The sequence below is a fragment of the Coffea arabica genome, chromosome 7e (genome assembly GCF_036785885.1).
Source record: "Coffea arabica cultivar ET-39 chromosome 7e, Coffea Arabica ET-39 HiFi, whole genome shotgun sequence".
In the NCBI taxonomy this organism is placed as follows: domain Eukaryota; kingdom Viridiplantae; phylum Streptophyta; class Magnoliopsida; order Gentianales; family Rubiaceae; genus Coffea; species Coffea arabica.
In genome coordinates this window covers 42113127-42185014 of record NC_092323.1, presented here as the reverse complement: position 1 = coordinate 42185014, position 71888 = coordinate 42113127, and the positions used below count along the sequence as shown (strand labels likewise).

Here is a 71888-nt window from a genome sequence, read left to right as displayed (position 1 = left end):
TGCTCTTTCATTCCAAAGCCAAATTAATCATACTTGGTTGTGGCAGGCTCGGGATATGACGAACTGGACTCATTCATTGATTGAGTTTTTTAATCCATTTGACTGGCCTGCCTAGCATTATTGATTGGGTTTGAGCATGGTGTGAGAACATTTATCCCATCACATAGCTATCATTTCCTCTGTAATCTAGATAGAGCCCATGGGCCTCTATAGTTTTCTTTAGCTTTTCTAAAAGTTGGTCAGAAATTATGTCTTGAAAGACTCTTTAAACAATTCCAAGGATTTGTTTGTTAGAACAGCTTGAAAGGCTAAAGCTATTATGCAAAAGAAAATCAAAGGGTGCTTGAGAGCTTGGATTATTTTAGCTAATGTAAGCTAAGAATAAAAGTGAAAAGCACTGGGATGCCTCAAAAGAGTTTTTAAGCTACAATGAGCTTATTTTGAGTGAGGACAGCCTTTTAAATGTGACTAAATAACATCAAGCAAAAAAGAATAGCCCCTGACATCTGTTTCAATTATATGATAGATTTTATATAAAGGTTTCCTGTGTTACTGCAGCTTGGGATTGGGTAAATGCACTATATAAGCATGTGAAGTTTATGGAATATGCTCAAGGATTGAAGGAAAAAACGTTATTAATATGAAATCCTTAAATATGAAGTCGTTAGGATCTTATTTTGTTTGGGCAGGAAAACAATATGCTCGATTTTTTACCCTCATCATCTCAATGTTAGGCAAGAGTGTAATTAATCTGAGACACACACCAGTTTACAATACATTTCAACTCCATTAGTTTCAGTATTGTATGCATAGTGCATTTTGCTGAAGGTTTGAAATCCATAAGAGTAACCATCTAAGTGCTTGTCTACGAATTTGATCGTATAGGTTTGAAGTAATTTGTATTGCAATTACTTGACCCTATTAGACCCCTATTTTCCTTTTTCTGTGACTTGAAGTGCTATAGTGTATATAGGCATGAGCCATTTGGCATTTATCAAGGTCAGCTAATTTTGTGCAGAATCAACGGCAGTGAATTGATATAGAAACTCTGTTAGCCACATGGCAATATTAGAAAGAGCAAGCGTTACATTCTATGTTATAAATCGAGATATGCTCTTCTAGTTTAAATCAAGAAATACCCTTCTAGTTCCCTGGTTGATCCTGAACCTGACCTATTTCTAAACATGACCCTCGGTAGGCATATTAGTCCTCCAAAAGATCCTCCATCTAGAACAGATCTCACTGATCTACTCCTCGTTTCTCTTGTCACCGGGATGCAAAAGTAAGTTAATTTTCTCAATTTTGCTGTGGTTCAAGTTGTACGGCACAGGTAGAGTTAGGTTTTGCATCTGTATGTGTGTTGATCTACATTTATAAATTTGTTTGACTTTTCTGAGCATCTGATCTTGGCACAAATCCTTGACGAATGTGGAATTTAGGATACTTTTTCCTAATTTGTCTTTGAACGTAATCGAACCATCTTGCTTTTTGTCCTAAATACATCTTAGAGACAGCAGATTGATTTGGACTGCCTTTTGAACATCTTAGAGTAGGCCTAAGGTGATTCGCCGACTTATCAATCAAGTAATCACCTTGATTGTGGTGTCATTCTTCCCGTTCTAATCAATCTCGCGCAGTCCTTGATTGATTATGAATTCCATCCCCGAACGTTATACCTTAACCTAGGTCCAGGGCTTGTGGTTCACGTTCTTGATTCGTCTTGGCATATCGAGAATCGTATCGTTATAGCTATTAAATAGAAGCTTAGCTGTGCTTACCATATGCTTGATTAATTTGAAAATCTGGTGCTTTGATATTCTCTGGTCATTTTCCTATTTAAGGGGGAGATAAAGTTGGGCGAGTTAAAATCAATGCATATTTATCCTATATCCTTACCTTGTACTAGTATATAGTGCTAAAGTTACAAGTTTTAATGCTTGGAAGGGTTGATGGGTGAGTATGGACCTAGAGTAGGAAGGGTGTGGGTTTAATGGGTGAGTATGGATCTAGAGTCTCCAATTAAAGTTACATGTAAAAGTTTCAGGGCTTGTGAAGATTTCTTTTGATATTGCTTTCAAGATCCTTATGTGCATGTAATAGTATGAATATGACACCGATATTTGATAGTATTATATAAGATAGAACCTCTTACCATGTTGCTTGCCGATTAGTACACTTGATCATAAGACTAGATGTGCCTTGCTCTTTTAACAAGATGAATTTGGTTAAGTTTTGTACATGTTTTCTTCTTGTGTAGGAGTACTTTTAATCCCATAGTGACCAAAAAAAAAAAAAAAGAAAAAGAAATATGGTTATGGTATTTCTGTGGAATACTTTCTTTTATTGCTGTACAGAGCTGATAACAAGGCTTACATTTATCATGGTCAAATTTGGTGGAAATTTGAGTAATATTTACTACTGATCTGGCTGTTAGCTATTTTGACATGCAATTAGAAGTTATTGCACTTGAGGTATGTCCATTTGAGGCATATATAGTATATTCATCTATTTGTGGTGTGGCTATTCTTTGGAAATCTTATATCAATGACTTCAGTTTTCCATGAATTTGAGTAAAAGTGTCAATTAGTTGTGTTTTAGTTTGTTGAACTCTTTTACGTGTCCCCAAAAGAATGACTTTCTGTGTGTTTCTTTTTATTCGGTGCTGTAGTGTAGGAGGGCTAGTACACTTAATGTTGCCTTGTACTCAATATGGCCCAAGTTTGGCTTGCCTACTTGATCTACTGATACCTTTTAGTCTCCTAGAGGGTGTCCATTATGTGTGTACCATTTTGTCAAATCAAATAAATGCCATCTCCCACAAGGTCTTGATGAAAAAACTGCTGATATAGATGAGCTGAGGGAAAAGTTTGTTAAGTGGTGGTATATATGATATTGAGGTAGTGATTTTGTTTGAAAGGCATAGGTAGACTAAAAGTATTAACCTTTGTAACCTTTGGTTTTTGCATGCACTTCCTTACCTGCTTCTAACATATTCTGTTATAATTTCTAGGCCGAATAATTACCTATCGATTGTTATAACCTCTATTAACTGTTTGAAGAATTATATTTACCGCCTACGATAAAGCTTCTCAGGACCTTCCATTGAATATTGAAACTAGAAGAAAAAACCCCTGTTTCGAAATTTTGAGCATGACTTTAGTTGTTAAATTGCAGAAAGGTAGCACAGTGCCACCTTAAATGAGGTCCACTTTATCAACAGTAAGTTCGTACCAAGGAATGAAAAATTGTATTTTATATGATTCTATGGTCAATTAGTTACTGGCATGATAGAAACACTTGACAAGTCAGCTCATGAGTAAAGGTTAATGTTGCGACAAATGACTATTTCTGTGATGATGATATGATGTTAATGGAGTTATGGAATTGCATTTATCATTAATACTGATGGCGAATTTTATGTATTGAGCGGTCTACCATCTACTGCATAGTAGTTTGCATGCTCATGTGAAAAGGAGACTTTGAGTTTACTCGTACAATGTTACAAATTCTTGGATAGGTTCAAAGCTATAGGTTACTTACTGCCTTTTGCCCGTTATTTTTTTCGCAGGTCTCAAGGTAAGCTGTTATGTTAATTCATGCAACAGAGAATTATGAAGTTGATTCATAGAAGGGGAGTATGTGCATATTAATGTTGGCATGATTTTTTTCTTCTTTCATCTGTACTCTTTTTCATATGCTTTCAGACCCTTCGATGGCTACACAAAACATAGAACATTTGAACTGTGGCATGGGACACAGTGTGGGACATGCAGAACAGAAGTGCTCCATACTCGGATATATTTTCAGCTTGAATTTAATGCATGCTTTACTCTGTGAATCATTTATTCCGTGATGCTGTGTAGGAAATTTCTTATGCATTAGATTGCTGATGTTGGGCTACTGAATTAGTTATATGAAAAGGTTACAAAAACTTGCTTTGCCTCGTAAAAAGTCTGCATTGATATTCTACATGAAAAATTCTATTGTGTTGCATAGACAGAAAGTTACACTTGATGTGTGCCCCTCCTGGCTTAAGATGTTAGAATTGGATTATGCCCGATATGGTTTGACTAGTTTAATCAAGATTTGATTGACATTTTGTTCTGCTGTTATAGCCTCTCATGGAAGCACCCCCCTCTCTCTGTCTCTCACACACACACACAACCACACACATATATGCACCTGTGCACACACTTGTAATGTGTGCCAGTCTGTAATTCAGGTTGTTCACTCAGCTCTCTCCTCGTTGCATCATCAGTGCCTTGCTTTTGTGAATCCTCATCCATTATGAGCATCCATATTGTCACAGACTCAGTGCAGTTAGTGCTGCTAAGGAGCTAGTTTTCATGCATATGTTCTACTCCTAAGCAGCATCAATATTTCTTCTATGTTGAACAGCAATTTGTGATAAAGCCAATGTTTTATTTTTAGACTTTTGACTTGCTTTAACAGAGTTCTGAGATCATACTTTATGACCTTTGGTAGAAAATGGCTCCAGAAATTATAAGTCACGAGGGAAGTATAAAATTGCAACTCATCCCATTTCTTACAAGTGTCCCAGTTCTTAACTATTCAGAATATGCTTCGATATTTGTTTCCTAGCAAGTAAATTAACAAGATTTATATTGAACAATAGTAAAATTTACTTTTCAAACTTATTTTCAGGCTTTCTAGAATGGTTCATCTCGAATGCTTTCTTTGAATTGTTCCCTGTCAGACTTGTGGATTGTTTGGAGTAGTGATTTTCTGTGTTTTTAAGTTGTGAAAAAATCAGTTGAAGAAATAACAAAATTCCAAGTGAAACAGATCTGTGAAATTACTGATATAGATTACCATGTGGAAGCAAATTCTGAAAATGAAAGGGGGAAAAGATCAGAAAGAGTTGTTACTTCCCAAACCTGGAAGTTAAGGACATTGAAGTTTGGTTGGAGGGAGTATCTCTGCTCCATTCTTTTCATGTTTAACTCTTGAGAATGTTATGGTTGCATCATGTGTATGATGGGGGTAATTATTAATTTTTGTTAGAGTCTAATGGTTCAAGACTTTCCCCTCCTGGAAGCAGAGAGGGGTGAACCAGTAAGTTCCCTGGTGACAAACTGGCAGTGTGATTTCGTCTAAGATCCCATCTTGCATATTATAAAATACACTTTGACAGATTATTGGGTTATCAGAATGCTGATGATATTAATACATTTCATGGCTTGCTTACAAATGTGTTACCATGCTGCTTCATCTTTCCTCGGTAGTTCAGGACCTTTTACCATATTAGGTTCCCTTTTGTGTGATGCTTCTTCATTTGGAATTGATAGTACATTAAGGACCTTTGACAATATTAGTTTCCTCTTTTTCCATCTTCCAAATTCACGAAAAGACTTCCTGAGCAGTTCATGGCATGCTTAAAAAGGTGATACCTTGCTTCTTTATATCTACTCAGAAAAACAGTCAGGAACTTTGGCTGTACTAGGTTTCATTTGGTATGGCGCTTCTGCATTTGTACTTGGTAATGCATTAAGGGCCTTTGACAATATTAATTTCCTCTTTTTCCATCTTCCAATTCATGTGAAGACTACCTGAGCATCTTTAGACTCTTTCAGAAACATGTTTGGCAAAGACTTTTAAAGATTTTAAGGTGCTTTTGATCCTCATTTGTTTTTAATTGGACCTTCTGAGTTATTCGAGTACATTCAGTACATTGTGAAAGGCTTTGTTCACTTTCATGTTATTCTCTGTGTAAATTACTCAATCATTGGGTTTAGATTTTTTATCATCTTCTGTATCACAATTTGTACGTTAATGTTGTTTTAATGGCAGGTAAACCTGATGTGTCCACCATTGTTTATAAAGTTGGTGAATCCATGCAAGAGCTAACTAAAGTATGGAAAGAATATGAAGCATCTCAAGCAGATAAGATGTCTGAAAGTTCTTCAAATGGTCCTACTCTAGATATTCGGATACCAGCTGAGCATGTTTCTGCAGCAAACCGCCAGGTGATTCTTTGAGTTGTTTTCCACCCTGCTTTTGGGTCAAGTAGGTGTTATAATCCAAGTTTGAGGTGTATGCTCCAAAATGAATGGCTGTAGTTGAGGAACTAAAACAGATGATGAAAATGTATTTCTTCATTTGGCCAAAATTTTCTGTGGACAAAAAATGAAAGACTGGATAACACATGTTTACGATTGGCTAGGTTAAACTTTTAATTAGAAGAGATCTATTGTTAGTTGGGTTTCATAAATAGCACCATGAGGAATAGCTGGCATCTTGGAGCAAAAGTTGTTGCAATTGTAGTTTACTTTACAAAATGCATTTTTCCAAAAATATCCATGTTGTCACGTGGAATGATGACAATTCCAATACTTAGTGCTTGGTACACTGGAATGGCAATTGAAATATTGGAATTATGTCCAATTTATGATTCCTGACTATATTGGAAGGAATCACTCAAAACCCTCAACTCATTTCCAACAGTGAATAAATAAAAGACAAAATATTTTGTTAAAATACTTTCTTTCTCCCTCTCCCAGACTTCCACCATCGAACCTCCCCTTCCTCGCTGCCTTCAACACCTCTCTCTCCCCCATGGCATCTGGCAACTCCTCCCTTTTTTCTTATTTTTCCCTCTTTATCAGCATTTGACAACACCCACATGGGCTTGCCGGCAGAAAAATAGATTCAAATGGAAGAAATCGAAGAGGAAGCAGCACCAGCAAACGCCGACGAGTCATCACCGTTATTATCTGAATTCTCCCCGTAAGATCCGTTCGGTTAGAATGAAGGTGCCCGAGGTCAAGGTCCACCTCTACAAGCTTGGCAAAGGACCCATTGATGTCTTCAAGTCCAGCCTTAGTGGGTGGGACCAAGACCAGTTGGAGGTCACCGATTTTTTTCCTTTTCCATAGCATCTGACAAAATCTCTCTTCTTCTCCCACGGCCGGTCACTCCCCCCTCACCCCAGTAGACCCTTTCTTCTCCTCCCTTGCCATCAAATCGTCCTCCTCATTGCAATCGTTCTCCTCAAATCGTTCAAATCTTTTATTGATTAGTCATGAGTTTTTGTTGATAATTGTTGAACAAAAAACAAAAAAGATTTGGATTGGTAGTGATTTGATGGTGGGCGTGATTATCAATCCAAGAACAATAATTAGAAAATAAAAAATTAATTTTGATACCATTCCAACTATATTTATACCAAGCACTAGTCCATGGAATAATACCAGGGGTTCAAACCCATACTAATTTTTTGTATATCATTCCATCTCCAATACCAATTCCAAAACATGAACCAAGCACCCCCTTAGTTATGAATTCTGGTGATCTTCTCTGGCAGCATTTCTGCCCTTTGCTTGGTTCTAAAGCCATCGAATCTTCTCTGTATCCGTCGCTCTCCCTCTCTCTCTTTTTTTTTTTTTTTGTTCCTGCTAACTGGACAATTTATTTGTACAAATCACCAGCAAGGACCTTTGTTCAGCTCCAGGATGTTTGCTTTTGTTTTGTTTTGCTTTGTTTTATTTTTTTTCACCACTTTACGAGACATTATGTTATCAAATTGATTGCCTAGAGTGTAAGGTACTTGTTGCTGGTGATATTTTAAACTAGGTATCACAGTATTGGTATGGCACTTTTCTGTCACTGAGTTATATCAAGTATTTTAAGTGCCTTCACAAGATCTACTTTTTTTCTGAGCTTGTGATACTGGAAGCTCCTTTGAACATATCAAAAAGAATCAGGGAACACATTTGGTTCCCTTGGAAGAACCTTCTGGTTAGGTTAAGCTCTTAATTGGTTGAACTTTGTAGACTTTATGCAGCATGGAGTTTCGATAGCCATTGGACTGAATAGGATTGCTTTTGCTCCTTGGAACCACTTCGCTGGCAGCATTCTGACTATAATGTTGGAGATTGACTTCTGGACATGATAAGAAGTGCCCTTAACTAACATGGTTTCCATTATTGTATGAAAAATGTTATGAAACCAAAAATGATAATATTCATGTCAATTTGATAGTAGGAGATCTCAAAGAATGAAAAAAGATAAATTGGGTATTAATATCATGAACTGTAAGAATTAAGTCACCTTTAGGGAAAGTGTGTAACATATCGGAATGTATACAAATAAATGTGAATTAATTGATTTTACTCTTATTTTCTTTTCATCAATCAGATTAATCTAATTTCACTTTCTTTGTGAGATCGCCATCTCTCCTGTCAGATTAATCTAATTTCACTTTCTTTGTGAGATCGCCATCTCTCCTGTCTGATTTTTTGTGATCACTACTTGCTTGCATCAAATTGGACACTCATTTAATCTTCTTGGCACTACATATGCGTAGGTAAGAGGTGGCCAGCTGTGGGGGACAGACATATATACTGATGATTCGGATCTTGTTGCTGGTAAGTGGTTTTGTATTTTATTTGTGTTTTGATATTCTGATGACCATTCTGGGAATTATGAATTGCATGATATGCTCCTTTCTCTCTAGTTCTTATGCACACTGGCTATTGTCGTCCGACTGCATCACCCCTTGAAGCTACAATTCAGGAGTTACGTGTCACTATCAGAGTATTACCTCCACAAGACTGTAAGTCAGCATGAAACTTGATATCTACTGTTTCTGGTGTTGAGTGCTTGCAAAGCTAGTTTAGATTAAAATTTGCATCATATGAGTGCTTACTGTCTTGAAAAAACTTATTGCTAATTTATGTCATGTTATAGAGTACTCAACAGTCACAATTTGCGATCCTAGTGGTTGACGTTATATATATAATATTTGCAATCATATTAGTTTATATATACATCAGTCGATATATGTCTAATTCGCAACTGAATTATGTTAAAGGCTATCTTTCAATGCTGAGAAACAATGTTAGATCACGTTCTTGGGGAGCTGCCATTGGCTGCAGTTACCGTGTTGAGCGTTGTTGTGTCGTGAAGGTTCGAGTTCTTACATTCTTCATTTTTTCATTTCTCCTATGCTTTCCTTTCTTTATCTGCAACACTTACTACTATGTTATCTCAACTTTAGAAGTTGCATTGTATGAATCTTTTGTCCCTGTCATTCTCTAGCAATTTTAGTTGTCAACTTTGTGGTTGTTAATTGCTTGCTAACAATAAATGACTTGGTAAGATCTATATTTCATTGGTTTATTCTATGGGCTGAGAGAGCAGGCAAGTTTTATTTGCTGGGGCACAGTTTAATGTTTCGTCCACCTTACATGTGCTTCAGAAAGGAGGGGCAGTTTTTGATGTACAGCCATGTCTTACACATTCATCTTCTATGGAGCCTACTCTTGCCCCAGTTGCTGTTGAGCGCACCATGACTACCAGGGCTGCAGCTTCGGTACTTATTCAAAACTCAGATTAAACTCTTTCTGTGTGAACATTTGCTTTCCACCTTCCTGATTTTTGCATCATCTTTCCTAGCATTGTTGTCATTACATTTTAAGAACTTTAAACTTTATTTGATGCTTCTGGGAAAAACAAACACAACCTTGAACAATAATTCTTCTGAAAGATTTACAAAAGATGCTCCCTGTAAGATGCTAAAGACAATGCAGATAACTTTATTTGGGAGTTTAATAGTTCCAGGACTTATTTTCTTTTTTCGCTTGTTCTATATTGGTTTTGTTGTTGCCTGTGGATCTCAATAAGCTGCTGTATTTATTCTGGTATTCCTCCCTACTTTGGTTTCAACTAAAGAGCTGCCCTAGAGCATCATGCCTTAGATCTGCTATGTTCTTAGTCATGGTAGTTCACAATTTTTTCATTTAAATGGGATTTGGTGGTCATATTGTTATGGTTGAGGTCAAATATATGTTTGAAAATGTTGATTTTCCCTTTTTTGGGTGAACTTTTGACAGCTGCTATGTTTCTTTGTTTATGTGATTTCATCATCTTACGAGAATGTTCAATTTTCATTTTTGTGATGGGGAGGGAGGGGATGGTGGGAGCTGTAACTGCAAGCTTTTTAGTGTCTTGGGGCGGACTTGCGCGACTTGCGCATTTGCAGTGGCAAACATAAATAGTCCACTTCTGATTACTGGAGCTGTGTTATAGCGGCTAATAGCTATCAAATACTAATTGATTAGGCAGGAAAATTTTTCTTCTTATCTCATCTTTCTTTATCTTCTTTTTCATTTTCATTCCATTGGTTTTGCTTTCGTTCTTATCTATTCATTCTTTTTTTCCAGAGGAAGGAGTATTCTTTAAGAGCATTAGATGTCTTAAGTTCTTGTAAGATACGGGTTTTCTAAGTGTTCTGAATAGATGGATTAGCCCTTCTAAATTTCAAAAGACACGAGAGATGTGCTCAAGGAGCGTTGTAAGCTTGCTGAGTAGTATCTAACAGATTGCAAATGTCAAATATGCATATTATGTTTGGTTTACTAAGGACGCTGCTATTGTATACCTTTTTTTGTATTATTTTTAACTAACTTTTTTTATTTCTTTACCTCTCCCCTTCTCCCCTCCACCCCTTTCTCTCTCTCTCTCTCTCTCTCTCTCTCTCTCTCTCTCTCTAGAATGCACTACGACAACAAAGATTTGTACGAGAAGTGACTGTGCAATTCAACCTATGTGGTGAGCCTTGGTAAGTAATATGACTTGGACTGTTCTAGTTTGCTTCTTTTGAAGGATTTTATTTTTGTTTTTGGGAACTGATTATTGGTAAGTATTAGAAGTTTTTTCGTTGGTAAATAGAGTAGGAAGATTATGGATGCCAGGGGGATGGGACCATTGGCTGAATTTCGTAGTAAGATTTTCTCGTGTTTTTAAAGCTACAAAAAAGGATGGAATTAGACAATTTTCTAGTATTGTTGTAAATTCTGTTCACTTTCTTTGTTTCTGGCTTAATAGATAAAGACATGCATTTGGGGGTGAAACATCATATGTAATACATAAAACTAGCAATGATTCTTAAGTTCTTGAATTGTGCTTTTAGTTGGCAAAATTGGTCGTCTTTCAAATCAAGAATTTTTTGGCTTACAAGTAGTACAGACAGAAATTAGTGGAGCCCATCTTCTACTTAGCCGGTAGAACCTTTTCTCATATGTGCATTATAGTGATAATTTTGCATGTTCATCTTTTCTGTGCTGCAGCAATGAATTTATAGTGACTGAGAATCCAAGAGAGTTCATATAGACTATTAAAGAGACATGCTTGTATAAATCTGTTTACCTGAACTGATTAGAAAATGACCAATTTATTGTGAAACTTCATAGTGATAAATCAGATAAGCTCTTGTATATTCACCTATTCTTTGCTCTTTTGATTAGTCTATTTCCTTTTGTCTGTCTAGGCTTAAATACAGCATCAGTGTGGTTGCAGACAAGGGGCTTAAGAAACCCCTGTTTACAGCTTCGCGCTTGAAAAAGGGGGAAGTACTCTACTTGGAAACCCATAGCCGCAGGTAATGGTGGTTGGTAATAGTAAGCAAATGTTTTCTTCATGCTTCTGGTTTAAGTCAATGTATTTACCTTTCGAGAAACAATCAATTCTTCATGTTTGAATAGAATATCTAGACAGGAGAAAGGATGTGCTAATCAAACTATTTGAGTATTATTGGTATTTTTTTTTAAAAGATTCATGTATCATATTATGCTCAGTTTTATTTTGAGCATCCTCGGTGAAATTATTTTACAATATCCGTTTTGTCAAACAGGAAAGTAAAGAGACTACTGGGGCCTCCTCTCTCTCTCCAGGACAGCGATAATTGAGCTATACACATAATTTTTTGTTATGATGAGTTTTGCTTTAGCATTTTCTGATTAGCCTGGATCAAAATTTTCTGACTTATTTGTTTGTTAGTTAGAGGCTGTTGCAAGAGGAAATGAATGTTTAAATCTTTTTCTTTTCTTTTTATTTTACATAAAAGCAAACTGTTAGCACTTTTATTTATCTTGATGCATGGGAATATCTTCTTCTTTCAAGATGCAACCTGATAATTGCTATTGCCTTCCTGGCAAGTTGCTATTCATTTACTCTTAACTCGTGCAAGTATAGGTTTGAGCTTTGCTTTGCTGGAGAGAAGATGGTAAAGGCTACATCAGTGTCTCAGGCCCAAGAAGCAGAAGCTGACAAATCTGTAACTCATAGCTCACATACTTCAAATGGTGAAAAAGGCCTGATGGATGGAGAAAATGTTGTTATAGATGCCTTCCGATGGTCTCGTTGTAAGAATCTCCTTCGCCAAACAAAGATGATATCAATTGGGATCCCACTGCCCCTTGAGCATGTGGAGGTAATCTCTTAATGTGATATGCAACTCTTCTTATTTGGAAAGAGAAAGGAGTGAGATATATTGAGATTTTAATACATCTATGTAGAATGGTCCTTCTTCATTCATTATGAGATTGACCTTTTTTAGCATACACTGAAAGTAGATCAGCCACCTTTTGGGGGGGTTGTCTTTTCTTTCCTTGTCTTATGAGTTTATCTATGTATATTTAGTTTGACATGAAGAGAGCACGACTAAAAGCATTACTGCAACTTCTGAAATCTCAAGTTTTGGTTTCTTGGGATAATTGTAGTTCTCTCAAATTATCAAGCTTTTAGTTTTTTTTTTTTTTTTGAAGAACTCGTAAATGGTATCCCTTGCAAGTTAAATGGACAAATCAATGAAAATGGAGCAACAAACAATTGTACATGAATGTGTAGACAAAATGAAATGACTTGGACTCCTAACCTGCAAGTGTCACCTAGGAAAAATTAGCATAATGTCTCTATGACAGGATCCATTTTTCTAAACTTTTGCTGTGTGCATGAAATTATTTGACAGGTATTGGCAGACAATCTAGAATGGGAGGATATCAATTGGACGTCTACTGGTGTTGTGATTGCCGGGAAAGAATACCATCTTGCCCGGGCACATTTCATGTCTCCAAATTAGCTGGCAGAGTTGAATTATCATGAACTTTTTGTCATGTAATATATATATTTCCGAGTTTCATAGACTGATGTACTGGTTTGGATGCTCCAAAACAATGCCATACAATGAATTTTAGACTATTTTGGAGATTGCTGTTATTAGCTCGTAGTTGTTTTTAATATCCTCCTATATAACCAGAATTTCTTCAAAAGAAATGCTCGTGGACTACACGTGCTTATGGTGGGAAGGAAGCTGATTTATTTGGTTGGTTGGTCGGTTGTTTTTCGGAGGTTTCCTTGTGTTGTGTGTGGGTGGGTGGGGGGGGGGGGCGCGGGCGTTGGAGTTGGGCTATGTTGTTGAAGTAAATGAATATTGGGGTATTTGTGATAAGGACTTGCAAATTATTTTCGACTGGGTTGTGTTGATTTTTGTCTAAATTTTCATTATGTTTAAGCTTGAAAAAGGTTCAACGTATTCAGGAAATTTGGCTCGTACCAAATCTGTGAAAATGTGAGAGATGTTTGCTAGATAGGTCGATATGGTTCAAATGCTTAGATGAGGGAACCGTAAGGGGCTTACTCCAGCTTTTGAACATCATTGCTTGGACGAGGCATCAGTGTCATCACAGAAAAAGCAATGCCATATATCAACATGTAAATACGAAAATTCTAAAGAATGATAAGAGTGGTTTGGGCCTCCTGTGGCTAGTTCAACTGGTTTCGCAATTCGATAATTACCAGCAGGTTCCAGAATCGATTTTTATGTGTTATCTCGTTGTATATATTCTTCAGGCAAGGCTTTACACACAGTTTTAGGAGATTAGTTTGATCAAAAAATTGGGATACCTCTAAGTGAACAGAAAAAAATAGGATAAGACTGGTTTGAAACAACGGTGGTAAAGCTGTACGGAGGAAATATATGAATGCTCTTTACACAAGCGCATGGTATGATTTTTACGTAAGCGCGTGGTATGAAAAAAAACTCTTGATACACAAAGAAACCCGTATTGTAGTGAGGAGAAGGGATTGATTACCTGATTCGTCTATTGCATATTCATGAAATTATTAGGTTATAGTGATTAGTTAGAAGTAGAGTTGCTAAAATCAGTGATTTCCCCTGTTTGATAATCCAATTTAAGATTGAAACTTAATGGATTCAGATATTAACATATTCATACCATTTGATAACTAAAAATTGAACATCCGAATTAATTAAGTAGCATTGAATTTTCTAGGCAAAACTTACTCTCAAAATTAAGTGATAAACTATTCACTTATCACTAAATGTGATATGCACTTAAATGTATTAAATTTAATACTTAATAAATCAATAATTTAATGGATTCGGATTTCAAATTTCAGACTTTAGTTTTATCAAATGTACCCTTAGACTTGTCTGAATGGGTTATAATTAGGTGATGAATATAATTAAATCAACACGTATATATCAATTTGATTAATGGTTAAAATGGACGAGTCATAAATATATATGATTTCAAATGGGTGTGCGTTACCCAATTCTATATATGCCCCACTAAAACTTCTACTTTTTTTCCCCTACCATATTCTATATAATAAGAAAAAACAATATATCATTGTAATAATAATAAAAAAAAGGTTGAAATACCAAGTTTGCGTATTCAGTTTGAAAAAAGACACGGATGCAACTATTGTATTTCACCAAAAAAGACACAAAAGGAAAAAGCTCATTATACCCAACCCTATCCATGTTGAGATTTAGGAACAAAAACTTCCTTCATCCATTTTAGCACCGGGTTGTCTCGTCTGATACTTGTGTGCCCATGAAGAAGCTAAAAACGTTATAAAAAGAGGACTTACTGTTCTAAAAACCTAGCCACCATATGCTAAGAGACTACCAGAAATTAGGCTAACTTCATTACCACCATTCCAAAAATTGGCAAAGTGAAATTGACTTGCACCGACCAATTTTTTGTTGATATCTCATGGAAGAAGGGTTATCCCAAAAAAAAAAAAAAAAAAAAAAGTGAATGCTGTGTTTGTTTGATACTTTGATGGCTTTTTCATCTTATTTACATAATTGTTTAGATACCTTGCTTGACTACCTTTTTTCTTCTTAGAAACACAATTATCAACTAAATGCAATAGTTTTTGTTAACAACTCTTAATAGAAAATGAGTTCTGACGCTCCGCGTTTTTACCCAAGAACCACAAAAAAAAAAAAAAAGAAGAAGAAAGAATGGAATTCTTCCAACTTCAACAGGCGAAGCTGAATGCTGATGCGAATGATACAACATATGGCTAAAAGGGAAACAGGGGACTGGAGGAAAGGCTCTAAACCTCCTCAAACAGTAATGTCGTATACTAAATAAGTAACAGTTGTAGCTCCATGTATGTAACGGTTGAACCCCAAGCCACCTTGTCACGTCCCAAATCCGATAACCATATTTAAAAAAGGGTTATTTAACTTATAATTTGAAGCGTGGCACCAATATACCCTTCCAAGAGGATATAAAGCCGTCTATCGGGTTTATAACTATAAACCAACATTTACATATTCCTTTGAATGTGCTAAAAAAATGTTCCAAACATAGAAAATCATTCATATGATACTTTACACTAAACTTTCAACATATATACATTACTAGGGTACAAAAGTCATATAGGCTACAATTTAGCAAAATTTAACTCTAGAATATAACTTGATCAAAGCTAGTCTTCAACTCATCCTAAACTGGATTCTCATTTGCATGAGAGCCAATTAAGTGGGGGAGAGCGTCGGCTTGTTCAAAAAGAAGTCGATTCATATCTGTACTGGATCGAACATATTAATAAGAAATATAACATTTAATAAAATCATTTCACGTAATTCAATCACAATTGACATTTCACATATACGTAATGCATACTTATGTACAAATTCATATTTTGTAATTCTTTAATTTTGATCCGTGTGATCTTTTCTTATTCCCACTTTGCCTTCAGTTAAAAAACATGTTATGGTCACTTTATACTCGTAATAGGGCCTTTACTCACTATTTTTACACGTGATAGGGCCATATTCCATTTAAAATGTAACTCCTTATATCATACTATGTGTCACTTTATACCCGTGATCGGACCGTTACCCACTATTACATCCCGTGGCAAGACCATACCAGCATTTACATAGCCTAAAGCCTTTTCCTATCATTTACTTGTTTTAATAAGTCCAATATGTCTAAAACATCAAACGGCAATCACTTTTAAACACATAGTACAATCATTCATAAGTACATAGTCCTAAAAAAATTACATATGTTCAATCCAATTTAATATAACAAAATACATTTTTTGCATAACAATTAGCAAATAAAACCTTTTTAGAATACATTTCAAAAACCATAGAGATAGGAAGGTGCCAATTACCAACTTCTAGGATAATTCAAGGTCCGGTCAAAAGTCACTCCGATCCTCCCTTAATCTTCCCCTAAAATAGCAAATTAGAACATTAACAATCTAATGTCAATACTGTGCTGTCACTTGTTAAATCATCACTAACGATGCTCCTTTAAAAATTTGCAACTTGGGTTATATATGTCAAAAATCACAAAAATTGTGCTGTTAGAAACTAGACTTGAAGCACTAATGATCATTAGAAGAACATTTTAGAAATTTGGATCATAAGCTAGTCTAAATTAATTTGCAAGTCACTGCAATTTTTCAGTCCCTAGCTGTGCAGGTCATGATTTCATGCCAAATTTGCAAATTTTCCACTATTAATAGACAATGAACTAGAGCTAGAATATTGTATCTTTGGAAAGATTTTTGAATCTAGTTTCAAATGCTACTGACAGCACTCAATTTTGGCTTTTCTATACTAAGTTATAGTTGATTTTTCAAAACTGCTCAGGCTGACTGTTTATACAATTCAATCCAATTCAGCTTTATATAACTCAAGTATATGATTTATTTACCTTAAATTACTTGAAGTCAATCAATCCTGGTCCCTTGATGCTCCCTGAAATTTCCGTCTCTCCGTTTTGCTTCTTCTGGTATTTACGCATCAAGAAGATGCATACAAACATGATGAAGCGGCGGGGAAGAGATAAACATTGCAAAATTTGCACTATGGCCCTCTAGTTATTGATCTGATTATAAATTGTACCCTCCACTTATGCAAAATGCTCAATTGGCTAATTTACTTTTAGTAATCGGGATCCTAATCAAACTTTGTCAAAGCAACCACAATATACAGCTGATGACATAACACCACGAAACCAACATTGGATAGGTTCTCATTCTATAATTGTAATTTCACATAAAGGTTTCCAAGTGGCAATTGGTAGTTCAAATATAATTTGGGAAGTTTAGATTAAAGGAAAATCATTCAAAATGTTCCTCACATTTTGTAAAATAACTTTTTTCGTCTCTTCCTTTTAAAAATATAATTTTACGTCCTTTACAAATTCACATTGATCAAATTTGGTCCCTACCTAGATTTCTAACTAGTTTTTGGCCGGAATTCATCATATGCCTTGTATGTGATAAAAATTTACATAATCCATCTATAGTTCTCTATATTTCATAAAATGAATTGTATTTGATTTCACTATGTGAATGTATTCAATACTTATAACTTTTCTATTTTGGTAATAATTCATTTATTGAGTTGTGTAATAAGGCCATATAATTAATCGATCCTAACTCGAATTCTATAGTCATGCTAACAAATTACAATTTAAATTTGAAATTTTTACTCACCACCTTTAAGACCAATAGTTGAATTTCTTGCCTTGTGATTATCTTAAAATTTAAAAGTATCAATTATTTACTTCTTTTTGTCATACTTTTCTTTGTTTATTTTTTCTATCCAAATTTAATTCGATATAAATAATTGATACTGTTTAGGATTAAATGTCTTCTTTATTTTCAATTTTTGAATAAAAAAAATAAACATGAGTAAAAAAACTAACAATTTTTTTAAACCCCTGTATATATCTACTTTAATTTCACCTGAACAGTACGTTCAAGCGAAATCAAATAGAGGTATGTTACATGCTATTCGTATTGTTCAGATGAAATTAAATATATATATATATACATGAGTTTAAAAAAAAGTTATTCATACACATGATCAATAAGGGATGAAAAAATTTATTTTATAAAATATGAGGGACGAAACAATTCATTTTATGAAATGCGAGAGACAAAAAAATTTCATTTTATGAAATGTGAGAGACTATCTATCAGATTATGTAAATTTTGATTTGACAATATTGCCCTTAAAAAATGATCACGTGCAAGATATGTGGTGGATTCCGACCAAAATATTATATTGGTAGTAGGGGCAAATTACTTAAAAAACTTTGAAATTAGTTAGTAGGAGCAAATTAGTCCATTCATATTATATTATTATGTGGGAGTAGGGCTATATAATTATACGAGTATAAATTTGTATTTGTAGTAAAGATAAATTAGTATAAAATTTTATCATTCTATCTATTAGTCATCCCGGGATGACTAATACCACCTCTTTCATGGATTATTTTATCCCTTGTATCGGGAATTAATTTGGTTAGAGAGGATATGTGTGAGGACCCGATAAATTCTTTTACATGTTTAATTACTTATTTTTATTAATAAATAAACCGGTAATACCTTAGGAAATTGTATCACTTACACCATTAAATATTAGTATTAGTTAGCATTTGCTTTATATATAAAAAATAAAAGACAAACGTAGAAAAGCATTTGCTTCAATGCATGTAAATGCCTAACATGTGCAAGAATCAAAATCTTGCATTTTCCATTCTAGTTAGAAACTAAAAGGAACTACTAGTACTTGTTAGAAATCAAAACTCTTATGAATGGGTATTAGCTCCTACGTGAAACCAAAAGGAAGGATTGAACTACCAATATGTGTCTTGTCTGCCATTAGAACCTATAATGGGATAATATACTAGTATTTATTATTGTCTTCTATTAAGAATTGAGAATGCTATACAACCTACTAGCACCAACTATTGTTTTCTATGTGGAACCGAGAGAAGCTCGTCTAATTCATTCTTGTCTGCCACTAGTAACCAATTAGAGACTCTTATGCTTCATTCTAGCCTATACATCACTAAGAAAAAAAAAAAGGCTCACAAAACCATCTCTTCTTCTCCTTACTTGGCCGGCCATTTCTCCCTCCATTTGCCAAGAAAATTTCAGCTTCATCTTCTTCATTTTGTTCCCTAAATCTTGCTCCACCTAGCCCATTCTCTTGGAGCATCCTCAAGCTTAGTAGGAGATTTGAAGGAGGAGAGATTCTTGGTGATTTAAAACTTAAACTCTTGTGGTTTTGCCTACTACTCTTGGAAGGAAGGTAACTCTCAAAGCTCTCATTTTTCTTCCATCTTATGGTTAGTTTTAGTTAGTTTTTCACTAGATAAGCTTGGGCTGTTGATGGGTTCCATGAACCTTGACTTTAGGTAGATGTCTTGAGGCGGATTCTTAAGTAGTGGCCTTGAGAATATTGTTTGTTTGGTTGTTATTTTAGTGGTTTATAGTTTGGTTTTGGTATGAAGATTTGGAAAGAAAATTTGAAGAGAAAAGGGAGCAAGGCTGCCCGATTTTGCTGGTTCATTTTCTCTTGTGTTAATTTCGAATTTAGTGGTTATATTGATGCTAAAATGCTTGTTATATGTTGGATTATATGTATGTAAATTATCTCCGAAAAAACATTTCAATTGATTGAGTTAAAGTTAAGTTAAAAGGGAGGAAGTCAAACCCGGAAAATTTCTGGTCAGCACTGCTTTCCAGGGTGCACTTATCAGCCCATAATTTTTTGTACAGGAGTTGAAATCAAGTAGTGGCCTTGAGAATATTGTTTGTTTCTGGTCAGCACTGGCAAAGTTGGCTGTTTTTTTTTCTCTCTGTTTTAACCGAGAAACAAGCATAGCTGCAGTTTGTAGCTCACTTTCACTCCCTTTACGAAATGAATTTGAAGACAGTTTCTTCTAGTGATTTTTAGAATTTTGAATCTAGTTTTCAACGCCATAAACCACACTAAATTTGGATGTGTGTAGCCTTATTTATGACTTGATTTCGAAACTGCATCAGATACTCCAATGCTGGAATTTCGTGAACCAGGGTTTAAAAATCAGCTTTCATAAAACTGTTGTATCTTGGCGTGGGAAGATCCAAATTGAGTTCCGCTTATTGCGTTTGAAACTAGACTTGGATTTTTTTCAGTGGTATAAATTTCAGGAGCTAGTTCGATTCTTATGAATTTTGATAAATTTTCAAGTTTAACTAAAATTCAAAACTGTTTTGCCCTGTTCTTATTGAAACAGTGATTTGGATCTCAGATTTGATTGATTTCTAATTTGAATCTGAAAAAGTATTTCCTAGAGAGTTTTAGTTTATTGAGTCTATTTTCCAACGGTATAAGATTTACAAATGTTGGACTTATGGAACTCAGGTTATGATTTTTCAAAAAAAGGTTGCCAAAACTGAAACTTTCCCTATAAAGTGACCAAAACTCCAAAGTGGTTTGGGAACATTTTCTAGGTTTCAAACCTAACCTTCTTGATTATTTGCACCTCATTTCCTACATGGGAAATGGATTTCACCTCCTAGTCTTGTGCCCTCGGTTTCCATAAAAATGAACCATAAATGGAGCGTTTTAACTAGAGTAATTTTTTAGGAACTTCACTAACTTTATATTTGAAACTTGGAATTTTTAACTTCAATATTTACCATGAATTAAGTAGAGTTTTGATGGTTTTGACTTCATAAGTTTAGAAAATATGAACGCTCATTTATATTCTAAAAACTTGGGCATAAGATTAGAAATTTTAAGATATGAAAATAATTTTTCTTTCCTCGATTTTCGTGCCAAAAAATTAAGCATGGTACTTCTCTTTTAAAATCGAAATTTCTTGCCACAACTTGACTCGGAAATGACTTTTGACTCTTCCTTGAATATTATTTCAATAATTAAGCAAGAAAGTCTCTTTTATTCGATTTGAACTTATAGCTCTTGAGTGTGGGTAGCAAGGGGATATTTTTTCTTAGTTTTGGTCGAATACCTAGGTAACCGTGATTGTACATGTTTTAGGTGATCACGTGGACACAGAGGAACTCATTTGACTTCTTGCTTTTCCTCCTGTTTTGCTCTTGACTTTTGGTGAGTGTCAAGTGCATGCTTCTTGTTGCTATGGTTGATATAGTAATTGTACAAGTACTATGTGATTCGTGTGAACTTGCCGAGGATAGAGTGTACTTTACCGCCCTCATTCTCACTCTCTTGAATGCTTGTTGCTTAAAATATGAATTTGTATAACTTGTACTCGAGCATGTCTTAACTCGTGAGTACTGAGCGGCAATATGTACGACACCCTATTTGGCTAGGAGGTGCCTCTCATCCCGACTCAATATTATGACCGATTTTAAATCGATTGGAGCGTTGTCTCATCAATTAATTGTACTTGTGGGGACGCCCAATCCATTGGCTAACCTCGTAACTCGAACCGGCAAGGGCTTAGTCGAGAAGTTTGGTGAACCATAGGAAATGTTATAGTTTGATCTTTTGAGATCTTACTTGACATATTCGAATAGTATTGTCATCTCGTGCTTGTTTGGTTCCAGATCCGAGAAGGCGATATGGTAGATGGAAGAAATAAGTGGAGCTCTACAGACATGTTGCTGGTTGAGTTGACAGAGGGTCAATCAAAGATGGCATGAACCGGTCGAGACATGGAAATAGCTCCTTAGACCTCCTGTAGCCTTTTCACTTGTGTTTTATTTCCTACTTACTCGTTTATATGAAGTTGGTGTTAAGTCTCTCCTAAGTGTTCTATTTGAATTAGGTCAAGTTACTTGTTTACTTGCTTGCTTGATTTCTTGGCTTCATTGAGCATTAGCTCACTCCAATTTGTTTTTCTTAATAGGTTTTGGAAGTGAAAGTTGGGAAGTTCTAGACTAGCGGTTTTGGTTGAAACTAGTAAATTTTTTTGTATGATATTGGAGACATTAGAAGTGTATTTTTTTTTTTTATATTTGGGTTTTGGATTGTAATTGTACACAGTTGCCTTAGAAGAATTTGGTTTGTATATTTGAAGTATTCCTTTAATTCTAAATCTATGGTTGACTTGTGGATTTCTTTTAAACTTGAATGAGTACGTGAGTCCTGACGAGAGTTAGGCGGGCGCCCTGCTGATGCTCTAGGGTACGCCCTAGGGAGAGGTGGGGGCATCACAATATGTCATTCCACGTATAAAATATAACCAAATATGGGATGATTAATCCAATCTCGTGTCATCCCAAGAATCAAACGGACCCTAAGAGTGTCCACCATTAGAAATAGAAGGACCAAAATATTGTAATATGTAATTTTACGCCAGAACAATGTTTTGATATAAAAAAGTATATATGTTTTATAGTGCATTTACATTTATCCTTGAAATACTCAATAAAATGGTGTTAATTTAAGTGATGAAGAAATCAAAGCTAATAAAGAGAATACTTTTTTTGAGAAAATGAAATAACAAGGAAAAGAAGTATCTAATAGATTGTGTGAAGGAAAGTTCAATTTAAAATGGAGAAAGGTACCAGTATTGAGCAATCCAATTTTCATTAACTTGTTAATGGAATTTAATTTAGGAAAACACTTAAATCATATGCCAAATAAATGTATCCTATAGAAAAGAAAAAAAGAACAAGAGGGACCAAAAACTTTTACATAAATAGCCATATAAAATAAAATGTACTAAACAAAGTGTGTTATACTAAAAAAAATATGTAAAAACTTATAACACTTGTCCTCCACTTTGATCAATAATTTGAATAGAAATTGATGTTTGTATAATTCATCATTCAATTGTATACTTCAACTATAATCATCATGGCATTAAATATATTTCTCTCCGTGATAGATAGATGTGTATGGCATGTAATAGGGTCCAAAATAATTATTTAGATTTCTATTTTGACCCTTGAATAGTACTTCCTCCGTCCCGTAAAGTCTGTCGTACTTTGGGGCCAACGCTTTTTATGCACAGCAACATCCACTTATCTGTAAGTTCTTTTGTTCCAAGTTTGCCCTTTACATTTCACTGAATCGTCCAAGAAACAAATGGGTCAAAGTGGGACCCATAAAAAAGCACTCCATTGTTCCGACTACAAAAAATTCATTTCCTTACCAAAATCTTCCTCATCCAAGAAACAAATGGGTCAAAATGGGACCCACCAAAAAGCAATACTTTGTTTCAGCCACAAAAAACCGGTTTCCTTATCAAAATCTTCTTCTAGCAGATTTCTTCTCCATCGTTTTTTCTCCTAGTAGAATAACATGCCTTATTATTTTGCTTGTTTAGTTTTTGGATCAATCACAAATTATTCACCTATTTTTACACTATTTTCTTGCTTTCAAAATGAATTTATTTTGTGAAAGTTGATTATTCTTAACAAATTAGTGTATATGAAAATAATTTATAAATTGAAAGATTTTAAAAGAAAATCACTAATTAAGCCATCTCGATATTCTATTTACTGCAAAAAATTGAAATTATCCTCTTGATAACAGAATTAGTCTTCAATTGAAGTTTGAAAGAGCCATATACACATTCTTGGTGATGAATTTGGCTAGAATCGGAACCAAGAATTTTGCTGGAGCTGGAAGTCAAACATGGTACAAGTTGGGACATTTGGATGTCCTTTGGGACCATACATCAATTTGTTGGCCAACTAGCACATGCATTGTCACATCATTAGTGAAGGGCAAAAATGAGATTTCATAGCTTAAAATAGTTTAAAATGTTAAACATGACAAACATTTTGGGACAGTCCAAAAAGGAAAGTATGATAAACATCGTTGTGGGGAGTGTTGTGGAAAGTATGCTTGAATCTCAACATGAAGATAAACATCCACGGCGTGCCTCCCATCTCTTCTGCCCCGAAAATACATTCCGCCAAAAAGACATGGCCAGACTAAAGTTCGAGTGGGGAGTGTTGGAATTCATCAAGTCATGAATGAACCGACCATTTGTCTCAAGAATGGTAATGTTTATCCAAATAGTATTCCGGTCTCCCATCAGGTTTTCGTCGAAAGAGACGGAGAAGGAAGAAAATGGGGTGAGGGAGCAATCGTCTTTTTCAGGCGAGAAAGGGTTTCATCCGTGGGCTTCGTCGGCAGAAAAAAGAAGAGAGGGAGTGTGGGTTGGTTTCATGTGTCGAACTTGAAGGGTTTTTTCATTTGTGGAGGGATTTCAAATGGGCAATGACAATTCAGGACAACACAGGAATTAGAATCTTTCGAGAAAAAAAAATTATACGTAAAAAAGAAAAGAAAGTTGTTCCCATGAATGGACTTTTGGAACCTATTCCAAGTCAAAAAAAAAGAACTAGTAGCATATTTCAAGATTATATCGATCACAATCTGCTGTATTTAACTCGGGATCTTTTGTATTGGCCGTGTAAATGTGACTTTTTTTTTGAAAGATTTGTTATTTAGATAGTGCTTGAATCCTGACGAGAGTTGGGCAGGCTACCCGCTGAACCTTTTGGTTCGACTTAGAGAGAAGTGGGGTCATCACAGATTGAAACAATCAATTGCTAGTCCTAAATACACAAGACAAGAATTTTCATGCTCTCTAACAAAGTGTTTACATGCTTTACTATCTTATGGATGCCGCATTGCATTATCATTAATGCATTTTTCTTTATACTACCTCATATCAAAGGCTATTTCCTTGTACATATATAATCTTCACAGCCTCTTTTTCAAAGGAAAATAGCACAGCACCTTGCGTGGAATTTTACAGCACTTTGATCTATAGCGAGGTTCCTTACATTTTTCATTGGACAAGTGTCTAACCTCTCATACTCCTTGCAAAAGAGGATATAATCATTCACACAAGTATGATTTTTTTCAAATTTAAATCCCAAGTCTCTAATTATTTTCTTAGTCTCAAAAAATGACTTAGGAACTACAGTTTTGAGGGGTAATACATTCTTAAAAACTCTAGATATGAATCGAAGGAATTAATAGTCAAACTCTAGGAACTACTCATTGTTTTTAAATGTAGTAGTGTCACAACAAATGACAATTTGGAGAAAAATTTATTACCATGATACAAATTTTATTTTGCATCGTTGAACAACCTAATAAATACATTTGTTCAGTAACTTTTCCATCTGGGGTATTCATTGTTGTTTCTTATTTGTCCATCCAATTCTTCCCCTAATTAGCAGTACAAATGTCTTTTTAAATTTTGACGTGCCAGTCCGGTAGGGGGTTGAACGGTGGTTGGAGAATGACTTGAAGTGGTGAAATACTTGTTAGCATTTTGAAAAAAATATTGATAGAGTGTCAACGAAATTCTGATCAAACTGGTTGAATATGCTCTTGAGAGCCATGTATCCTTTTATATGACAATGCAAATTCTTAATTGTCGAGTATCCAACGTGAACTTGCATTATGGTTGTGAACTATGACTATGTGGCGTGAATATGATATTATTATTGCATGACTTTCTTGGAACCTCATGGGACGAAAGTTCACCATTTAGATTTGTTTTCTTTACAGGAGCGAGCACCTGGGCAACTAAATAGGAAGGGCCGGATCTTGTCGGAATTTTTTGTTGTAGTTTAGTTGTACCAACTTTTAGTTTTGCTTTTGTAAGTTGAGAACTCAACTTTTGTAAGTTGAACTAGTAGTGAAAAATTACGGACACAATGGAAATAAAATCTTGAAAATTCTAATCTTGAAAATTGTGAAAACTCTGAACATTCGGCCCTTGACTCAAGATTCGATAGTGCTCCTCGCCAATCAAACAGTACATCATGAGAAAGTGATGCCCACCAATGTTAGCTAACTGCAGCAGATTATTTATCAAGACATTAACATTGGGGATGCCATTTCTGGCCATGTGACCCACGTGAATTCTGGTCAGCTGTCCAAGGGGACTGCCGTTCCGTGCCAATTCCGTTCGAATCACTATATATCTAAATAATCCCGGAGGAGGTAGCGTCCTATGTATTCGTATCAAATAGCTCAGAGGAAATGCCACCATCAATATTACTCTACACTTGATGTCTTCCCAACGCGTTTCCAATTCGAGAACACCAATTTCTCCGTCGCCGGTAAGGTACATCATTTCCACTTGCCATGCTTGAATCTCAACATGAAGATAAACATCCACGGCGTGCCTCCCATCTCTTCTGCCCCGAAAATACATTCCGCCAAAAAGACATGGCCAGACTAAAGTTCGAGTGGGGAGTGTTGGAATTCATCAAGTCATGAATGAACCGACCATTTGTCTCAAGAATGGTAATGTTTATCCAAATAGTATTCCGGTCTCCCATCAGGTTTTCGTCGAAAGAGACGGAGAAGGAAGAAAATGGGGTGAGGGAGCGATCGTCTTTTTCAGGCGAGAAAGGGTTTCATCCGTGGGCTTCGTCGGCAGAAAAAAAAAGAGAGAGAGTGTGGGTTGGTTTCATGTGTCGAACTTGAAGGGTTTTTTCATTTGTGGAGGGATTTCAAATGGGCAATGACAATTCAGGACAACACAGGAATTAGAATCTTTCGAGAAAAAAAAATTATACGTAAAAAAGAAAAGAAAGTTGTTCCCATGAATGGACTTTTGGAACCTATTCCAAGTCAAAAAAAAAAGAACTAGTAGCATATTTCAAGATTATATCGATCACAATCTGCTGTATTTAATTCGGGATCTTTTGTATTGGCCGTGTAAATGTGACTTTTATTTTGAAAGGATTTGTTATTTAGCTAGTGCTTGAGTCCTGACGAGAGTTGGGCAGGCGGTCCGCTGAACCCTTTGGTTCGCCTTAGGGAGAGGTGGGGTCATTACAGATTGAAATAATTAATTGCTAGTCCTAAATGCACAAGACAATGATCTTCATGCTCCTTAACAAAGTGTTTCCATGCTTTACTATTTTCTGGATGCCGCATTGCATTATCATTAATGCATTTTTCTTTATGCCACCTCATATCAAAGGCTATTTCCTTGTGCACATATAATCTTCACAACCTCTGTTTCAAAGGAAAATAGCACAGCACCTTGCGTGGAACTTTAGGGCACTTTGATCTATAGCGAGGTTCCTTACATTTTTCATTGGACAAGTATCTAACCTCTCACACTCCTTGCGAAAGAGGATATAATCATTCACACAAGCATGATTTTTTTCAAATTTAAATCCCAAGTCTTTAATTATTTTCTTAACCTCAAAAAATGACTTAGGAACTACAGTTTTGAGGGGTAATACATTCTTAAAAACTCTAGGTAATGAATCAAAGGAGTTAATAGTCAAACTCTAGGAACTACTCATTGGTTTTAAATGTAGTAGGGTCACAACAAATGATAATTTGGAGAAAATTTTATTACCAGGATACAAATTTTGTTTTGCATCTTTGAACAATCTAATAAATACATTTGCTTCAGTAACTTTCCCATCTGGGGTATTCATTGTTGTTTCTTATTTGTCCCTCCAATTCTCCCCCTAATTAGCAGTACAAATGTCATTTAACATATCTTCCAAATCATTTTCATCCTTATCACTATCTTCTTCTAGGTCTACCTTACTTGCATTTTCATTAATAGTTTCATTTCGAATCCCTCACCCTAATATATCCATCTAATAAAACTCTTATGAATACCAATAGTATTTAAGTGATTATTCACACCACATTTTGGCTGATTCCGGAAGTTATTGCATTCTCTACACAGGCATGGGATTTTGATATGTTTCTCATTATTAGAATATGCAAATTTCACAAAGTTTTTTACCCTGTCTAACTAAGTTTCATCCTTTGTATTTGTTATTTTCATCCAAGTCTTGTCCATTGCCTAAATGTATATGCAAAATATAAAGGAAAGTAAAGAAGTGGAGAAATCTCAATTAGTGACCTTGCAAGCCTAACATGTTTCTTCACAAGCCATTATTTTATATATATCACCTTGCTAGAAACTTAATACAAAAGGAACTTTAGATCAAATTATTGTTCAAACTTTAGACAACTGACGAGTGCGGCGTATAAATATAACAATTAGTTCATCCACAGTCAAGTTTTACATTTATAAATCCTAAATAACTCACGCGATTTGTCACAAGTATACGAATCGTTTATTAAGCATAGGGGTATTAAGTGTCGATCCCATAAGGAATATTGTCAACTACCAATGATTTTCGAATTTCTTTATTATTTAGACTATCACAAATGCAAAAGATTAAATCTATACTACAAACATGAAATAGAAGTAATAAAAATAACAATACAAAGCTTCTAAAGGTATGGAATTCCTAGCTACTCTTGTAAATGAAATTACCGGTTAGTCGAATGCTATTATCTTGGTTAGTTATGATGTAATTTCCTAATATACGTGATACCCTTTTTCATCAGTGTACCAACTATACCTAAAGTTAATTCATACCTACTTTCGTGATTATGAAACTAACTACAAGTTCATTTCTTCTATGAAATACATGAAACAAGTCACTAAAGCCACAAATGTGCATCTCTACTTTCGTAAGTGTACTCCCTAAATTTATCACTTCCTTGAACTCGTGCTAAATTTTAATTTTCATTGCAAACTTGACACCTTAAAATTATCACAATTAATGACCGGTTAATCATGATTAGAAAGCAAAAGTGATAAATAACTTGCTCAAATTAGCATCATCTAATAACCAAATAAACATCACTATCAAGATACAGAAATTTCATCCATACTCTAGGCATAAAATTTAACTAAACATGAAAAACTTATATTATAGTTAAACATAAAATCAAATACAAAAGAAAAAGTGATAGGAGAGAAGTCACCCTTGTCACATGAACTTCAAACTCTTCATCTTTGCTTTTCAAATTTTCATCTAAATCTAACTACAAATACAAGAAGGATAAACTACACTAACTATACTATACTACCCTAACCAATGAACTAAGGGAATTCTAGTAAAAATTACATTTTTTATGAGTTTCTCTAACCTTCCAAAATTGTGAAAATGTTCTCCAATGCCTCTATTTATAGAGGAATTCAAGCTTAAGGTGAGTTGTTAAAGTTGATGTAAATTGCTCCTTGGAATCACCAAAAGATGCTTCTTGAATTCTCCACACTTGCTTGCTCAGTTCCAGTCAGAAAGCTTGTGTGAATAGAGCACAAATTGCAGAGTAAGTTGCAGAGCCGCAATTGGGGATCTGAGGGCAAAATCCGAGGTCGGATCGTTCAAAATACCCCCCGGATCTCATTTTTCTTCATTTTTATCTTCGCTGCACATTAGGATCCAAGGCCTATAACATGGGGATCTAAGGTTGGATCCTCCTCTAGGACGTAGTCTTTGATTATAGAAATTTATCCAATGTTAGATTTAGTACAAAATCGAACTCAGATTTACTTGCTTTGTTTTTCCCAACTTCCACTAATCTTTTCTTGATAATGAAGGCTGAATTAGTTCTTGCGTAAAACATGAAAATTGTACTCTTTGACTTAGCTTTCCAATGCATCAAGAATCATCTAATTTGAATTTCTGTGGATCGAGAAATAATCAAAATACCTCGACTAGTCAAAACTCTGTTTCAGCTTTCAACCATAAAAATGCACTTCTGTATTTTGACTTTTTAACTAGGAAAATAATTAAACTGGACTTCAATGTCTTTATGCTAAATCTAGATCTATCTCTTATCTTCAAAATGGTATAACAATCACCTCAATCTAATACTTTTAGTTCAAGATATTGTCGAAATACCACAAGATATCAAAACTGAAAACTTCCTTTAATTGCATTTCATCTCTTGCACTTCATATTCTCTTTCTATCACTTCAAACATTATCAATCATCCAATTATCTTCTCAATTCACTCCCTTTGATGATTGAATCTTTAAACCTATAAAAACATGAAATTTTCACCATTAAAATTTATGAAAATGCAATTTTTACCACTTGTCACACCCCATTTTTTGGAAAAAATAATTAAATGATTAAAAAAATGAGTTTTCATTAAATTTGATTTACGTTGTTTAAAAAATGAATTTTTATTAAAGATAAGTGAAAAACGTGAGTTTTTTTATTTTATAAAATAAATAAAAAGACCTAAATGGGACTTAAAATATGCGACGATTTGAGCCCAAAATAATAGTCTAAAAAGAGTTTTAAAGAAAAATAGGAGTCGTCACTTGGTATCGAGTTTAGACATACCAAATTACCTAAAAATATATTTTTAATAAAAAATTAAATAAAACTCTTTTTAGACGACTCTAGATCTTTGAAAATAAAATAAAAGGGTTCGGAAGTTATGGTTGAAGAAAGGAAAGACAATGATTTGATCTAAGACACCCTTTCAACCTAGTCAAAGTTAGTTGCGGGATTTAGTCGAAAATTTTTCTAGTCTAACCTATAGACTTATCACATTTGAATATTTCTATATGAATGTAAATCTAGACCTAATGGATGTTGAGAGCATCAAAATGCATCTTTAAAGTTTAATTCGCGCAAATCACATTAATTGTGATACTCAAAATGATTCTTAGAAAATGTCACGAATATGTAAAAAATGAGACTCGAAAAAAAAATATAAGTGACCTAAAAGAGAGGAATGCAACATAACGGATACGGAAAACTAAGATTCGTAGCTCAATTGTCCTTTTTGTAGAGGGGGGATACGAGCGTGCTATGGCTAAGAAACTATACTCGTTCATTTCCCATATTTGAAGGTTGACTTACCTAACCTAGTCAAGCAAATGAACTAAATTATTTCTAATTTTCTAAATGAAATGCAAGTCTAAATGTCATGTTTCACACACATAGGGATAAGGGAGATAATTTATAGGAAAAAATCATGCAAAATGAGAAAAAGGATCCCAAAAGTAAAAATATGCATGAAATGTAATGAACGTCACGGAAACATGTGATTCTAGCGCGAAAACAGCCTAAGAGTTTAGTGTTGGACTAGCTCATGTTTATAAGTTCTCACTAGCGTTGGACTAGTGTGGTGACACATGCATTTATTATGACTTAATAAATCATATAAAGTATAATTAAAGCAAGTAAACATATAAACACATAGAACACATAACAAATAAGTATAATATCTAGATGCAAAAATTCTAAAGAAAGTAAGTAAACATGCAAGCACACAAGTAAATAAATGCACATGAAAAACCTAATTATTACATTTGGGACCCTAACTACAATCTAAGGGGGAAATTTAAAAAATAATAACCTAACTATTACATTTATCTAATTAATTACATTTTTGACAAAAGTCAAACCTATATATTACATAGCCTAATTAAATACATGTCTTGAGCACCTATCTATTACAATTTGGCATTTAAATGCCTCTCAAATAATCATCAAAATTAAATTAAATATATGAAAGTTGAAACAAATAAAATGAGTAAATAAATAAAAAAAAAACACTCAAAAACATGCAATTACGCGTAAAAAAACACATAGGAACACATAAGAGAGTTTAAAATAATAAAAGAAGATACCTTCCTTGAAATAGTAATTAATTGGGGTTGGATTTGTCCTATTTATACTCCAAAATCAATGAAAAGGTCGAGGTACTAATTTAATTAACAAATAAAAAGAATAATATATAAACATAATGCAAATTCACTTTATCGTTATAAAGAAATGAAACTAATCATGAAATCTATCAATTAAAATATTTAAATAAAATAAAATTAACAATTAAAGAAGATAATTAACTTATATTTGAGAAATTAAAGCTGTTAGAGATCTAATTGCAAAATTATAAAAGTTTTTGGGATTACAATATAATTATTACAAAATATAGGGATTAAAATTAAAGAAAAATAAAGTTTAGGGACTAATATGAAATTAAATTAGGGACCTAATTGAAAGAAAGATAAAGTTTATATAACCATAATATAATTATATGAAAGTACAGGGAATCACCTGCAATTTATGCTAGCACATCTTGTGATAAACGGGCCACTGGGCCGTTTTTATTTCTTATTTCGGCGAAAATCCCTTAGCACAATCGAAAGCCTTAAGAAACAAAACGGTCTAAGCCATTCTTTTTCCATTTAAGCCCAACAGAAAATACATGGGCTTCGGCTTCCAAGTCCATGTCACAAACCCAGAAAAATAACCACCATCCACTTCCTAAACCCAACTACAAAAATTCTAACCCAAATTCTAACTATGGGCCTGTTTGGAACCTGAGTTTTTTGGGAGTTTGTCTAAAACTTTACTGTAGTGTACTGTAGAAGTTTTTGAAAAAATTTTGTAGAAGTTTTTGTAAAGTAAAATTTTTTTTCCATTTCTTTTTTTCTTTCCTTTTCTCTTTCTCTTTCTCTTTCTCTTTCTTTTTCTTTCTTTCCTTTTTCTTTTCTTTCTTCTTCTTCTTCTTCCTTCCCCCTTCCCCTTCCCCTTCCCCGTTACCTCCGCCACCCCTCTCCTCGCTTTCCCCGCCACCCCCTCTGCCCCGCCACCCCCTCCCCCCGCCTTCTCCTTCAGCCCCGCCACCCCCTGCAAAAGTTCCCCCTCCCTCTCCCTCTGCCCGCCACCTCTCTGCCCGCAACCCCCCTCCCCCACCCCTGTGCTGTGGTGGAGGGAGCTGAGAGGGACGGCGGCGAGGTGGGAGTTGCGAAGAGGAGAGAAAACAAGCGAGGGCTTTGGGTCGCGGCCAAGGAGGAACGGCGGCGCACGGTGGAGCCAGGGGGCGTGGCGCGAGCGAGAGGCGGCGGTCGGGCTGGAGTCGCGCGAGGTGGTGGTGGCTTCGTCGGCGTTGCGAGGGAGAGAGAAGGGCTGTGGTGTCGCTGGAGTCGCGCGGCCGTGGGCAGCGGTGTCCGGCCGCGGAGACCGAGAACCGCGCGAGAGGAGAGAGACGTGCGGCGAGGTGGCGGCGTGCGCTGGTGATGAGAGGAGGAGATGGCGGCGGACAAAGGGGGAATGTGGCGGGGAAAGGCAGAGGGAAAGAGGGGAGGGGGGAGGGAGAAAGAAAAAAAAGAAAAAAGAGATTTTGAAAACCAACATATCGGTCAAAATGGGAGGGGAGGGAGAGAGAAAAAAAAAGAGAAAGGCCGGCAAAAGTTGACCGGAATAGTTACCGGCTCCGGAAGCGGTGGTGGATGTGGTGGCCGGTTGGGTGAGGGAGGAAAAAGAAGAAAAAAAGTTGAAGGGAAAGTTTTTTGTGTATTATTTTGAAGTGTGTAGGTAAAAAACTTTGATAAGTTTTTTGTGGTTCCTGTAGCAAAAGTTGTTAAAAAACTAGTAGCTAAAAAACTATGCCAAAAACTTCACTTCCAAACAAGCCCTATTTTACTAAAATCCAACAAGATAATAAATCAACTAAAAATTATAAAACCTTAATTATGTCCTAAAATCAGGAAATAATTCACTGAAAAACATGCTTAAAACATGAAAGAGAAGATTAAAGTTTAAAAAGGAGGAAAATGATTTATGTACAAAAGTTTCGGAGCTATAGTGAAATTATGTAAAAATTGAAGGGCCAAACTATAATTATTTTGGAATATCATGCAAAGCTTCGAAGCTTCAGCTTTTCTGCAACTAGAAGCTTATTCAAACCAACAAACATTCGAATCCGTTTATGCTATTTAGACGAAATCTTTCGACCCAAACATTAATCATCGAATATCCTTCCCCAAGGACAAGATCAAGTAGCAAAATGTGTGATAAATCTCCAACTAATAGGTTGCCATAAGAGGAAGAAAACAGCAAAAATATAGGAAAGAGCAAAAACGCAGCAAGCAAAATTTGAGCATTCTTGATACAAATCCGATGATATGTGGCCAGAATAAGATGGAAAAGAATTACCTTTAATACTTTAACACCCAACAAATGTGAGAAAATATGAAACAAACACGCTCGGAAGCTGAATTTGTCCCTTCGAACTTGCCGCAGGAATCCTCGAGAACTGGCGAGCTAGCTACGTTGACCCGAAATTAGAGGGATCTAGGAGCTTTTTTTCGATAATTTTTTCTGAATGAAAGTTGTTGCTTGGTGAACGTATAAGGTGCAGCAACAAAAAAATAACCTAAAAAACTAAGATCTAGATCGGATTTTGAGCAAAAGGTAGGGCTAAAAATCAGCCTTGGCTTTATTTTCTAGAAATTTTTTCGGCACTTTTTTCTTCTTCCTTTTCTCTCTGTTTTCTCTTTTTTTGCTATTTTTTTTTTCATTTTTCACTGCCTCCTCTCTATCCTCTACCTAATGGGTGCAATTTTATCCCTTTATATGGAACGCAAAACCTCCTCCAAACCCTAGCATCTAAGGTGTATATTTGTTACATTTTCTTAGCAATATATGAGCCATTTGATCAATCTTCCAAGTGTCAAAATCCAAGATTAGATACTTAGTACTTGTTTAGACGTGTAAGGTAACAAAAATGAGAGGGAAAATGAGCTAAAAATGGATCAAAAAAATTGCCAACTAGAACTGGCTTCCTGCTTCTTATGCGTACGTGCGTTGCACGCGCCCTTGGGTGAATTTTTTTTTTAACAAAAACTGATTTCAATTGATTTTCCTTTTCTTTTTCTTTCTTTCTAATGCCTTTTCTAAAAATGAATTTGGGATGATTTTCTTTAAAAGGTAGGAAAAAGAAACAAAAGAAAAAAAAAGAAAAAAAACATAAAATAAAATAAATGAAACTAAATTTTTTGGTGTCTACACTACTTAAACCATAAAATGCATATTTTCATTAGAATCTTAGTTAATTAGTTATAAAAGTAGTTAAAATACACCAAAACTAATTAATAAAACACACTTAAAACACGTAAAATGTGCACTTATCAACAATAAAGTCCTAAACTAAAGAACAATAAAAATAGGATTAGCAAAACTACTCAAAGAATAGAGAACCTACTATCACGGAAAAATACTATTTCTAATTCAAAAAACAACTTGCATACCGTAGTATTAGCATTGATTTCAGACTTAAACAATTGAACTATGGTATTTCAACTTTAGCATTTGTCAAAGGAACAGCAAGGGCAAATATCATTGGCAAACAATATGCAATTCAACAACAAAAACACATTTCCACGGCCAAGCCCCTATAGCAGTAGCTAGCTACTACGAAACTCAAGTTTTGGCCTCAAGTACAATACAAATTATGAACCAAAAACACCAAAACCTTAATAATTATATTATTAAAGACATGGATGCAAGTAGCCACCACAAAGAATGTGTACATGGAACTGAAAAATTAGACATAGAAGGCATTATTACCTCAAGTTAAGCCTAACTTCAACCGCAACTTTGGTTTCCCCCAAACCTCAAACCCTAAGTTTTGATTTCTTACCACCGGCATAGATGTGTTGAGTGTTTTAGTGCCGTATAGTGAAGATCAAGTGTTCATAGAAGGATTTAGTGAAGAACCATTGAGGTCAAAATGTAGTTACTGAAACGTGCTTAATTTATATTTGAGGACTTTTAAACTCTTTTTGCTTGAAATCAAGAAGGGAAGCGTTTGTGGCGATTAAAAGTTGATGCGTGAGTATTGTTGATTAATGATATAACTTTTGTCTCTTTTTATGTGTTTAATTTAGTTGTTTTGTGGGGAAAGGGGCAAAATATTTGAACAAATAGCGGTTGCCAAGTCAAGCAAAGAAATGAGAAAATTGTCAAAGAGAGATGTAGGAGAAGGTAACTGGCCCAACAACCCAGGAGGCAAGACTGGCTACTGGACGGGTTACATGGCAGATTGTTGGCTAAAGTTGTCGTGAAACACGACAAAACAACTAGCCCTGTAACCTTAGCAGCATGAGTCGGTTCTAAGGCTAAATATCCAACTGTATTATCTGAGCCACTTGCACAACTTGTGCAACTTGGTTTCTTGTGAGATACTCTTTCCATGTGCTTTAAGTATTGACAAGACATTGTAGTGGCTAAAAGGAGAGTACAAGCATCAACAAAAAACACCTTTTGTCACTTCAAATCTTTTTGATTCTATTGGAAATTATTGACTTTTGAAGCCAACTTTTGTCAAATATTCACACTAAAAGAAAAACACAAGTAAAAGGGCTTAAAGACTTCTTTATAAATAGAAGCTTTACCATTAAGGAGAGTACAAGCATCAGCAAGAAACACCTTTTGTCACTTCAAATCTTCTTGATTCTATTGGAAATTCTTGACTTCTGAAGCCAACTTTTATCAAATGTTCACACTAAAAGAAAAACACAAGTAAAAAGGCTTAAAGACTTCTCATTAAGGAACTTTTAGAGAGTCAAGACTACATCACAAAAATGTAGTTCTCATATTTTCTTAGTTTAGGCTAATGTAAGTTAGTTTGGATTTAGTAGTTCATCCATTCTTGTATGAAACTAAACAAGGATGAAGTTGGGGAGTGATGAAGGCGAGGAGGAATGCTCATGTGATAAGGGTTACTTTTCCTTTCCAACTCTTTACCTTTTGTAATTGATTCTAAGTTTGATTATTATTCAAGTTTGTACTTTATTTCCATTATGTGCTTTTAAAGCTTATGTCTAGAGTTATGAATGAACTTTTTATATCTTATTGGTGATGTTTACTTGATTATTTGATGCTATTATTTTGAACTAGTTATCTAGCACTTTTGCTTTTATAATCATGATTAACTAGCTATTAATTATGATAATTTTAAGGTGTTAAGTTATCAATAAAAATTGGGATTTGATACTAGTTTAAGGAAGTGTTAAATATAAAGAGGATACTCACAAAAGTAGAGATACACTTTTGTGATTTTGATGACTTGCTCCATATAATTTCATAGAAGTAAATGATACTATAGTTAGCTTCATAGCCACGAAAGTAGATATGGAATAGTTATAAATATGGTTGATTCACTGGTAAAAATGGGTTTTGACATGTTTTAGAAAATTATGCCATAACTAACCCAGGTAACAACATTCATTTAACAAGTAATTTCACTTGTAAGAATAGTTAGGAAATCCATGGCCCTAGGAACTTCCCATTGTTATTTTTACAACTTTTATTTTATGTTTGTAGGTAAAATTAATTTCTTGTATTTGTGATAATCTAACTAATAAAGGAATTCAAAAACCACGGTAATTGACGATCTTTTCTATGGGATCGACATCTAATATTGTCTATACTTGATAAATGATCTGTATACTTGTAGAAAATGAGGTATTTAGATTTTTAAAATTTGAAGAGAAGAAAAAATCTCTTCAAGTTTTTGGAGTCGCTATAGCGGAAGATTCAATTCAATATCGATACTACGAATGAGTTTATTAATCTAGATATTTTACTTGATTTTCTGTATTTGTTGAGTTTATCTATCTTGTATTTTTGTTTTTATGTATGTGTTATATCACCAATTTCTCTTGACCAATCTTGCTTTTGACATGTTTAAAAGCATTTTTAGGACATAAAAATGATAGTTCAATTGGATGGACAATTCTTGAGAGAAGAAAAAAATACTGCAACATTTTTTTCAAGTTCTATATCATCTAATACAGGCTTGTCCTACATAACAATATATTCTCAAAAGCATTTGGAGGATGGCAAAATTGTCCTTGCAAAGTTTTTAAAAAGCAAAAATCCATCCCATTAAATGAAGATATAAAATATCAAAACTTTTATTTTAGTTTATTGTAGAAAGTTAACAATATATGTTAATTTTAATTTTGAAATACGTAAATGAAAATCTTTTCAAAGTGTGAGAGTTTTAAAGAAAGTTAGCTAAGATCTTATAAACAAAAAAGAAAATCATAATGAAGCTAAAAGAAAAACTTCAATAAACATCCTAGTTTTGGACAAATTAAAAGCTACACAAATTAGAAAAAAAGAAAATTTTCTTATATTTTTCTTTCCAATTGAACCACAAACTTTTTCTTGATTTCTTTGTTTTAGAGAAAGAGTTTTTTTACAAATTATTGAAAGATTAGCAATTATTAGAGGTGAAAGAGATTTTCAATGAAAATGGAATTTTTGGGAAATAAAAATATAAAAAATAACAAGAACAAAAAATAAAACTCTCGAGACTTGGCAACATAATTGATCGTACCAGTTTGATATGAATGCTTGGTTTTATCATTCGTACTACTACCACTCCACTTGGCTACAAGATGCTAAACTAAGTAACAAGAAGAATAAAATTCTAAATATTTTTTCTTTCACATTGAACCATATGAACAAATCCAAAATTACCAATATGCCCAATCCTACCAATTTAATCCTTCACTATAAATCAATTTCTCTTCAAATTAAAATCTAATCAAATTAACAAGAAGTAAAAGTCTATATAGGTCTCCCTCAGATTGTACCATAAGAAGAACATTAAGAATTGTTAACGAAACCAGTCCTACTAATTTGGTTTACTTACTTGATTTCATATTTCGTACAACTACCACCTCTCATTATTATATATCCTTTCCTATTCGGATCAAACTAAAAGCAAATACCACATATTTTCTCTTCCAATTGAACCTAATAATTAAATTGAGAATTGCCAAGCGAATCAGTTATACTGATTTAGTCTCATTACTTGGTCCTATATTTCATATGACTACCACCCCCTCGTCATTATACATCCTTTTCTCTTTGGATCAAATTAAAAACAAATAACTAACAAGAAGAAAGAAATTCCGTGTATTTTCCTTTTCAATTGAACCATATAATTAAATCGAGAATTGTCAATCAGCTTAGATACAGAGATCGAGAGAAAAGGACAAAAAAGAAAGTATCCTGTAAGAAAACTGTACCATTTCATTCATTTGGGAGTTTTAACGAAGATGAAAGAGAAACGAAATGAACGAATAGAACTCCCTCTAATTGGTGAAAATTTTTCCCCCCGAAATTGGGAAGAAAAGGACGGAAACTTGTTGGGCGCCAAAAGATTATTTTTAATATGACAATTTTATCCTTTAAAAGCTGATACAAAAATTTATTATTCTCAATATATCCTAAAGTTGTTCTTTGGACTTTGCAACTATACGTATTTGTCATAAAATCCTTTCTTTCCATATCTCCAACTCTCAAATAAGGGAAAGATGTTTCTTTTCTTTTCTGTCATTGAACTCTGAATCGAAATACGCATCTTTTCTCTTCTTTTCTTTTCTCTTCCTTCGTCTACTCCCAAACTAACAGCTAGTTTGGAAGAGCAGATTTGGTGAGAAAAGAAAAGATTACAAAGGAAAGTTGAATCTTTCTCACATTTGGGACTTTGGATAGGAAAGAATTGAAAAGAAACGGAAGGATGTCAGCTCCCTTCCACGTCAGAAAAACTTTCTGCCCAAAATCGGTGGAAAACGTGAGAAAGTGGAGTGAGTTAAATGAATTATACCATATGCATTTTTACCCTTAAAAGATTAAAATATAACTATATAACCTAATAAAATTCTCATGGTATCTTAAGATTTAAGGGTTTTTACATAAAATTGAATCTTGTCTTTTCAATCCTCTCCCTTCCAAACAAAGGAAAGTTATTTCATCTTCTTTTTCTTCAAAACTCCCAAATAACATAAAAAGATATTATAATCTTTTCTTTTCTTTTCTTTTCTTTTCTAACTTAAGGTTTCTGTTCTTTTCTTTTCTTTCCTAAACTCCCAGACTAGCTATAAGCCTTAGTCTCGTTACTCGGGTCACATAGTTCATATTACTGCCACCCCTTATCGCTATAAGTCCTTTACTATTCGGGTTAAATTAAAAGCTAAACTAATTAACAAGGAGAAAAGAATTCCACATAATTTCCCTTCCAATCAAGCCATATAATTAAATCGCGAATTGTCAATTGGACTGGTTCTGCCGCACGTTAAAAAAATCTCAGATTGCAAGAGCCAAAAACAAAAAATACGAAACAGAAACCCAAAGTCTCAAAACTCACTCTTCAGCGCTTCCCTTATTTCTCCCTGGCGGAGAGAGAGAGGAAGAAAAGCAGCAGAACTGAGAGGTAATTCAAGAAAAATTCCCCAAAATTTCGATTAATTTCACGTTTATTTTGGTTAATTTCTGCTCTGAACTCTATGCTGATGTATTAATTGGGTGAATTTTGCACTGGATGGAGCACACACACGCACACCATGAAACACACAGTTCCGCACGTTTTGATTGTATCAGGTGAATTTTCTTTTGTGCTGGAAAGCTTTTTGGTGTCAAATGCCTATATATATATATATATTTTTTTGTAGTTGTTCTTTCATTTTTTTTCCTCTTTTGTTATTTGAAAATTTTGGGGGGCTTTTTTCTTAAGATAAATGAATGTGGTAATTTGATTTCCCTTTTCTGGATTATTTCGATGTTACTTTTAGAGATAGGTACTTGAATTTGAGTTTTTACTGTGAATTCGAGTTTTTTCTATTTATACCTGGGAAGGTTTTGAATTTGGTTAACAAAGATTGAATCCCGAAGTCTGGAAAAGACTGTACGGTTGAGAATTTTCTGTCGCATTTGAATCTTCAATTTACTATTTTTAGTGATTTTTTTCCATTTGTTGATGGAATTGTTGTAAAATATTTATGTAACCTAGGGAGTATTTAGAACTTTGGTTTTGAGGGTTCACAAGAATTAAGTTGTCCGGTTGTTGATTGTGCTGTGCAGTTTTCTTGACCTGATTCTTGTTAAGGATATACAAAACGATATTCTTACTTTTTGCCTATCGGCATGATTGTGTTATTTGCAAGGTCCGATTTGGTAAAATTTTTTACAAGAAAAACTAGGGTATGCAAGTAGCGTATTTTAGAGGATGCGTTGTGAGAGAAGCTAGGAAAGCTTGACTGGCTTCTTTTTTAAAATGTAAACTTTTAGAAGTGTTTAACATGTGCAAATGCTATTCTCATCCGGGTTACTGCAAGGTAACAAATAGCATAGCATTTGGATTTGGAATGCTATCATAAGTCTTGCCAAATTGGCCCCGGCTGAAGATCTAGTTATTTTGTGCTTTGTAAATTGGAAAACTTTAACCAATTAATTTATTCTTTTGCAGGTGCTGACCAGCAAATGATATCAAGTTTTACATTTTTATAGCTTTGCTTTTTGGAACAGCAAGAACATGAGTGCTCTGCCTAATAAAAGGTCGCATGAGGAGGGCGGAAATGGAAGTGGTGGTATTAGTGGTAGTCATGGAAGTGCTCTGCTCCAAAGTTCCAGCATGAGGATTCCAGCACAGTCCCTGGTGTGATGGGTAGACTGGAGTCTTCAACCTTGGGTGATTACCATAGTCATTATGACATAGGGCAGGTGCTTGGATGCCTAAGCTTCCTGGGACTGAATCTCATGATGCAGATAGAAGATCACCTTTGCTTCCAATGTACTGAGTGCCATCATCTTCAAATGACTTTTATTCGGATCACCCTTCAGGTTTTGAAAGCAGGTTGGAATTTTGAGATACCAAGGATGGAACTAAGGACCCTAAATTTGAGAACCGTGAAAGTAATGTTGAGCAAAGGGAGTTACATATAGGCAGTAGGCTTGATAAGGATGTGAAGTTTGACAGCAGAGGAGATGACAATGAAGCAACCAAGCATGAAAGGGAAACATATCCAGAACACAGAGCTGACATAAATGGTGGGGCAAGCAACCATCCGAACTGGAAAAATGCAAATTAACAACACGGGGGCAAAAGGTATCTGATGCCTCTGGAGGGAATGTGGATCCATGGAAAGCATCACGATCCAATTTGCATGGCCCAGTTGAGGGCATAAAGGAATCCACAAATGTGGAGGAGATGGAGTATGCTGAAGCATGTGAGGCTGTTGCAGAGAACAAGGTTGATTTTAAAGGGAAGGATAAGTTGAAAGAGAGAGAGATGAAAAGGAAAGAGGTAAAACAAAGGGACTGGGGAGAAAGGGATAAAGAAAGAAATGACTGGCGAAACACTTTGCAGTTGTGCAGCAATAGCATTAGTGAAAACAAAGAGCCAATGCGGGAAGAGAGAGAAGCTGAGAGGTTGGAAAAGGAGAGGATAGATCTTTTGAGAGAAAAGGAGAAAGTAAAAGAAAGAGAAAACGATTTTATGAAAAAGGAATCGAGGAATGGATCTGAAAAAGAAAGTCCTCGCAGTGATAAGGAAATGTTAGACATCCCCAGCAGAGCTGCAGAGCAAGAGAATCCAACATCAGAATTAAAGAAATAAAAGGATAATGATAATTGGAAAAATGTTGACAGGGATCCTAGAAAGATGAAAAAGGAAAGAGATGCAGAGGAGGAAGGCGAAAGGTATGACAAACTCAATAAGAATCATGACAAGGAGTCAGATGAAGGATGTGGTGAAGATGAAGGAGGTGCAGAAAGGGAGAGAGAAGTTTTTAATATGGAGTTCAGCAGTGTAAGAGGATGCTTAGGCCAAGGGGTAGTCCTCAACGTACTCATCGTGATCCTTGTTTTAGGTCTCACAATCAAGATAATGAAGGGTATGGATTTCAAAATAGTTGTGTGGATGCCTATTATTTACTTGGAGATGACAATATACCATGCTTTGTTTCTTTAGATGCATGTTTTGGGATATTTTGATACTTCAGGTCATGACTTACCGAAGCTTTTTTTTTTTTTTTTCCTGGTTTTGGTTATTACTCTTATACTTTTAATAATTTACATATCAACAATCTTTTAATTGTTGCTAAATGCCACTTGTCGTGGTTATTTAATTTATTCTTTTTTATTTGAAAATTTTAAAATAAGTTACAATAATTACATGCCTAATATATAAGGGTGTACTTTGATCTGTTGCGAGTATTTAGGTGCTAAAGAAGAACAAGATCTTTCTTGTAGATTTGGGTTTTTCTTAATCTTTGTATTGACGACTCAGGATGAAGGGTGTTATTTAAAAGGGAAATGCATTTTAATGTGGTTCCTTCATGGAAGTTTCTCCAAGTGTCTTGGGAAACTAGAAATACTGAAGTTTCAGGATTTTATGAAAAAGAGTGCAAGGGAAAATCTTTTGCATACACGTGCATAATCTCGGATCATATCTGAACTGGTGTTTAGATTAAATACTAAATGCCAGAAAAAGAATGTAATGAAATGGAGATATTGAACAACATGAAAGTTAAGTGTGCTTGCACATTGATCATGCATGTCTCCTACATTATACTTGTAATTCCATATTCAAAGTTATAGGTGAGCATGCGATTATTAGGTTTATTATCTTGTGAACCACATGATAGAATTTCAAAAAGGAATTTTTTTATGAAGAATAAAAGAAATGGTATATGAGTGCTTAAAAGAAAGAAAATCAGAGTAAGTGAGTGAGTGTGACATTTAAGAATCAAAAAGAGGATTGCTCACTTCTTTCGCCCATTCAAGTTTGTTCATAATAGGTTCACCTTTGTGTCTACCAAGCGGTACTTTTTTCTGTCAGCAGTTAGCATGTTATAATCATTGTGGACAAGTGACATTTTATAAAGGGCCTCAAAATAATTTCTTGATACCAAATAGCACAACAGTGGATTGTGTTAGAGGTAGCTCACCAACATAGTCATTGGTTTATGTATGATCAATCACAAACTATAGATATGGTAAGGCAGATATATTGCATTTTGAAAGCTTGGTATTGTTGCATTATATTGCAACTAAAATTTTTTCACAAGAACAAAATGACTCTAGAAATAACTATAGGTGCTTTAAAAAAAAAGTCTCTGGTGGAAACAAGATTTTCTATTGAACAACATGATAAATGGCTAATATCAGAATTGGTGCTGTTACGTGTCTACTTAAAGACTAATAAAGGAGAACAACTTCAAAATGAAATGTCAGATATATAATTCATTTTAACTTGACCAAATTAGGTAAAACAAATCAGGAAAAAGAATTTCAGAAATCTCACTGACATTGGGTTTTAATTCAAAATTGATTATCTCATTAAGAAATTTCCTTGTAGTGATTGATTGTATAAAATTGTTTAAAATTTAATTCTATGTTAACCATAAGTAACATATTTTTGTGATATACAAACTTTAAATGTAGCTTTTACTATTGTAGAGTGCATAGTATTGTCAAATTTCATGTGATACAGGTAGTAACTTTGCTAGGCGCTTCCCTTCCAAAGCCAAATTAGTCATACTTGGGTGTCATGTCACGGCTTGTCTAGTGTCTGCGGGAAAAGAGGCTCAGGATATGACAAACTGGACTCATTCATCACTTGATTGAGTTTTTTAATCCATTTGACTCGCCTGCCTAGCATTATTGATTGGGTTTGAGTGCAGTGTTTGACCATGTATCCTATCATACAGCTATTGTTTTCCTCTGTAACTCTATAGTTTTCTTTAGCTTTTCTAAATTTGCTCAGAAATTATGTCTTGAAAGACTGTTAAGAGAATCGCAATTCCAAGAATTTGTTTGTCAGAAAAGCTTGAAAAGCTAAAGATGTAATCAAAAGAAAATGAAAGCGTGCTTGGGAGTTTAGATTGTTTTAGCTAATATAAGCTAATAATAAAAGTGAAAAGCAGCAGGATGCCCCAAAAAAGCTTTTAAGCTACCATGAGCTTATTTTGAGCAAGGACAGCCTTTTAAATGCGACTAAATAATGTCAAGCAAAAGAGAATAGCCGCTGACATGTGTTTCAATTATATGATAGATCATATGTAAAGGTTTGCTGTGTTACTACAGCTTGGGATTGGATAAGTGCACCATATAAGCATGTGAAGCTTATGGAATATGCTCAAGGATAGAAGGAAAAAGTGTTATTATGTAATTCTAACACATTATTTATGACATAGATTCTGATTTTGTGAAAATTAAAAAGAAGTCAATCTGAAATTCTTGAATACAGGATCGTTAGGATCTTCTTTTGTTTGGGCTGGAAAACAATTTTTTTAGATTGTTGACATTCATCATTTCAACGTTTGGCGAGAGTGGGATTAATCTGAGACACACACCCAGTATACACTGCATTTCATCTTCATTAGTTTCAGCATTGTATTCATGGTGTGTTTTGCTGAAGACTTGAACCCCATAAGAGTAACCATCTAAAAACTTGTGAATGAATTTGATTGTATAGGTTTGAAGTAATTTGTATTGCAATTACTTGACCCTATTAGACTCCCATTTTCCTTTTTTGTGTGACTTGAAGTGCCATAAGGTTTATAGGCATGAGCCATTTGGCATTTACATCGGTCAGTTAATTTTGTTCAGAATCAACAATTGTGAGTGGATATAGAAACTCTGTTAGCCAAATGGCAATATTTGAAAGATCCGGCGTTACATTCTATGTTATAAATTGAGAAATACCCTTCTAGTTCCCTGATTGATCCTGATGCTGACCTAATTCTAAACATGACCCTTGATAGGCACATTGGTCCTCCAAAAGATCTTCCATCTAGAACAGATCTCACTGATCTACTCCTTGTTTCTCTTGTCACCGAGATGCAACAGTAAGTTAATTTTCTCAATTTTACTGTGGGTTAAGTTGTATAGCACAGGTAGAGTTAGGTTTTGCATCTGTATGTGTGTTGATCTGCATCTAGAAATTTGTTTAACTTTTGAGAGCATCTGGTCTTGGCACAAATCCTTGATGAATGTGGAATTTAGAATACTTTTTCCTACTTTATCTTTAAAACATAATTGAACCTTCTTGAACTTTAGAGTCAGAAGACTGATTTGGACTACCTTTTGGGATGTGTCATAGCTATTAAATAGAAGCTTAGCTGCGCCTACTATATGCTTGATTAATTTAAAATCAGGTGCTTTCCTATTTTAGGGGGAAATGGAGTTGGGAGGGTTGAAATCAATGCATATTTATCCTAGATCCATACCTTGTACTAGTATATAGTGCTAAAGTTACGAGTTTGAATGCATGGAAGGGTGTGGATTTAATGGGTGAGTATGGATCTAGAGTCTCCAATTAAAGTTATATGTAAAGGTTTCACAGCTTGTGATAATTTCTTTTGATATTGTTTTCAAGTTTCTAATGTGCATGTAATGGTATGAATATGACACCAATATTTCTTAGTATTATATAAGATGGACACTCTTACCATGTTGTTTGTCGATTAGTACACTTGATCATAAGAGTAGATGTGCCTTGCTATTTTAAGAAGAAGAAGTTGGTTTTGTGCATGTTCTCTTCTTGTATAGGAGTACTTTTAATCCCGTGACAAAAAAAAGGTTATTTCTGTGGAATGCTTTCTTTTGTTGCTGTACAGAGCTGATAACAAGGCTTACATTATGATGGTCAAATTTGGTAGAAATTTGAGTAATTCTGTAACTACTGATCTGGCGGTTAGCTATTTTGACATGCAATTTGAAGTCATTGCACTTGAAGTATGTCCATTTGAGGCATATATGTCATGTTCAGCTATTTGTCGTGTGGCTATTATTTTGAAATCTTATATCAATGACTTCAGTTTTCTATCAGTTTGAGTAAAAGTGTCAATTGCCTGTGTTTTAGTTTGTTGAACTTGTGAGACCCGGTTGTCCTAAAATATGATTTTTATGTGAAAATAATGAATTTTAGAGTAAATTTTATTCCGAATAATGCGAAAATCCCTATTTGGGAACTTGAGAAACCCTAATTGTGCAAAAATTGAAAATTTTTAAGCGAAACCCTGGTTAGTCAATTCTAAGGCAATTGAATGTTTGGATGTGTATTAGATAGGTGTATGTATGTTTTTGTATAGTATTATACAGGGTTAAGTGGGTTTAAAAGGGTAGAAAACCCTAATCAAGGAAAAACTCTAGTTAAGTGGTGAATTAGAATGATTAAGTTGGAATTATACCCTAATTTTAGGTGTGACATGGAAGTGTTTACTTGTTGGATTTTAAGTGTGATAAAGATTGGTATGGAATAGGTAAGTAAGGTTTAAGGGTGATTAGTGCAATTGCTAAGTGTGATTAGGAGTTTTAGCCTAGGTTAATTATATGCTCTATGGAGTAATTTGAAAGAAAAGGAAAGTTAGTTGGGTAAGAATTGAGAAAGTAAGAAATCATGGAAGCAAGGACTTAAAGGCAATTAGCATACTTTCTTGTGATTGGCCAAGACTTCAAAATATCTATAGTGTTGGAAGTTGTGATGTCTTATAATCTTAAGACATAAGAGACCATAGAAGCATAAGTCTTAGAGTTAAAACAACAAAGGAAAGAAAAGGGGAAAAGAACCGTGAGAGAGAGAGAGAAAAGGGAAGAGAACAGTGAAGAGAAAAAGAAGAAGAAGAAGAACCGTGACTTGTTTCTTGCTTCCTCCTTGCATTTGAAGCTTCCATCTTGAAGTTTGAGGCTTGCTAGCTCTACTTGAGGCTTGGTAGAGGTTGTCTTGGCCTTATCCTTCTTCCTTGTTCAAGGTAAGAACCTCTTATGAAACCCTCTTGGATGATTAAGGCTTGTAGCCTTTGAATTTGTTGTGACTTGATGTTATTGTCTTGGTTAATGTATTGGAGATTATTCTTGGTGGTTGTATATGAAATTTCATGGTTTACTTTGAAGGAAATATGCATCTTTAGGTTTTGGCCATGGCTATGGAACTTAGGGTTTCTTGTGGCTTTGATTATCTTGGTGGTTGAGTTTGGTTATTGGCTTGATTATGGAGAAGTTTCATGGCTTAAATTTGATTGCATGATAACCGGCCAAGAGGAAAAGAAATTAGAGTTGTTGTGGTTTGGTGTTGGTTCATGTTTGATTGATATTATTGGCTTGCAAATGGGTTGTGTGAGATGTTAATTTGGTTGGTTTGGAGTGGGGGTTAGGGGCTGTTCGTGTGAAGGCATTTCGGGAGTCTTGGTAGGGCAGTGAGAGAGTGTGGTGTATGTGTTAGAATGGAATAAAATTGCCTTAGAAGCTTACATATTTTATGCGAATTCGTCCCACGCGATTGCGCGCGTTATTCTTGCGAAATAGCCAAACAGGACAGTTTAGAACTGGACCTTTGCCTTCGAATTTTGACCAAGTTACAAGCTGTTTGAGCTTGTGACCAAAACACAAAACTTGTAGCCCTAGAAGTGTTCTGTAGACCTGCAAAGTTTCAGACCCATCCGATTCATGTGGCCTGGGATATGGTTAGTACAAGTCTACTGTGCACAACTCTCTGATTCCAATTCAATTCTGGTAGGCATTCTGACCGTATCTGGTTCGTCTAGATACCATGCGAATTGGGTCTTGTCGCCTTCATAAGAAATGTAACTCTTAGTTTCAGCGTCGAAACGGTATAAAGTACGCCTCAAACGGAGTTGTGTAGCCTGAGCTATAGCCGTTCAAAGTTGGTTTGTCCGAGAAAATGACCATATTCTGGTCAAATCTGTTTTGGTCTTGATGACCAGTTTCCGTTCAGAATTTGGGTTGCCGGCCTTCATGAAAGTTGTTCCATTTGGAATGAGCTATCTAACTGCCAATTTTCAGCTCATTTGGCCGTGTGTAGCATAGAAAACAGTTTGCACCTCAAAACTGACCATTTGTGCATGGGTCAGATTCCGTGGGTGACTTTGTTTGGTTCTTTTGGGACGAAAGCTTCCAGTTTCAGTTCTGGATGTCTTCGTAACAATTGTTGTTCATTCTTTAAGCTTCGAAATGGCATCTCATACGCCTTAATCCGATATTCGTAGCTCAACTTATGAGCAAAATGGGAACAAATATCAAATCTGCCTTTTCTCACAAACAGCCGTTTCCGTTTTCGCCAACCGTTTCCGTTGGGTCGTTTCTACGCGCGCGCGTGCCGTTTTAGCCGTTTTGCTTGTAATCTGCTATATGTTAGCCGTTTTAGCCGTTTTTAGCCTAATGTGATACAATTTACTATTGCAGACAGCGGTGGGCTTGACGGAGCAACTGGGACCCACTAGCGGACCCCACGACGTCTAGTTCCTTATCTTACTCGTTTTGTATTTTTGTAAGTATCGAGGGCTATGTGTCTAAGTCAACGCCCTTATGTGTTATGCTTTAAATGAAAGGACTTTAGGCGAGCGTGTACTTTATCACACTCGACCTAAACCCTAAAATGTACCTGTACTTGTGCTTGATTTATGCCAATGACATGCTGTTGGGACTAAACCCCTAGAGCTTGTAGCTCGGGGTGACATTTGTGATATGTGTGACATGTGATATGTATGGGGCCCGATCTCAGAACCTAGTTGGACTAATCGAGCCGGCAGGGGCCTGGTCGGAGCTAGTCTAACTTAGACTTGAGATCATTAGGTTAATTAAATATGTGAATTGGTTTGTGAACCAAATATGTGAACCTGTGTGCATGAACCAACTTTGCTCGAGCTATTATGTGTGTGTGGGTGACTGGCCAGTGTGGGTGCTAAGGTGGATGGCGGGTTGACAAGTGGAGCTCTACGGACCATAATTTGCGGTCGACGGAGTGTCGGCAGGTGGTCAATCATGACAAACTACTTGGCTTTGAAGCCAATCTGTATCCTACATATGTGTTATTATTTCGCTTATAACTGGGTGCTATGTGACTTTAATTGCTCCTACTATGTAAAATTTCCGCTTTTACCCCTGCGTACTTACTAAGCGTTTAGCTTACCCCTTCTTTTTGTTTTCCTTTCAGGGGTCGACGCGGGGACCACTTTTGGGCGTTTGACTAGTTTAGTTAGGTTTAATACCTTTCTTTGGGCAGTTGATAGGCGTGTAATAGTAATAGTGATAAGTGTTCGGACCCACCTTAGGGTCCACCTTATGGTCATAGTTGTAGTGATGGCATGAAGCAGTAGTTCGGACTTCTACTTTTGAATTGTATATAGAACATTTTTGCTGCTGTATGTGATGTACATAGTGAACTTTTGAGCATGTATATAATGTGTATAGTAACCGTTTGGGTGTGAATAGTTGTTATTAATTTTTGATTTCGAGTCCTGGCGCGAGCTAGGCAGACGGCTTGCTAAGCCCTTTGGTACGCCTTTGGGTACGGTGGGGTCGTCACAGAACTCCTTTACGCCTTCCCAAAAGAGTGACTTTCCGTCTGTTTCTTTTTTATTCAGTGCTGTAGTGTAGGAGGACTATTACTCTTAATGTTGCCTTGTACTCAATCTGGCCCAAGTTTAGATTTGCCTACTTGATCTACTGATACCTTTTAGTCTCCCAGAGGGTGTCCATTATGTGTATACCATTTTGTAAAATCAAATAAATGCCACCTCTCACAAGGTCTTGATGAAAAAACTGCTGAGACATGATGAGCTAGGGAAAAGTTTGGTAAGTGGTGGTAGATATAATATTTTGCATTAGTGATGCAGATTTTGTTTAAAAGGTATAGATAGACTAAAAGTATTAACCTTTGTAACCTTTGGTTTTTGCGTGCACTTCCTTACCTGCTTCTAACATATTCTGTTACAATTTCTAGGGTGAATAATTACCAATGGAGTACCATAACCTCTATTAACTGTTTGAGGAATTATATATCCCACCCACGATAAAGCTTCTCTGGACCTTCCATTGAATTCTGAAACTAGAAGAAAAATCCTTGCTTAGAAATTTTGAGCATGACTTGAGTTGTTAAATTGCGGAAAGGTAGCACAGTGCCACGTTAAATGAGGTCCACTTTATCAACACTAAGTTTGTACCAAGGAATGAAAAATTGTATTTTATATGATTATTTGCTCAATTATTTACTGCATAATGGAAACACTTGACAAGTCAGCGCATGAGTAAAGGTTAATATTGCAACATACAATTATTTCTGTGACAATGATATGATGTTAGTGGAGCTATGGATTTGCATTTATCATTAATACTGATGACAAATTTTATGTATTCTGAGTGGTCTACCATCTAGTAGATAGTAGTTTGCATGCTAATGTGAAAAGGAGACTTCGAGTTTACTTGTACAATGTTACATATTACTGGATTGGTTCAAAGATATAGGTTACTTACTGCCTTTTGCCCTTTGTTTTTTGCAGGTCTCAAGGTAAGCTGTTACGTTGATTCATGCAACAGAGAATTAAGAAGTTGATTAATGGAGGAGGAGTATTTGCATATAAATGATGGCATAACTTGACTATTTTTGTCTTTGCCCATCTGTACTTCTTTTTCATATGCTTTCAGACCCTTTGATGACTATACAAAACATAGAACATGTGAACTGTGGCTTATCATGTAAATGGGACATAGTTTGGGACAATGCAGAAGAAAAGTGCTTCATAGTTTGGGGATGAGGCAGAAGAAAAGTGCTTTATACTTGGATATATTTTCAGCTTGAATTTAATGAATGCTTTACTCTGTGAATCATTTATTCCGTGACGCTGTGTAGGAAATTTCGTGTTAGATTGATGATGTTGGGCTACCGAGTTAGTTATATGAAAAGGTTACAAACATTTGCTTTGCCTTGTAAAAATTCTGCATTGATATTCTACATGAAAAATTTTTGGGCTTTTTGATGTTATTTTCTATTGTATTGAATGGATAGAAAGTTATACTTGATATGTGCCCCTTCTGGCTTAAGATGCTCGAATTGGATTATGCCTGATATGGTTTGACTAATTTAATCAAGATTTGATTGACGTTTTGTTCTGCTGTTATAGCGTCTCATGGAAGCACCTCTCTCTCTCTCTCATTCATGAAGCCACCTATACAAATGTGTGTCAGCGTGCGCGCTTGTAATGTGTCTGTTGTTCAGGTTGTTCTCTCAGCTCTCTCCCCTTTGCATGCCTCTGTTTTGTGAAATCCTCGTCCATTATAAGCATCCATATTGTCATAGTCGCAGTGCACTTAGCGCTGCTAAGGAGCTAGTCCATTATAAGCATCCGTATTGTCATAGTCTCAGTGCACTTAGCGCTGCTAAGGAGCTAGTTTTCATGCATATGTTCTACTTCCTAAGCAGCATCAATATTTCTTCCATCTAGAACAGCAATTGTTTGTATAGCCACTGTTATTATTTTCAGACTTTTGACTTGCTTTAACAGACTTCTGAGATCACACTTTTTAACCTTTGGTATAGAAAAATGGCTCAGAAATTATAAATCATGAGGGAAGTATAAGATTGTAACTCATCCATTGTCTTAGAAGTGTCCCAGTTCGTAACCATTCAGAATATGCTTTGATAATTATTTCCTAGCAAGTAAATTTACAGGAATTTATATTGAACAATGGTAAGATTTACTTTTCAAACTTATTTTCAAGCTTTTTACAATGGTTTATCTCAAATGCTTTCTTTGAATTGTTCCCAGTCAGATGTGGATTGTTTGGAGTAGTGATTTTCTGTGTTTTTTAAGTTGTGAAAAAGTAGTTGAAGAAATAACAAAATTTGAATTGAAACAGTCATGTGAAATTACAGATATAGAATTACCATGTGGAAGTGAATTCTGAAAATGAAGGGGGAAAACGGAACGGAAAGAGTAGTTACTTCCCATACCTGGAATTTAAAGACATTGAAGTTTGGTTGGAGGGAGTATCTCTGCTGCATGAGGGAAATGATTAATTTTGTAGAGTCTAATGGTTCAAAACTTTCCCCTCCTGGATGCAGAGAGGGGTGAACCAGTAGGTTCCCTGGTGACAAACTGGCAGTGTGATTTCATCTAAGATCCCATCTTGCAGATTATAATACCTTTTTCAAATACACTTTGATGGATTATTGGGTAATGAGAATGCTGATGATATTAATTCAGTTCATGGCTTGCTTACAAATGTGGTACCATGCTGCTTCACCTTTACTCAGCAGTGCAGTCAGGATCTTTTACCATACTAGGTTCCTTTTTGTACGATGCTTCTTCATTTGGAATTGGTAGTACATTAAGGACCTTTGACAATATTAGTTTCCTCTTTTTTTATCTTCCAAATTCAAGAAAAGACTTCCTGAGCAGTTCATGGTATGCTTAGAGATGTGATACCTTGCTTCTTCATATCTACTCAGAAAAACAGTCAGGAGCTTTGGCCATACTAGGTTTGATTTTGGTATGGCGCTTCATTTGTACTTGGTAATGTATTAAGGACCTTTGACAATTTTACTTTCCTCTGTTTCCATCTTCCAAATTCATGAGAAGAATTCCCTGAGCATCTTTAGACTCTGTCTGAAACATGTTTGCCAAAGACTTAAAAATTTTAAGGTGCTTATGTTCCTCAGTATTTGAAGGTGCTTATGTTCCTCAGTTTTTGATTGGACCTTCTGTGTTGTTCGAATACATTCAGTGCATTGTGATAGGCTTTTTTCACTTTCATGGTCTTCTTTGTGTAAATTACTCAATCATTGGGCTTAGATTTTTTATCATCTTCTGTGTCACAATTTGCATATTAACGTTGTTTTGATGGCAGGTAAACCTGATTTGTCCACCAGTGTTTATAAAGTTGGTGAATGTGTGCAAGAGCTAACTAAAGGATGGAAAGAATATGAAGCATCTCAAGCAGATAAGATGTCTGAAAGTTCTTCAAATGGTCCTACTCTAGATATTTGGATACCATCTGAGCATGTTTCTGCAGCAAACTGCCAGGTGATTCTTTGAGTTGTTTTCCACCCCTCTTTTGTGTCAAGTAGGCATCATAATCCAAGTATGAGGTGTGTGCTCCAAAATGAATGGCTGTACTTGAGGAACTGGAAAAGATGATGAAAATGTATTTCTGCATTTGGCCAAAATTTTCTGTGTGGACAAAAAGTGAAAGACTGGATAACATATATGAGGTATTCAGTTTAAGTTGGGCTATGTTTAACTTTGAGTAAAAACCTAGGAAGCCCTTGAACTATTGCTGTTGTCTGCTTTAGGAACCTAATCTAAATTTTGTTTCCGATTGGCCCTTGAACAATTAAAATTGCATACTTTAAGGACTTCTGGTGACTTTAGACATAACTTTGGCTGGATTTAAAGGGTATATTTGTCCGTTCGTAATTGAAGTTTGGGAACCAGCATCAAAAACCCTAAAAAGAGGTAACCCTTCAATTTCTTAGGCACACCATTAGATTTTTCTTTACAAATCATCTGAAAATCGAGTTTTACCAAAAGATTTTGATAGTGAAGCTTTTAAATGACTGGAAAAAACATTACATGCGAGACATGGTGCAAAGCTGAAGCTTTTAAATGACTAGAAAAAAACACCACATGTGAGGCATGGTGCAAAGCTTTTTTCTTATGGGTAAAACTCGATTTTCAGAGGATTTGTGAAGAAAAATCTAATGGTGTGCTTAAGAAATTGAAGGGTTACCTTTTGTTAGGGTTTTCGATGCTGGTCTCGATGCTTCAGTTATGAATGAACAAAAATGCCCTTTAGATCCCGCCAAATTTATGCCTAAAGTCACTGAAAGCCCTCAAAGTGTGCAGATTTAATTGTTTAAGGGCCAATCGAAAACAAAATTTAGATGAGGGGTCAAAAGTAGACAATGGCAATAGTTTAAGAGTTTCCTTGGTCTTTTACCCGTTTAACTTTTGATTAGAAGAGGTCTATTGTTGGGTTTCATAAATAAGACCTTGAGGAATAGCTGGCATCTTGGAGCAAAAGTCGTTGCAATTATAGTTTACTTTGTAAAATGCATTTTCCAAAAATATCTGTGTTGGTTCTTGTTGCTATTCTTTTAGTTATGAATTCTGGTGATCTTCTCTGGCAGCATTTCTGCCCTTTGCTTGGTTCTAAAGCCATCAAATCTGCTCTGTATCCACTGCTCTCTCTCTGTGGTTCCTTTTAACTAGATAATTTATTTGTACAAATCTCGAGTGAGGATGTTGCTCAGCTCTGGAATGTTTGCTCTTTTTTTTTCCCACTTTACGAGACATTATGGTATCAAATTGATTGCCTAGAGCAAAAGGTACTTGTTTCTGGTGGTATTTTAAACTAGATATTACAGTTGTGAAGTGGTTTGTATGGCACTTTTCTGTTACTGAGTTATATTAATTGCCTTTGTTAGGAGAATATTAGTATTCTTGTAGATAATATATTAGTAAGGGTATTCTTGTAAATAGTCGGTTAGGTTTGTACTCCTATAAATACTAGTTGGTCACTCATAATACGGTGACTAGATGTTTTCCTCCCAAGATACCTGTTGACATGGTATCAGAGCAAAAGTCCTAGGGTTAGGGTTAAACATCTAGCAAAAGTTTTGGTCATCGCGACTGTTCACGCGATACTGTTCATCGCGACTATTCACTGTTCATTGCAAACTGTTCATGCGACACTGTTCACTGTTCACGGCACTGTTCACGTGCTGTTCATCTCGAGTTTTGACCTTTTCTTTGGTTTGACGTGCCATTCGCCATGGTTGAAAGGTTTGTTAATGCGGTTACCAATGACCACATTGAATCGAGTTTTTCAGCACATGGGTCCCAGAAAACTGTTACTATATCTGAGGAAGATTATGTTAAATTCCTACAGTATCAAGCTACAAATCACGCATCTCTTCCCTCTGCTTCTTTAGCACAAAAAAGTAATGACTCATGGATTATTGACTCCGGGGCTACTGATCATATGTCAGGTACCTCTAAAATTTTTTCTAATTTTCAAGAGTTTACTCCCTTTCCTCATGTTACTTTAGCTGATGGATCTACCACTAAAGTTAAAGGACTAGGCACTGTAGAAATTAATCAATCACTTCCGCTGTCTTCTGTTCTTTACGTACCCAATTTGCCCTTTAATCTAATGTCTGTTAGTAAGCTCACTAAATTTCTACAGTGTACAGTTACTTTCTCTCCTGATTCTGTTGTCATTCAGGATTTGAAGACAAAGAGGACGATTGGTGGAGGGCATGAGCATAATGGTTTTTACTTTCTCAACTTCAATGATCCGATAGCATGTCCTGCTACTGTTTCTCCTCTTGAAATTCACTGTCGTTTAGGTCATCCATCTTTACAAAATTTGAAAAAGTTGGTTCCTACTTTGAGTCAATTATCTTCGTTAGAATGTGAGTCTTGTCAGTTAGGAAAGTATCATCGTGTTTCTTTTGCTCCTAGAGTCAATAAACGGGTTTCTGAACCGTTTTTGTTAGTTCATTCTGATGTTTAGGGTCCCAGTCGAGTCACTTCAAAGTTAGGTTTTAAATATTTTGTAATCTTTGTTGATTTTTCAAGAGTTACCTGGTTTTATTTAATGAAAGATCGTTCAGAACTATATTCCATTTTTTGTGCATTTGTTGCAGAAATAAAGAATCAATTTGGTGTGCCGGTACGTATACTTCGCAGTGATAATGCGAAAGAATATTTTTTCACTCCTTTTAATACCTTTATGACTAAGTCTGGTATTATTCATCAGTGCTCTTGTCCTCACACTCCACAACAGAATGGAGTTGCTGAAAGAAAAATTGGACATTTAATCGAAATTGCTCGAACACTGTTGTTGCACATGAATGTGCCCAAACAATTTTGGAGTGATGCAGTTCTAACTGCATGTTATTTAATCAATCGCATGCCATCTAATATTCTTAGAGGTCAATTACCTCACTCCATTCTTTTTCCTCATGAACCTGTGTTTAAATTATCTCCTCGTATTTTTGGATGTGTGTGCTTTGTTCATCAGCTTACTCCCGGAGTGGATAAATTAGATTCTCGTGCTATTAAGTGTATTTTTTTAGGATACGTACGAGCGCAAAAAGGGTATAGATGTTACAGTCCAGTTTTAAATCGATTTTTTACTTGTGCTGATGTTACTTTCTTTGAATCTACTCCATATTTTATCAAACACAGTATGCCTTGTGAGTTAGACCAGTGTCCCTCTTTTTCTTCTCCTGTTTTACCAGTCTCTTCCCCTTTATTACCTGAGTTATCTGGTCCACCAGATTCCATAGCTCGATTATCTCGTCCTCCTCTTCAAGTTTACTCTCGTCGTTCCATGGTTGAGAAAGTTTCTGATATGCCACGCACTTCACCAATTAACTCTCAATCTTCAAATTCAGGTATGACGCCCTCCTCTGAGTTAGATCTTCCTATTGCTTTACGCAAAGGTAAGAGACATTGTACTTCCCATCCTATTTCTAATTTTGTGTCTTATTCTCGTCTCTCTATGTCATATTCTTCTTTTGTTGCTTCCCTTGATTCTATCTCCATTCCTAAGTCTATTACCTATACTCTTAATCATCCTGGTTGGAGATTAGCTATGCAAGAAGAGATGTCTGCTTTGGAACAAAATAGTACTTGGGATCTTGTCCCTCGTCCTTCAGGTAAGCCTGTTGTTGGTTGTAAATGGGTGTACACTATAAAGGTGCAGCCTAATGGTTCTATTGATAGATTGAAGGCTCGTCTGGTAGCTCGAGGATTTACTCAGGTGTATGGAGTAGACTACTTAGAAACATTTTCTCCTGTTGCAAAGATTACCTCGGTTCGTCTTCTTATCTCTTTGGCAGCAACTTACAATTGGCCATTGCATCACTTGGATGTGAAAAATGCATTTCTGCATGGAGATTTGGAAGAAGAGGTATATATGGAACAACCTCCTGGATTTGTTGTTCAGGGAGAGAATTCGCAGTTGGTTTGTTGTTTGAAAAAATCCTTATATGGATTGAAACAGTCTCCAAGGGCTTGGTTTGGCCGGTTTAGTAGTGTGGTCATGGAGTTCGGTCTGACGAGATGTGGAGTAGATCACTCTGTATTTTATGGGCATTCTAATGCTGGTAAAATTTTATTAGTTGTTTATGTGGATGATATTGTGATTACAGGTGATGATGTTGTGGGGATCCAGAAACTTAAATCCAATCTGCAGGCAAACTTTCAGACAAAGGATTTAGGTCATTTACAGTATTTTCTGGGTATTGAGGTAGCTCGGTCTAAATATGAAATTTATTTATGTCAAAGGAAATATGTACTCGATATGTTGAGTGAAGTTGGGATGTTAGGTTGCCGACCTGTGGATACTCCTATGGATCCCAATGTGAAATTAGCAAGAGATCAAGGAGCATTACTTGATGATCCTAAGCAATATCGAAGACTTGTGGGTAAGTTAAATTATCTCACTGTAACGAGACCTGACATTTCGTTTGCAGTGAGTGTTGTGAGTCAATTTCTTGATACCCCTCGTACTAGTCATTGGGAAGCTGTTATACGGATTCTCAGGTATCTTAAGGGTGCTCCTGGAAAAGGGTTGCTGTATCAAAATCATGGACACACTGATATTGAAGGATATAGTGATGCAGATTGGGCCGGTTCTGCCTCAGATCGAAGATCGACCACAGGATATTGTGTGTTTGTTGGTGGTAATTTAGTGTCGTGGAAGAGTAAGAAGCAAACAGTTGTCTCCAGATCAAGTGCAGAATCTGAATACCGTGCTATGGCTCACACTGTGTGTGAGTTGGTTTGGTTGAAAAACATGTTACTTGAAATTGGGTTTGAGTATAAACAGCCTATGAATTTAGTGTGTGATAATCAGGCGGCTGTCCATATTGCGTCTAATCCAGTGTTTCATGAAAGGACAAAACATATTGAAGTTGATTGTCATTTCATTCGAGAGAAATTACTTGATGGAGTCATCAAGACATCTCATGTACCGTCTGCAGATCAATTGGCTGATTTGTTTACCAAGAGTTTAGGGGGCTCTAGGGTGAAATACCTTTGTAACAAGTTGGGTGCTTATGATATATATGCTCCAACTTGAGGGGGAGTGTTAGGAGAATATTAGTATTCTTGTAGATAATATATTAGTAAGGGTATTCTTGTAAATAGTCGGTTAGGTTTGTACTTCTATAAATACTAGTTGGTCACTCATAATACGGTGACTAGATGTTTTCCACCCAAGATACCTGTTGACAGCCTTTACAAGATCTACTTCTTTTCTGAGCTTGTGATACTGAAAGCTACTTTCAGAAACATATAAAAAAGAATCAGGGAACACATTTGGTTCCCTTGGACGTACCTTCTGGTTTGTTTAAGCTCTTAATTGGCTGCACTTTGCAGACTTTATTCAGCATGGCGTTTGACTAGCCATTGGACTGAATAGGTTTGCTTTTGCTTCTATATACCACTTCACTGGCAGCATTCTGACTGCAATGTTGGAGATTTGCTGGACACTATAAAAAGTGCCCTTAACTAACATGGTTTCCATTATTGTATGAAAAAGGTTATGAAACCGAAAATGCTAATTTGCATGTCAATTTGATAGTAGGAGATCTAGAAAAATGAAAAATGTTAAATTGAGTATTAATATCATGAGCCGTAAGAATTAAATCACCTTTAGAGAAAGTATGGAGCATATCAGAATGTATACAAATAAACGTGAATTAATTGATTTTACTCTTATTTTCTTGTCGTCAGTCGGGTTAATCTAATTCCACTTTCTTTGTGAGGTTGCCATCTCTCCTGTCTGATTTTTTGTTATCACTACTTGCTTGCATCAAATTGTATACTCATTTAATTTTCTTGACACTACATATGCTCAGGTAAGAGGTAACCAGCTGTGGGGAACAGATATATACACTGATGATTCGGATCTTGTTGCTGGTATGTGGTTTTGTATTTTATTTGCGTTTTGATATTCTGATGACCATTTTGGGAATTATAGATTGCATGATATGCTCCTTTCTCTCTAGTTCTTATGCACACTGGCTATTGTCATGCGACTGCATCACAGCCTGAAGCTACTATTCAGGAGTTACGTGTCGCTATCAGAGTGTTACCTCCACAAGAATGTAAGTCAGGATGAAACTCGATATCTACCATTTCTGGTGTTGAGTGCTTGCAAAGCTAGTTTAGATTGAAATTTGCATCATATGAATGCTTACTGTTTTGAAAATCTTAATACTAATTTATGTCATGTTATAGAGTACTCAAAAGTCACAATTTGCAATAGTAGTCGTTGATGTTATTTATTCAGTTTTTTTTTTTCCATTTAACTTGGATAACTGACTTTACAGCAAACATCTCTACCATTATACGGTTTGTATTTAGAATATGAGGGTCATGTGTATCTCACTGATTTAGGGGGTTGCTTGCGTGTATATATTCAGAAGATTAGCTGTTGCATCGTCAGGCAGCTTTGGAACTTTTTTCTTGTCTTACATCTTTGGAATATGTAACACCAACTCTATATGATGACAGAGTGATTACTGAAATTGATATTCATGCTCTTGGTCCCAAAAATAGTAGGAAACCTTGCAAAAATATGATAACATAGAAGCATGGATGAATAAGGATCTTGATAGTTCTATAGGTTATCACCTAGCTTCTGTGCAGTCAACTGAGCTAAAATTGTATGCATGTCATAAAATGAGAAACTACTACTGCAGCTTGCAGGAGGACTATTTATCTGGCTGCAAAAGCCCAATATTGCCCCAGAAGGTGCAATGACCAAAAAATATCCCAAATGAAGTGCATGCTGACAATGAATGATTTAGATATAGATTTTGAGCTTGAGCGTAAGCATCTTTACCTAGTTGACTGCTTGCTTTGTCTCTCATCTTGGATTCCATATACCATAGCTTCTGCTATTTTCTAATAGTATTAAATTAAATAAAAATATTATATCTATCTTGTTCATAGCTTTTAAAAATACCAGTTGCTATATTTTTGACTTTTGTAACAAGTTTTTTGGGGTTAGCAAGTTGTCATGTCAAGGGATATTAACCTGTAATTGTGATAAACTACATTTTCTCAATGGGATTGACCCCCGGTGTTTGGAGATATTTGTGCATAAAGTCGATTGTTCATTTCTTATTTCTACATCAGTCGAGATATGTCTAATTGGTAAGTGAATTATGTTAAAGGCTATGTTTCAATGCTGAGAAACAATGTTAGATCGCGTGCGTGGGAGCTGCCACTCGCTGCAGTTACCATGTTGATCGTTGTTGTGTTGTGAAGCTTTGAGTTCTTACTTCAGTTTTTCATTTCTCCTATGCTTTCCTTTCTTTATCTGCGACACTCACTACTAAGTTTTCTCAACTTTAGAAATTGCGTTGTATGAATCTTTTGTCTCAATCATTCTCTAGCAATTGTATTTGTTAACTTTGTGATTGTCAATTGCTTGCTAACAATAAATGACTTGGTTTAAGATCTATGTTTAATTGGTTTACTCTTTGGGCTGAGAGAGCAGGGAAGTTTTATTTGATGGGACATAATTTAATGTTTCTTCCACCTTACACGTGCTTCAGAAAGGAGGGTCAATTTCTGATATACAGCGGTGTCCAACACATTCATCTTTTATGGAGCCTACTCTTGCCCCAGTTGCTGTTGAGCACATGACTACAAGGGCTACAGCTTCGGTACTTATTCAAATCTCAGATTAAACTCTTTCTGTGTGAACATTTGCTTTCCACCTTCCTGATTTTGCATTATCTTTCCTGGCTTTGTTGTTGTTACGTGTCAAACTTTATGTGATGCTTCTGGGAAAAACAAACACACACAGGAATGATAATTCTTCTGAAAGATTTACAAAAGATGCTCCCTGTAAGGTGCTAAATACAATGCAGCTAACTTTATATTTGGGAGTTTAATAGTTAGGGCACTTATTTTCTTTTTTCACTTGCTCTATATTGGTTATGTTGTTAGCTACGGATCTGAAAAAGCTGCTGTGTTTATTCTGGTATTCCTCCCTACTTTGGTTTCAACTAAAGAGCTGGTCTTACCATGATGCTCCAGGATCATGTCCTAGAGCATCATGTCTTAGATTTGCCATTTTCTTGGTCATTATAGTTCAAAATTTTTACATTTAAATGGGATTTGGTGGTCATATTGTTGTGCTTGGGGTCCAATGTATGCTTGAAAATGTTGATTTTCCCTTTTTCTGGGTGAACTTTTGACAGCTGCTATATTTCTTTGTTTATGTGATTCCATCATCTTACAAGAATATTCAATTTTTCATTTTTGTGATGGGGAGGGACGGGATGGTGGGAGCTGTAACTGCAAGCTTTTTATTGTCTTGGGTTGGACTTGCGCATTTGCTGTGGCAAACATACACACTCCAGATTATTGGAGCTGTGTTATGGCAGCTAATAGTTATCAAATGCTAATTGAATGGGCAGGAAAATTTTTTTTCTTATCTTATTTTCTTCATCTTCTTTTTCATTTTCCTTCAACTGGTTTTGCTTTCATTCTTGTATATTCATTCTTTTTTTCAAGAGGAAGGAGAATTCTTTAAGAGCATTGAATAGATGTTTTAAGTTCTTGTAAGCTATGGGTTCTCAAAGTGTTCTGAATAGATGGATTACCCCTTATAAATTTCAGGAGACACTAGATCTGCTCAAGGAGCATTGTTGGCTTGCTGAGTTGTATCTAACAGATTGCAATTGTCAAATATGCATATCATGTTTGGTTTACTGAGGATGCTGCTATTCTATACTTTTTCCTGTTATTTTTAACTAACGCTTTTGGTTTCTTTATCCCCCCCCCCCCCTCTCTTTTTCCCACGCTCTCTCTCTCTCTCTCTCTCTAGAATGCATTACAACAACAAAGATTTGTACAAGAAATTACTGTACAGTTCAACCTATGTGGTGAGCCTTAGTAAGTAATATGACACGGACTGTTCTAGTTTGCTTCTTTTGAAGGATTTTATTTTTGCTTTTGGGTACTGATTATTGGTAAGTATTAGAAGTTTTTTCGTTAGCAATTTGAATAGGAAGATTATGGATGCCGGGGGATGGGACCACTGGCTTAATTTACTGAATTTTGTAGTAAGATTTTCTCTTGTTTTTAAAGCTACGAAAAAGGGTGCAATCTGACACTTCTCCAGTATTGTTGTAAATTCCATTCACTGTCCTTTGTTATTGGCCTTAGTAGATTGAAAACTAAAAAAAGGAGAGAAAACACACTTCTTCATTATACTTTTAGACTATACAATGTACAAATATATACACAAGTATGACCTGATTTAGATCCTAAAATCATGCTAATCTAAATCAATCTATAATCTAATCAAATCTTCTAATATCTGATACTATAATTAAAGCAAAGTAAATCTAATCCAATCTAATCCTTCCTAATATCTATAATATCAAATCAAATCACATATCTATAACACTCTTCCTCAAGATGGAGCATAGGTGTTAACCATGTCCATCTTGTCACAAATATAATCAATTCTTGGACCACTTAGAGACTTAGTGAAAATATCAGCTAATTGTTCTCTAGTTCTCACATGATTGGTTGAGATCAGGTTTTGTTGAATTTTTTCGCGAACAAAGTGGTAATCAACTTTGATATGCTTTGTTCTCTCATGAAAAACTGGATTTGATAGTAGATGAAGGGCAGCATTGTCACATCATAACTTCATTGGAAGTGAATTATTGATTCCCACGTCACATAATAATTGATGTATCCATATAAGCTCACAAATGGATTGTACCATAGACCGGTATTCAGACTATGCACTAGAGCAAGATAATACATTTTGTTTCTTACTTTTCTATGACACCAAATTATCTCCCAAAAAGACACTATCTAGTTGTAAATTTTCGATCAATTTTAGAACCTGTCCAATCTGCATCTGATAAGCATTCAACATGAGAATGGCCATGATTATCATATAGTATACCACGTCCTGGAACTCCTTTAAGGTAGCATAAGATTTGCTCTAAAACTGCTCAATGGGTGGTTCTTGGTGAGAACATAAATTGACTCACAATACTAACTGGATATGCAATGTTCGGAGGAGTCACAGTAAGATAATTCAACTTTCCTACTAATCTCCGGTACATTTCAGGATCTGAAAATAACTCCTGATCATCTGCTGTAGGTTGCATGTTGGGGATCATTGGTGCACTACATGGGTTAGCACCTAACTTTTCTGTTGTTTTCAAAAGATCAAGAACATACTTCCTTTGGCATAAGAAAATACCTTGTTTACACCTTGTAACTTCAATACCCAGAAAGTATTTCAACATATCCAAATCCTTTGTCCGGAAGCGTGATTGAAGAAAATTTTTGAGAGTTGCAATACCTACAGTGTTACTTATAGTGATAACAAAATATCATCAATATAAACAACAAGTAGGATAAGACCAGTTTTAGATCGTTGATAAAAGACAAAATGATCTGAATTACACTTTTTTCATGTCAAACTTTTGAACCACCTCACTAAATCTCCCAAACCAAGTACGAGGACTCTGTTTTAAGCCATATAATGACTTTTGAAGTCTACAGACCTTACCAGACTTCTCTTGAGCAACAAACCCAGGAGACTGCTCCATATAAACCTTCTCTTGCAAATCTCTATGAAGGAAAGCATTCTTAACATCTAACTGGTACAATGGCCAATTATTAGTAGCAACAAGGGAAATAAATAATTGAACAGAGGTGAGTTTTGCCACAAAAGAAAACGTGTCTGAGTAATCTACTCCATATGTTTGAGCATACCCTTTTGCAACAAGACGGGCTTTGAGGCAAGTAACAGAACTATCAGGATTAACTTTAACAGCAAACACCAATTTATAACCAATAGGTTTCTTACCTGTTGGTAAATGAACTAAATTCCAGGTACCATTATTGTCGAGAGCTATTATTTCTTCCTTCATAGCAGCCCGCCAAACTGGATGTTCCAAAACCTCAGATAAGCATTGAGGAAGAGATATTGAATCTAAAGAAGCAGTAAAATAACCCAAGGAGGGAGACAAATGATCATATGAAGCAAATGATGAAACTGGGTAAGTGCACCGTCTTTTACCTTTTCTTAAAGCAATAGGAAAATCAATACTAGAATTTGTTAATTGAGAAAGCGATGGATCAAAACTCGGATCTGTAGACGGAGAAGGTGGTGGACGATGTGAGTCTATGTGTAGGATGATGAGAATACGCTTGAGTGATTGGTGGTCTTGTAGGAATAGTTGTTGTAATAGTGTAAACTAGAATATCATCTTCCTTCCCTTTACTATTGTAGACATTAGATTCAAGAAAAAATAGATGTATCTCAAAAAATGTAACATCAGTAGAGACTAAATAACAATCTAAAATTGGAGAATAACATCTATATTCTTTTTGAAGACGTGAATAATCCAAAAACACACACTTGAGAGATTTGGGATTTAATTTAGACACTTAAGGACGGGTATCATGAACAGAACAAGTATATCCAAATATACGTGGCTCAATGGGGAATAAAGATTGGGTTGGAAACAAATTGAATAGGGAATCTCACCAGCAAGCACAGAAGATGGCATGCAATTAATTAAAAAACAAGCTGTTGTAACCGCATCTGCCCAAAATTACTTAGGACTTTTATGTGGAGTAGGAGGGTTTTAGTAATGTCTAATAAGTGCCTATTTTTTCTTTTAGCAACAACATTTTGTGGTGGTGTGTCAGGACATGAAGATTGGTGAGAGATTCCATTTTCTGACATATATGAATTAAAAAATTTAGAAAAGTACTCTTTTGCATTATTACTTCGTGAAATATGGACAGACACATTGAATTGTGTTTTTATTTTAGTACAAAACGAACAAAAGATACTAAATAAATTTGAACAACTTCTCATTAAATATAACCAAATAACATGAGTAGTCATCAATAAAGGTGACAAAATATTTAAAATCAGACTTAAATACTATTGAATAAGGGTTCCATATATTAGTGTGTATTAATTCAAAGGGAGACGCAAGCCGTTTATTGACTCTAGGCAAGTAAGGCAAACAATGATGCTTGGCAAATTGGCATGACTCACAATCTAAATGGGATAAATTTTAAAAATTTGGAAACAACTTCTTGAAGGTGGGTAGAGATGGATGATCTAAACGACAGTGAACTTCAAGAGGATTCAAGGTGGATGAACATGCAACAAGTTTCGGTGCTTTCATTGAAGGGGTTTCAAGTGTATAAAGACCGCCAGACTCACGTTCTTTACCAATAATCTTCCTTGTCATAAGATCTTGAAAAACACAGTATTCGGGAAAAAATGAGACAGCACACTTGAGAGCTTTTGTAATTTTACTGATTGAGAGTAGATTGAAAAAAATTAGGTAAACATAAGACTGAAGATAAGGGGATAGATGACATAATAATTGTTACACCAGAACCCACAATTGAAGCACATGACCTATCAGTCAAAGTAACATTCAAATGATCTTTGTTAGGATTAAAAAAGGAGAGGATACCTTTATTACTGGTCATATGATCTGTTGCACCGTAATCGATGATTCATTTGTTAGAAGATAACACAAGGCATGTAGTAGGATTACCTGAGTGATCAATAGAAAGAGGATTGGTACTAGAAGATGGGTTAGTAGATTTTTGTGACGCCTGGAACTCAGTAAAATGGGAAAACTTATCAGCCGAGATGAGTATGGATTTGTTAGAAGGTACATAATTATTCTTCTGGGTTACAAACTTGCAAATGGGGATGCTGTTGAGGTCTACTATGAAGGTCCCAACCCATACGTATGGTATGGCTTAGTTTCTTTCAGTGATAACAGACTTGTTGATTTGAGTTATATTGTTCATAACTAGCAGTCCCACTTTTACCACTGTTTCTACTATTATTTCCTTGACCAGTTTCACTTCGACCCACAAGGGCACTGTTAACATTACAAATAGACAAAGATCTCTCAGTTCTAAACACTCGTGTGAAAGTGTTATGGAGGGAAACAATCTCTGGGTTAGAGAGAATTTGTGTTCAAGCAGCATCAAACTCAATTGGTAATCCTGCAAGAAAACTTATTACAACCATTTGTTCCCGTTGAAATTGTTGAGTTTTTATATCGGTACTGAACGGAAGGAGAGAGGTCAATTCCTAATGTACTCGTTTAAAATCCATAAAATATTCTATAAGAGATTTTTGTTGTTTTTTCGGACGGTAAAATTTCTTGCAAACGTCATATATATGATTTAAATTACCTTTACCAGAATACAAGAAAGCCAAATCTCTGTTTTTAAACTCGGACCGGACCAGCCGGTTCGATCGATCGGACCGAGAACCCGTCAGTTGGCTGGTCCGAGTTAATCGTAAAAACGGGAAAATCAAAAACTCGGTCAAACCAGGTCAAAACTCAGGTTTGATCAGGTTTTGGCCCGGTTTGATCGGAAAAATGAACCCGATTTTTTTTTTTTACTTTTTTTTAAAGGTCAGAATATTTTTATTATGATGTTTTGATCCTTAAGTTGTTAAAAATTATTAACATACCTCAAATATTTCATACTTTATAAATGTTGTTTTAAAGTTTAGTATTATTTTTCAATTAAATCCATAATTTTAATTCTAAACTTGTTAATGCTTATTAAATAATATAAATTGCTACTTGATTGCTCTAATTTATTTGTATTTTCTTATTAAATATATTTGAAACATCAAATATATATATGAATATACCTTTATTAATATTAACATATTATTAATATTTTACATATAATATTTTAATTTTTAAATAAATTTTATTTATGACGTCATCCGGTTCAACTCCTATCGAATTCGGTTGAACCCATTGACCCCTGACCCTTGAGCTCGACCGAGTCGATATCCGGTTTGGTTCTAAAAACATAGAGCCAAATAATTCATAAGACCTTTAACATACTCACAATAATTGATGAGACTGACTATCTCAGTATCAATAGAATTTCGGATCTGCAAAAATAGTTTCGCATCTTCTCTTAGCCAAGCCTTCGTTTCTTCCCTATTAACGGGTGGGTTATCAATAAGATGATTATCTCTTTCGATGCTGCGCAGATATATCCGGATAGTTTTACTCCAATCTAAAAAATTTTTTCCACTCAATATGTGTTTAGTAATCTTTGATGTTGTAGGAATAATATCAGAAATTAATGTTTTCATCTCTTTACTATTACCTATCTTATCTGCCATTATAGTTCACACAAGAAAGAAGTAAAAGTGACTCAATAGGATCATGTCAAAAACAAACTGATAATCAAAGTCTAAAGCTCTGATACCATGAAAACTAAAAAAAAGGAGAGAAAACACACTTTTTCATTGTACTTTTAGAGTATATAATGTACAAATATATACACAAGTGTGACCTGATTTAGATCAGAAAATCATGCTAATCTACATCAATCTATAATCTAATCAAATCTTCTAATATATATTACTAAAATCAAAGCAAATCAAATCAAATCTAATCCGTCCTAATATCTATATATAATATAAAATCAAATCATGATCAGATCACATATCTACAACATAGATAAAGACGGGCATTTGGTGGTGAAACATCCTATGCAATACAGACAACTAGCAATGACTTTCAGTTATTGGATTGTGCTCTTAGTTGGCAAAATTGGTCTTGTCCTTCAAATCAATAATCTTTTGGCTTACAAGTAGTACAAACTGAATGGTTGAGCCCGTCTTGTACTTAGCCAGTAGAAAACTTTTTTCGTATGTGCATTCTAGTGATAATTTTGCATGTTTGTCTTGTGTGTGCTGCAGCAATGAATTTATAGTGACTGAGAATCCAATAGAGTTCATTTACACTATAAATAAAGATAAATGCTTGTGTAAATCTGTTTACCTGAACTGATTAGAAAATGACCAGTTTCTCGTGAAACTTCATGGTGATGCTTCTTTTAAGGTCATGTATATTCACTTATTATGTGGCCTTTTGATCAGTCTATTTCCTTTTGTCTGTCTAGGCTTAAATACAGCATAGCGTGGTTGCAGACAAGGGGCTTAAGAAACCCCTGTTTACAGCTTCACGCTTGAAAAAGGGGGAAGTGCTCTATTTGGAAACCCATAGCCGCAGATAATGGTGGTTGGTGGTATTTAACAAATGTTTTCTTCATGCTTCTGGTTTAAGTCAATGTATTTTACTAGTTCCATGTCATGATGCAACCTTTTGAGAAAAATCAATTCTTCATTTTTTATAGAATATATAGACAGGAGAAAGGTGGTGCTAATCAAACTATTTGAGATTTGTTGGTATTTTTTAGAAGATTCACGTGTCATATTATGCTCAGTTTTATTGTGAGCATTCTTGGTGAAATTATTTTTCAGTATCCGTTTTGACAAATAGGAAAGTAAAGTTTCTACTGGGGGCCTTTTTTTTTTTTTTTGGTTTTTTAAGGACAACGATAATCGAGCTATACACATCATTTTTTGTTATGATGAGTTTTGTTTTAGCATTTTCTGATTAGCCTGGATCAAAATTTTCTGAGTTATTTGTTTGTTGGCTAGAGGCGTTGAGAGGGGAAAAGAATGTTTAAATCTTTTTCTTTTCCTTTTATTTTACATAAAAGCAAGCTGTTAGCATTTTTATTTATCTTGATGCATGGGATTGTCTTCTTTCTTCTTTCTTCTTTCAAGATGCAACCTGATAATTGCTATTTCCTCCCTGGCAGCTTGCTGTTCATTTACTCTTTAACTTGTGTAAATATAGGTTTGAGCTTTGCTTTGCTGGAGAGAAGATGTTCAAGGCTACCTCAGTGTGTCAGGCCCATGGAGCAGAAACTGAAAAATCTTTGACTCATGACTTGCATGCTTCAAATGATGAAAAAGGTTTGGTGGATGGTGAAAGTGTTGTTATAGATGCATTTCGATGGTCTCGTTGTAAGAATATCCTTCACGAAACAAAGATGATATCAATTGGGATCCCACTGCCCCTTGAACATGTGGAGGTATTGAGAAGTTAATACATCTTTGTAGGGTCGTTCTGCTGCATCCAGTATGAGATTGACCCTTTTTAGGATACAGTGAAAGTAGATCAGCCACCTTTTGGGGTTCTTGTCTTCTCTTTCCTTGTATTATGAGTTAATCTGTGAATATTTAGTTTGACATGAAGAGTTCACGACTAAAAGCATAATGCAATTTCTGTAATCACAAGTTTTGGTTTCTAAGGATTGTTGTAGTTTTCTAAAATTATTAAGCTTTTAGTTTTTTCGAAAAACTTGTAAATGGTATCCCTTGCAAGTTTAATGGACAAACCAATGAAAGAGAGTAACAAACAATTGTACATGAATGTGTAAACAAAATGAAATGACTTGGGACTCTTAACCTGGTAGTGTTGTCTAGGAAAAACTAGCACAATGTCTCTGTTACAGAAGGTCCATTTTTCTGAACTTCTGTTGTGTTCATGAAATTATTTGACAGGTATTGGCAGACAATCTAGAGTGGGAGGATATCAACTGGACGTCTACTGGTGTTGTGATTGCTGGGAAAGAATACCATCTTGCCCGGGCACGGTTTATGTCTCCTAATTAGCTGTGGTAGAGTCAAATTATCATGAACTTTTCGTCATGTAATAGACTTCAGAGTTTATAGACTGATGGTGGATGCTCCAAACCAATGCTATACAATGAACTTTAGACTATTTTGGAGATTGCTGTTATTAGCTTGTAGTTGTTTTTAATATTCCTCCTATATAACCAGAATTTCTTCAAAAAATGCTCGTGGACCACACGGGCTTATAGTTGGAAAGAAGCTGATTCATTTGGGGTATGTAGTGAAGTAACTTGTGAAGATTATTACTAGATATTTGTGATAGGAACTTAGAAATTATTTTCGACTGGGTTGTGTTGATTTTTCTGTGAACTTATGTTTAGGCTTGAAAAAGTTCGAATAATTTGCCACAGGATATTCAGGAAATTTAGCTTGTACCAAGTCTGTGAAAGTGTGTGCTACACTGGGTCGATATGGTTGAAGTGCAATTATTACAAGTAGGCATCAGGGTTTGTTGAAACATCAATTTATGCGCCAACCTTGAATTTTTTTTTTTTCCGGAGACGTCAACTATTGTATAATCTAACCTATTCTACAAGGGGAGGGGCGAGCCTAAGGAGGTCCAGGGATAATCCGGAGGGAATTAAATCACCACCGGACCAAACGGGTGCACAACACACCCGCCTGAATTTTTTTTGAAGCAAATCATTTAAATATGATATTTTTGGTGGGAGGCAAGGTTTCGTTGCACCCTACCAAACTAGGTGGTGGCCAACCCTGAATTGGTTTTAGGGAATGGGGAACTTGAAGGACTTGCGGTAGCTTTTGAACATAATTCCTAAATGAGGCACCAGTCTCATAACAGAAAAGCAATGCCATAAATGAACATGTAAGTACGGAAATTCTAAAGAATGATAAGAGTGGTTTGAATCATTTCAGTGGTAAAGCTGTTCGGACAAAGTATATGAATGATACGAAGACAAACGCTGAAGTCAATGTAGCTTTGCACGGAATGTGCGCCGGAGCTGTTGTCTTGTGCTGTTCAGTCTAGTTGTTATTAATGTTTTAATAGGCAAAGGCGTTGGGCGGCATTTAATATCCGTTCTAATAGGGTGAAAGCTCCGCGGCATGAGGGCGTAAGCTCCGTGAATTTTTATTTTTTAAATATATATATAAATATGATATATAGATATATATTATAAAAAATTCATTTGAAGATATAAATAAATATAATAAAATTAGAAAATTTGTACAAATAAAGAATTATTATTGTATGACTCTAACTAATACTTTAAGAAACATACATACTAATATTAGTTGCACAAAAAAGCAGAATAATTAACATTACAAAAAGTTCAACCTCTCAAACAAACTAGTCACAATTTAAAAGTCAGCACATTATCAAGCACTTAAATTACTAACACATAAATTCAAGTAGATACAAACTTCAAAGGTTAATTGTTTCAATAAACACACTTAACTAATATCAAAAATAAAATACCAAATTAGCAACCATATTGCTTATAATACATAACAAGGAATAGCACCAATAATTTGAAATAAACTGACAAATAAAATGATACTATTCATCAAAGTTACTATCATCCATGTCATCATCTTCATCTAGTGTATATACACTAAATAATTTTTTTCTAATAGTTAATGGTGGTTCCGGTATTTCCATCCCATCACAGGATCTAATCTACAGGTAACAATATCTTTTCCTTTACCTTTCTTGTCTAACCATATATTGTATTTCAAATAAATTCATATCAAATTCACCCCAATGTCTCAATATAAAAGATAGTATATTAGTAGTAAAGCTGAATATGAAAAAGTTAAAAACTTAAGTGATGAAGTTAAATCTTTTTTTTCTAAGACAATTTGTGGGGCGTACGCTTTTAACACCCCACTTCAGAGGGGTGCCCAAACGCCTAGGACGTATACCTCACAACACTTTCGCCTTATGCGATCACCCAGGAGCAGTATTGGAATGCCTTGTCCTCGGGGCTCGCCCTGCGAACGCTTTTTAAAACATTGGTTGTTATATATGTTTATAACTATATTATAATCTTGTATTGAATATATGCAAATATTTTATGCACATCACTTTTTTACTAGTATAATAATATAATACAATTACACACCAAATAATGTAATAAATACAGTAACGGGATCAAATCATACATAATCACAACACCACCAGCCCAGATCCCGTTTTGCACACAACACCATCGGGCCCAAATCCCGTTTGCACAAGCACATGGTATGTGAAAACTGTCGATACAAAGTAACAG

General features: G+C 35.3%; 3 protein-coding genes and 2 long non-coding RNA genes across 16 annotated transcripts in view; 4 read left to right on the top strand and 1 right to left on the bottom strand.

Annotated features, from left to right (window-relative positions):
* The window catches only part of LOC113701740 (uncharacterized), a 17960-nt gene extending 4954 nt beyond the window's left edge, over positions 1–13006 (top strand). The window contains exons 1-10 of one of the 6 annotated variants that reach the window (XM_072059100.1): positions 933–1282; positions 3569–5987; positions 8327–8387; positions 8477–8575; positions 8834–8928; positions 9221–9334; positions 10515–10582; positions 11291–11401; positions 11995–12232; positions 12770–13006. In XM_072059100.1, the coding sequence (XP_071915201.1) occupies positions 5805–5987; positions 8327–8387; positions 8477–8575; positions 8834–8928; positions 9221–9334; positions 10515–10582; positions 11291–11401; positions 11995–12232; positions 12770–12880 (1080 nt within the window). In that variant the 5' untranslated portion in view covers positions 933–1282; positions 3569–5804 and the 3' untranslated portion in view covers positions 12881–13006. Of the gene's footprint in view, positions 1–932; positions 1283–3174; positions 3218–3568; positions 5988–6465; positions 6870–8326; positions 8388–8476; positions 8576–8833; positions 8929–9220; positions 9335–10514; positions 10583–11290; positions 11402–11994; positions 12233–12769 lie in introns of those variants that run through there. The other 5 variants (XR_011818313.1, XM_072059099.1, XM_072059101.1 and 2 more) reach the window with 5 other exon arrangements.
* A 2305-nt stretch (positions 13007–15311) lies between these two features.
* Positions 15312–16940, bottom strand: LOC113701743 (uncharacterized). Its single transcript, XR_003450999.2, has 3 exons — positions 16794–16940; positions 16246–16306; positions 15312–15646 (listed from the first exon to the last, which is right to left on the bottom strand). It is a non-coding gene; the product is annotated as an uncharacterized lncRNA (long non-coding RNA).
* A 1914-nt stretch (positions 16941–18854) lies between these two features.
* On the top strand, positions 18855–21944 carry LOC113701741 (uncharacterized). Its single transcript, XR_003450997.2, has 2 exons — positions 18855–19186; positions 21454–21944. It is a non-coding gene; the product is annotated as an uncharacterized lncRNA (long non-coding RNA).
* A 17428-nt stretch (positions 21945–39372) lies between these two features.
* Positions 39373–61861, top strand: LOC113700855 (uncharacterized). Of its 5 annotated transcripts, XR_011818312.1 has the most exons (9): positions 39373–39706; positions 40739–42164; positions 50574–51289; positions 52921–53096; positions 58949–59009; positions 59099–59197; positions 59795–59923; positions 60656–60766; positions 61728–61861. XR_011818312.1 is itself a non-coding variant. In XM_072059089.1 (8 exons), exons 4-7 carry the CDS (start codon positions 53019–53021, stop codon positions 60744–60746), a joined length of 387 nt encoding a protein of 128 aa, XP_071915190.1. In that variant the 5' UTR covers positions 39373–39706; positions 40739–42164; positions 50574–51289; positions 52921–53018; the 3' UTR covers positions 60747–60766; positions 61728–61861. The 5 variants fall into 5 exon arrangements, 4 of the variants coding, with proteins under 4 accessions (XP_071915190.1, XP_071915189.1, XP_071915192.1 ...); XM_072059089.1 differs by lacking the exon at positions 59795–59923 and having other exon boundaries at positions 60598–60766; XM_072059088.1 differs by having other exon boundaries at positions 60656–61819.
* Positions 61862–66710: 4849 nt separating this feature from the next.
* Positions 66711–69891, top strand: LOC140004413 (uncharacterized). Of its 3 annotated transcripts, none has more exons than XM_072059092.1 (3): positions 66711–68008; positions 68813–69050; positions 69523–69891. In XM_072059092.1, exons 1-3 carry the CDS (start codon positions 67989–67991, stop codon positions 69631–69633), a joined length of 369 nt encoding a protein of 122 aa, XP_071915193.1. In that variant the 5' UTR covers positions 66711–67988; the 3' UTR covers positions 69634–69891. The 3 variants fall into 3 exon arrangements, with proteins under 3 accessions (XP_071915193.1, XP_071915195.1, XP_071915194.1); XM_072059094.1 differs by lacking the exon at positions 66711–68008 and adding an exon at positions 68019–68188; XM_072059093.1 differs by lacking the exon at positions 66711–68008 and adding an exon at positions 68019–68195.
* The last annotated feature ends 1997 nt before the right edge of the window (positions 69892–71888 follow it).

Bases quoted from the DNA above. Each gene is read 5' to 3' on its own strand.
- LOC113700855 (XM_072059089.1), top strand. From the start codon at position 53,019: ATGTCTGAAAGTTCTTCAAATGGTCCTACTCTAGATATTTGGATACCA. The intron at 53,097-58,948 runs GTGATTCTTTGA...ACATATGCTCAG, and splicing joins TTTCTGCAGCAAACTGCCAG to GTAAGAGGTAACCAGCTGTG. The intron at 59,010-59,098 runs GTATGTGGTTTT...CTTTCTCTCTAG, and splicing joins TGATTCGGATCTTGTTGCTG to TTCTTATGCACACTGGCTAT.
- LOC140004413 (XM_072059092.1), top strand. From the start codon at position 67,989: ATGGTGATGCTTCTTTTAAG. The intron at 68,009-68,812 runs GTCATGTATATT...GTGTAAATATAG, and splicing joins ATGGTGATGCTTCTTTTAAG to GTTTGAGCTTTGCTTTGCTG. The intron at 69,051-69,522 runs GTATTGAGAAGT...ATTATTTGACAG, and splicing joins TGCCCCTTGAACATGTGGAG to GTATTGGCAGACAATCTAGA.